The following is a 72,089-nucleotide window of genomic DNA, read 5'->3' on the forward strand; positions in this document are numbered from 1 at the left end:
TAATGGCTTGATGTCGACTATTGTGTAAGAAACAAACTAACAACTATTGTGCAATAGATTTCATGCAATTAAAAATAAATCTCATACATCCACAATCTGCATTCTACAACTCAGTGGATGCATACATTTTAAGGTGATAGATGCATGCAGCACACAAAGTTGGGTAATTATGAGGAAGATGAAAGAGAAAATAGGGATGGAAAGAAAAACAAATAAAATATAACAAGGTCAGGTCTGCATCTTGAGCTATAAATAAGTCAACATGGCATAATAAGTTTCCATGTCTACACTAGGTATTGAGAGTAATAGACAGCAGTTCAAAGGGAGGCAAAGCCTGAGTCAGGGTGGGTGAGGCTTGCTTCAGAGAGAATGTAGAATTTGAACTATTTCTGAAGAACTAAAATATGTGAACATGAAAGGAGGGACCAACTCTGATTCATGAAAGGGAAAGCTGGAGAAAATCTTGGGGGTGGGATTGTGCAAGGAGATTCAGGGCCCATGAGTACACACTGCCCTTCCAAGATTGAAAACAGAACCCCAGGTCCACTGCACATAGGAAGAGTGATGCTGGAAAAGGCTTTGTCATGAATGTCAAACCAAACAACCTTTAGAACACAGTTTCTGTGCACATCATCCATATCATGGGACACTGAAAATGGGTCCAGCCCCCTTTCTGAATCCTTCCTCTTCTCTTGGTGTAAAAATTCAGAGAAAGAAAAGATGTCTATCATTAAGCTGGTCCCAGGGGGGGAAAGATAGGCAAGGTCATGTCCCCTCCCACAGAGAGACATACATAGAAAGCTGTGGCCTGTGATCTACTCCCCATTAGGGCAGTGTGGTTTCTCTTAATAAGGCCCCGATTGCTCTTCAAGCATAGAGTCTATCAATCAGAAGGCAGTGAGCTATTGTTATCACTTATCCTAATCCACAGCACCCAGTTGATAGAAAGGTTAGAAATGGCATTAAAGCAGTGCGGCAGCATGAGTGCAAAACACTGTGATTCAGACTGAGCTATGTAATCTCTGTCCACCCTGCCATCCCTGGAACAAGAACAGCAGCCCACAGAAGCAGCTCCCAGGGCCTCCAAGTTAGTGTTAAAGAAACGGACAGAATATTTCCACTGTACACTTATATACCTGTAGCAGCAATGAAATGGAATATCTGAACGGTCTGTTCAGTTCCAATAAATATAGAGTGTTACAAGACCAAAGCATTCAGGAGAGGTGAAGAGGAAATAGACTTAAGTTTTAACATGGTATATCATTTTTTTCCATCTTCTTATGGTTCCTCAAAATAAGCTACAGCAACCTCTATTGGCTATCCTGTCATTGAGGACCCAGATTCAAACTGCAGTGCATACATCAAACTATTTTAAAAGATTTTCAAGTTTTTTTTCTAAGACACACATGCCTTTTCTCCAAGCCATTCTCTAAATACAACTATATTACTATATTTTCCTTTATTAAATTCCCAGTAAAAAGTATAAGCAAATATTGCACTTTCACAGTAGATTTCTCACCATGAGTGGATTGTTCACTCATTTCTCAGGGATCCATACCTTATGCAGAGGATTGTGCAAGATCTCCAAGTATGGCTGCAATGTAAAGTTCTGCACAAACATGTCTCCTTGAGCAGCATCTCACGACGTGTCCCAGCATGAACAAAGGAGAATCAAGTTACATGAGTGGTTCCAGGATGCACAGAAGGGTTATGAGCACGCACATAACTACCTAGCTAATAAAAGAATGGTATGATCTTCCTGTCCAAATAATGATCACTCACAGAATGGACATGCTTCTCCACAGACCATCAGCAACAGTTGCTGACAGAAGAAAAGTATCAGAAAATCAAAGGCAAAAGGAAAGTCATCTTTCAGTATGAGCACACAGCTGGCTCAGTGAAGATCCTGTCTGCAGAGTTGTGAATTGATGTTAGAATCACTAATACTTGGTCCCAACTGGAGCTGCAGGCAGAAGAAATTCAGTTTCCTTAAAAGACTGGTGGGCCATGGTCTCATAGAGGAAAAGGAATGGATCAACATGAAGATAACAAAGCAGTAGATGAAATGAGTAGGAAAAAACAAATTAACATAAATCCCAGCACCAAACAAAGCAAAATCCAGAAAAGAGTGGAATCCAGCAAGAGGAATACTGGGAGTAGAGAGTAGGACAGGGATGGTAGGGGAATGGAGACACTTGACAACATGTCCAAGAGTAAGAGATCTCATGCTATTCTTTCCTAATGCTGTGGAACTCACACAGGTGTTGAGTGTTGTAGATATAGTTTTGTGGAATAGTGGTCCCTGTGTTTCTTGTTGTGTGGTTTTGCTGGTAGTGGTGGTAGTAGAGCCTTTTGATATTTAATATTTTTTGTAGTTGCTTTATTTTATATTCATTATTTATAATTCTTCATCACAGCAGGAACATGAAAATAAAAAGTTTGCAGCCAATTTGAGAGAATTTACAAAGACAGTTAATCTTACTCCAAAATATGAATGAATACATCCTGAAAGTTATATGTGAAGTTTTACTGCAATTTAAGTATAAAATATGACAGTTCAAAGTGAAGGGGACCTACTAGATTGAGAACTGCACAGGTTATTTTTCCTATATAATTCTACCTCACTGAATATTTAGTGAACCAAACATTGAGATAAAAGTGGTGGAGACAAGACCTCATCAGTAATGGCAGGGCACTTGGAAGGCAAACTCAGGGATTTCAAGATGAAGGTTTTTCTGTCTGAGCCTACTTAACATGATTATGGATAAGGAGTTGGCGGGAGACTGCAAAGGCTAATGCAATAAATGACCACCACACCATTAGAATATCAGGATGTTCTCACATTCAGCTACCTATCTCACAGGTCATACCTCTTGTAGAAGGGAAGACACATGATTCTGAGGCAAATGACAAGACTGAACCAGGTATTAAAGAGACAGTGTCTTGCTTTTGCCAACGACTCCCTCTGCTTCCTTGACAGATTATATAGGTAGCTGGCCTCCATTCCTGACAAGGTGATATGAACAATAATACATACTTAGAAAACTTTCCTAAGTGTTTGAAGAACTAATTGGCTAATATTTGCCAAGAGCTTTGAAGATGGGAAAGGCTAAATAGTGCTACTGCAGTGTCAAGCTTGTTTAAGACTAATGAGCTCAAAGGGAGATCTTTCCACCAAGTGAAAGCTTTTCTTTGAAGTGACATAGCATCCTTTCTCTTCTTCAAGGAGGACATGCAAATAACATATATAAATAAGTCCCTCAGTGCCTGGAGCAGGTAGGTGATCTGCTAACTGTTGCATTTTTTCCCCATCTTCCTTACCATTTTCCTCACCACTGCTCTCTCTGCCCATGCAGAGATTCAATTAGATTAATTGTTGAAACATACACCACAAATGGTTTATTTGTACATAGTATTCTCATCTCCTGCTTTGAGAAAAAGGAAGATGAGGGGACTCTGATCAATGGAGCTGCCCATACTGAGTGAATCCACAGGTTCTTTGTCCCTGGATTTTTCTGTCTCCACACTGTCTTTCCTGTGCAGATCAGCTGTCATGTGTATTGTTGCCTACAACTGCTCAATTTTATAGTACAACTTCTGTTCCCATGACTCTATTCACACAGGTTTTATTTTAGAAGGCTATTGTAGATATACAAATAAATTACTCTGTTCTCTAATTCTAGGATATCTAAACTTAATCTATCAAGTATCTCTATCTATCTGTCTATCTATCACCTGTTTAATCTATCCATCCATGTATCTACCCATCTATCATCCATCTACAACCAATCTCTCCATCCATTCATCCACCCTTCCATCCATGCCTCCTTCTACCCATTCTCTTTTCATCTTTCAATCCATTTATTTCACCACCCATATGTCCCTCCCTCCATCCATGTATCCATCTGTCACCTATCATCTCCACAGGTAACAGTCTAACTGTGCCTATTGTTTATCTTCCTTCTATTATCTATCTATGTTCCATCTATCTACCAACTGTCTACTTATATATCCACAATCACCTATCAAACAATGATTATTTAGTTTTTCTTTTCTAGTATGCATATATGCCTCTATCATTTATTATTTATTAATTTTCTATCAATTTATTATACATCATATTTCTGTCTCCAATCATATTTACTCATTTTCTCTCTGTCACTCAGAGTTCTTTTCTCTTCATTCCTTTTTTGCTCTTAATCTTCCTACAGTTTAAAGTGTGTATTTCCTAATTATGAATCTTACCATTTTAGTCTTTGCTCCATAACTACATGAAAATGTAATCCAGTTTTATGGCATCAAAACTCACCTCTGTGGAAAAAAATTTAAATAACGTGCTCTCTCCTAACTACATCTCTACATTTCTCACTTCTTGTAAGAGCTCTTAAATGAAGTGTTTTACATACTTTTCCATTACATTTTAAAGTGAATATGGAATTTTACCTACAGACTCTTCTCTTCTTGACTTTATCTTGCCAAAGAAAAATACAACACTCCTCCCAGGATTTCAAATATAAATTCCAATCTTCATGCCACTTCCCCCTGTTCCTTGCCTACCATGATAACTTGGTTTCCAATGAAATACTTTAGGCCCTCACCAAAAAAAAAAAAAAAAAAAAAAAAAAAAAAAAAAAAAAAAAAAAAAAAAAAAAAAAAAGGAAAAAAAGTTCATATTTGCCTTTATCTGTTTATCACTTCTGTTTATCTGTATCCTTTCTCTGGTTTCCTGACTAATTATGGTCACTGACCAGTGGTGCTTATCTATCTATTTATCTATCTATCTATCTATCTATCTATCTATCTATCTATCTATTTTTGGTTATTTGAGACAGGGTTTCTCTGTGTTGTTTTGGTGCCTGTCCAAACTCTGTAGACCAGGCTGGCCTCAAATTCACAGAAATCACCTGGCTCTGCCTCCTGAGTGCTGGGATTAAAGGTGTTTGCCACCGCCACCTGGCCAGTGGTGTTTATTTTACACATTGTCCTCATATCCATGCTGATTGTGTATTTAATACCTTTGTTCTTTCTAACTCAGAAACACCATAATCTTCAAAAACTTGGCTCTGAATTTCCATTCATGTAATCTTCACACAGTTAAACTTTACTGTCTTCTGTGTACCATAAACTGTTGAGGATTCTGGCTACTTTGTGCCTGTCCCTTGGTATTCTACCTGTCTAGTATACCTGCTCACCGCCTCTCTGTCTAATTCCTGCTCACCATTCAATGCACAACGTTTAACAGATCTCAAAGTCTCCTTCATCTAGCTACCTGAAAAGAAGTATTTTTCTTTAGCCAAGCCTTCAACGTAGTCACAGGGCCATCTGACAGTTTATAAAGTTATTAGTAACCTCACTTCTTACATTTCTAGTATTTTCCTCATAAATATTTTGATGGTTAGTGTTAACTGTCAACTTGGCACACTCTAGAGTCACCTGTTAGAGAGTCTCACTGAGGGATTGTCAAGACCAGATTGGCCTGTGGGTGTAACTATGGGGAATACCTTCATTATACTGAGGTGTGGAGATACAGTTATTATAAGTGATACCATCCCTTGGGCAGGAGATTTGGGAATGTATAAAAGTGGAGAAGGTGAGAAGAGGTGTCTCAATCCATCCCTCTGCTCTTCACTGTACATGTGATGTGACTGGGTGTTTTAAGTTCCTTGTGCCTTGACTTTCCGGCCATGATAGACTACAACCTAGAATTATGAGTCATATAAGTCCATTCTCATATACATGGATTTTTTTCTGAGATATTCCATTGCAACAGGAAGTAAAACTAATACAAGTATGTATATAATTTTCTTCAAATTCAATGGCACAATTTCAAATCCAAGTCTATCTTTTGGTTGGCACTGAAAAGGGTAGACTTATACATGTGTTTTTCTCTACATGTTGGCTCCTAGTGAGGAAAGGTAGAGGCCTGATCACAGAGAGTAATAGACATACATCTGTGGGGGTCCTGCTTTTGGTTGCTCTGGAGACCAGGAGCTGATGCTGGTACTAGTAATGGTGAAAAAAAAGAGTAAGAAAAGAATGGGGAAGGAGAATCAGACTGCATATTTCAAGAAAAGCCTATTTCCTTTTCTTTGTCTGCTTCAACCACAATATTATTTTAGAATAAGTGTAAGACTTCCCATCGGCTCAGCTGCTGTGTCCTTATAACCTCAACCGAGAAGTACGTTATGATAGGAGAGGACGAGGTTGATACTAGTGTTCTCAAAAAATAACTGCCAAATTAGGGAATAAATTTTATTTTTTTTCACAATGTGACCAGAACATAGACAAGTATGAGCAGGATACTAACAAATTATAAATTGATCACTTACTTAAGGACATTTCTTAATTTTTCATGTGGTCTTTTTGTTCAGTGATTCTTTACCACTAATTTTTGTGGTACGCATGCTCTTGACTTGTCAGTTTTCCTGGTCACACAATACTATTCCTCATCTTCATTCATTACAAGTGTTTTCCTACCTCAGGGACTTTCCACTTGTCCAGTTCACTTTGCATCAGAACCTGATGACCCATTCATCCTGTGACAGGACATCAAAATATGTCTTCATAAATTATGTTGTGTGATTGACTCTGTAAAAAAAAAATGTTAAGTACTCTAGTAGATATTTCTTGACAGAAAAAAGGAGATGTGGTACAACCTGTGTATGCAATGGAATAACTCAGACAGACTATTGGATTATGGTAGAAGATAATGACCATCAGGTAGTACAGGCCTGAACCAAAATATGTGACGTAGAATTGGAACCATACATCTTGACAGTCATTCAAAATATATATTTATAAGACAGAATTGGAAAAAAAGAAAAATAAGCATAGAAGAAGAAGTGAGAAAACATTAATTAGATACAGGAGAGAAAGATATTGCCATGATGAGACAGAAATATACTTGTAACTCTTCATGTGATCCATTTACATACCTTAGTCATTTCCTTATGGTTTTATCTCTGGTATGAGCAATAATAATTTAGTTTATTTTTCTTGATATATCTTGAACTGCTCTATATTTTTGTGCTTGCTTATTTGCAAGCCAGGGAGCATAACCAAAAAAGTCAAGTGAATTCTCCATAGTACCTCTATGTCCCACCACAGAAAGTCCTGATTATGCTTTGAAGCATTGCTTTCCCATCAAAAGACAGAAATTAGTTCCCAAATTTATACATAGTGTGTGTGTGTGTGTGTGTGTGTGTGTGTGTGTGTGTGTGTGTGTGTATACTATGTGGAATAATTTTACTTGCTTTTTTTGGAGGTGTTTGTTTCTTGAGACAGAGTTTCTCTGTGTATCAGTCCTAACTGTCCTGGAACTCACTCTGTAAACCAGGCTGGCCTGGAACTTACCGAGATCTGCCTGCCTCTGCCTCCCTTGTGCTGAAATTAAAGGTGCTTACCAATACCCAGCTTACTTGCCTTGTAAAGTTAGATAAAAATTTTGTGTGAAATATGTACAACAATGAAAGATGATCAGTGGGTGGGTTGTTTCTTTAGCTACTATGAGAAAGGTAGCTTACCACATATGTGGAGACCATGGAGCATTCAGTAGTAATTTAATTTATCACAATTATTCCAACACCTGGACTGAGCAACTGTGTGTTCACCCTTAGAATCTGGTGAGGAAAACTGCTTCTGCTGTGTATTAGAGAACTAGATATTAATATTAAGATATGCATGAGAATATCTCTTAACCTAATGAATAATAGAATGCAAGATTTGTAAAAAAAAAAAAAAAAATGTGCCCCATAAAGGTTCTGTGCATAATTAAGACTAGTAAAGAAATATAGAATTAGGGATTGCTGTGACAAAGCTTATATTCCTGTCAAATAATTTCATCTTCAATGACCAAATAATAATGACTATGATCACATGATTGCTAAATACACATCTCTGAGCCCTTTCTCAAAAGAGAGACAAACACACATTAGTAAAACAATTTGTACAGCATGTCTTTACAGATATTAAGTACTTCCATTTTTCCTCATCCTTTTTGTTTAGTTAATTACTGGCCCCCAACCCAGTTTCAAATACAATTCCCTCCCATCTCTATAGTCTCCTTGGAATTTGAAAGAGATTCATTTATGATCATCAGTGGTTTCATTGTCCTGCTTCACACCTCTGTTACAGTATAGTGACACTGTGATTAGTACCGGTATATGGTATATTATACTCTCAAACAGCCAAATTCATGATATCAGGAACCATTTCCATAACATCTATTGATTTCTGCAAAAATGAAATAATCTCTGCAGGGAACAGACTAAATACCCAAAGCATCCTTAACTGAAGTAGAATCTTACATTTTGCAATGACTTCTATCATTCTGCCATGTTTTTCTTTTCAGAGAAACATGTACAGAATTGAAAGTTCAGCCACTAACTGAAAGTCACTCCTGGAGACAAATGGAAGACAAATATGTACAGGTATGCTTTTCTCAGAAACATAGCAGAATATATGTTAAGAGACTAGGGAGAATCATCAGATGAGCTCATAGCTTTGATCTTTTCTCTGTTTTCTTTCTTGTCAAGTGGAAATGATAGTAACAGACTCAAAGGTATGTGGTGGGAGAAGAATTAGATGTTGTACACTAAGTCATTGATTGAGAAACACAGACAGGGTAGTGCTGAGATGATAGCGAGGATAGAAAGAGGAAGACAATGGTGCTGACAGGGGTCTTCCAGAGGAGGAAGGAGCAGCTCAGCATCTGAGCACCCACGCCTTCCTTCTCATCCTGCACCAGAGTTCACAGGGGTCTTTACTGAATAAATATCTCTGCTAAACCAATTCTCTGTTTCTCTACTCAACAATTCCAGCTGCCATCTTGTATTTTATCTTCTCTTTGCTATTCTGAAGTAGAGTTATAGTTTACTAAGGGATGTTTTAAACGTAGATTTTAAGTATGAGAGCTAAGCGAAAGAGCAGTACTCATGAAGGTGGAAAAAAATCGCTGATAGCATGAGTGTGGGCTTCTCTCAGTGAGGGTTGCCTCACCTTTTAAATCATGTATCAGTCACATTTTTCTACAGCAGGCACTTTGGTAAGCATCTGGGCTACGAACAGGGCTGTAAAAATATCATTTACTAGCTCAGTAAATATATGTACATTGAAAAATTAGGCATTAAGTACCAAGTCAAATGGAAACACTAAGCAAAGATATCTCTTAGGGTTACTTTATTGATAAGATGAAATATTGATATTTCATTTAAAACCAAGTAACATAGCAATATGAAGAAATAAATAAAAATAAAGTTCCCATCCTTTTTCTGTATTTCAGATATTTTCAATGTCTCCCAACACCTTTAATCATGGAAGAAAGTATAACAACGTTACTTACTTTCTCAATAGCTAAGATGCAGTTTTGAAGAATGCATGGGTCTGAAAAGTAAGCTCGAATTTGTAGTGATATTTTGTTTGTGTCCTAACAAATAAAGCTTGCCTGGAGATCAGAGTGCAGAGCTAACCACTAGAGGCCAGGCAGTAGTGGCACACACCTTTAATCCCAGCACTTGGGATTTCATGCCTTTGATCCCAGTACTTGGGAGGAGGAAATAGAAGATGATATAAGGTGGAGAGAAGAAGTGATAAGGTGGGGTAGAGACAGGAGCTCTGCCGCTTTAAATCTGAGATTTCCTAGAGGTAAGATGTCTTTCTAGTGGCTGCCTGCTCTGCTTCTCTGATCTTTCAGCTTTCACCCTGATATGTGACTCTCGGTTTTTATTGTTAAGACCAATTAGGATTAGCACTGCATGGATTTGTGCCTGATTACACTACTGCATAATCAGAGTGGACAGTTGAACACTCACCGAGCTCTGCTGATGACAATCTAAGCCATGTCTTGGTGGGGACACCTGTGCTTGTACCTAAATAAACTATACAGTGTACATGTGGTTTAACCCATTTTACAGAATTGAAGAATGGCAAAGTTAGTGATTTATTTAGCGTGTTACAGTAACAAATGGGCAGTGGACTTTAATTAATGGGATTGAAAGTTGTGAACACAACATTAAGCTTTGTGGTCCTCCCAACAGATATATGCTGTTCTTTGAGGCTGAATCTTCTGTAACTTTCAGTTATCCACAGGAATAACCAATGTGTGACAATCAGATTTCCTTTGCTGTGACAGAAATGCATGAGGTAAATATTTTATAAGGAATCAATATAAAGAGGCTTTGGTCTTTGGTCCTTTTCCCTTTGGACACGTGACAACAAGGATCAGTCAGAAACAAGTGATTGTCAGAGACATCAGGTGACAGTTTGGAGAGTGGAGGGGAGAGAAGGGAAAGAGAAAGGGGAGGCATGGAGAGGGAACGAAGCCAGAGTCCCACTCTCAATGACAGCCTGACTTCCTGACAGAGGCCTTCCCACTAAATGAGATCTCTTTACTTCACAGCCCGGTGACCAGACGATCAACGCACTAGACCCCAAACAGGAAGCCTTTGGCCTTTAACTCTGTAGAGAAGACATGGCTCGAGCTGTGAAATCAAGGTAGTTCCCTGCATGACATCGAGCCCACAGCTGGTCAAGAGCTCTCAGCTTTGCATCTTTCCAGACTTTGATGGGTTATGGTACTGAAAGGAAGGGAAGCATCAAAGGGGAAGAAAAGGCAGGGAAGAATGGTGGCCAAGAGAATGTAGAACTCAGTATTGTACGCAGAGGTGATTAAGTTTCCTTTGCCTAGAGGTGAAATGGTCCCCGTTTTGAAAGCCAAAGGCAGGGACCACAGTGGCTAGCAGAGGGGAGTAAATTGGATCCACTTTAGGGTGAGACCAACATTGACTCTCTACAGAATCAAGCTTCTGCTTTAAGCCCACTTTCAGGACCCCTTAGTACTGTGGGATGTTCTGTACGTCCTGCAGGAACCCGTTCTCGGGTTCCTTGTGGCTTTACCCAACAGGTCCACATAGAGGATGATTAGGACCACAGGCCTGAGTGCAGGTGTCTGAGATGATCTGCACTTGGCTGTGTTGTGGGATGGTCTGTATGGCAAATGTGTTGCTCTAATTGGTTAGTAAATAAAACTAATTGGCCCATGGCCAGGCAGGAAGTATAGGTGGGACTAACAGAGAGGAGAAATAAAAGAACAGGAAGGCAGAGGGAGTCACTGCCAGCCACCACCCTGACAAGCAGCATGAAAAGATGCCCGTAAGCCACGAGCCAAGTGGCAAGGTATAGATTTGTAGAAATGGATTAATTTAAGCTATAAGAACAGCTAGCAAGAAGCCTGTCACAGCCATACAGTTTGCAAGCAATATAAATCTCTGTGTTTACTTGGTTGGGTCTGAGCAGCTGTGGGACTGACGGGTGACAAAGATTTGTCCTGACTGTGGGCAAGGCAGGAAAACTCTAGCTACACCATAGACTCATTGCTGAGCCAAGAATGACAGGGCTAGCTAGTGGAAATAAGGCATCATCACTAACTGTGTTCCTTAGGTAAAGCACAAATACTGGTCTCCATGACTAAAATGGACTATCTAAACACTCAGTTCTTGGGGAAAACATATTATTTGTGTCCAGATCAGATAAAGGACTAATATACTGTTTAATTTGTTCTTTCTGTATATTGAAAGACTGTATACCATACCTGTACATTCTTACTGAAAATGCTCCCTCTGCTTTTCACTTCTTTAGCTGTGTCCCAATACTCAAGTTAAAAAAATCTCATTTTAAATCCCTTAACTCACTCAGGGCTTCTGCCACTCTCAAGCTCCCCTCTCTCCAACCCCCCAACACTAACCTGTGAAGGCTGTTTGTCTTCCCTTTGTTTTCTAACTAAACCTTCATCACCATCACCTGGTTTCTAGGCCAGAGGCTGCCTACAACAGGTTAATCCCCTCGGGTGTCAGGAAAGACCCATTCGTGCTGCACTGCACATCTGGTGGAGTCCAGAGCTTGCAAAAGCCTCCGTTAGTCTCTTGTGCTTGCTCACTCTCTCACTCACTCAGTCACTCTTCATTTCGTTCTCTTCCTCTTCCTCTCTCTCTCTCTCTCTCTCTCTCTCTCTCTCTCTCTCTCTCTCTCCCCTTTATCTCTGTTATGACCTCTCTGCCCTCATCCAGAAAATCTACAGAACTTACCTGCAGTTCTTTGTCTGGAGTGGATGCCCTGTAACATTTCTCCCTTGCGTGTTAGTGTGCTCATTGGTGTCATCCTTCTTCAGGTCTTGTTTATTAATCAGGCCGGGTTGTTGAGACTTCATGTATGCAGCTTCTCTATCATCTCGAGATGGGCTCTAACAGCAGGCATACTATTCCCCTAGCTTTTACAACATCCCCACACCTTCTTCTACAGTGTCCCCTAAGCATTAGGTGCATGAGTTGTGCTATAGATAGATTATCTGGGCCTGGGCACCGGGAAGATCATTTGTTCTCTGCATCTTGATCAGTTGTTATCTGTGGTGATCTCTGTCTTTTGAAAAGAAGAGTTGCTTTGATGAGGGGTGAGAGGTACATTTATCTGAGGAAAGTCAAGAGACAGATAAAGAGCCACCATAGGAAAGATTCCTTCGATTGGTTATCCAATACCAAATGGATAGCTATATATCCATTTGTGTGTGTGTGTGTGTGTGTGTGTGTGTGTGTGTATGCAACATTATACAGACTGAGCAAGTTTATATATACACATATATCAACAGTTCAAAAAAGTAAAAAAAAAAAGAGGTTATGATTTGAGAGGAAGGCAAGTACATATTTAAAGGGTTAGATGAAGGAAAGGGAAGAGAACTGATATAATTATATATTAATTTCAAAAAGTAAAGATTTATCAAAGGGAAAAAAAAGAAGAGAAACCCCAGGGACATGCAATTTCTCTACCCAAAAGCAACTCACACCCCAGAGGAAAAAAATAATATTCTACAGGAAAAGCAAAAGTCTACCAAGTAAAGTCTTGAGAGTCAACCTATTTTGTCCCAACATGACAACAACTGCATCTCTTTTGTGGTATTTAGTGTTTTTCTAAAATCCTGCATTTACATTCTCTTGGAAACATATGGTAAGATCTAACTTCAGCTGGATATTTTATTTTATGTTTTCAAAATCTCTTCTGTTTTTAATTTTTCAAACATGCTCACAAAATTGTAAATATTTATGCTCATGTGAACTTTTCTTCATTTTCCTTTTTTTCATTTAGGCCAATAGCAAACAAATAGGCAGCAAAGAAAACCAAAACTTGATAAGACCATGATGGGACTAGGGATGGGAACTCCTTTTCACTATCAGGTTGTCAGGGTTCTATATAGTTGAAATATTCAGTCCTGCATTCTTGTGATCAATGAAAAAGAATATTGTAGTAGTCATTTGTAATTTTGCCCCCAGAACCTTTTAGAAGATTTCCATAGAATGAAAAAATGGGTATTGTTTTCCATATTTTTTCTTGCTTTTTCTTTAGCAATAAACTCTGGGATAAACATTGCTTAGTGTTTGTGCCATGGCCACAATTAGTTAATGCATCCATTGGGCCTAGAACAGAGTTCTGTCACAGCAGGTACTCTCTAAGTGTTGATTAACTGACACCAACCAGGACAGCAAAATGTGTCAATGGCGGCCAAGAACCAACAGGCACGTTAATTACCCAAGGGTATGAGTTAGAGCAAAAACCAGGAGAGTGCCTGATTGTTTTAAGGGCTATTAGTTTCCCTTCCCTTACCCTGATCCACACTGATGCAAAAATAGAGCAATGGCAGCTTGGACAGCTGGCCTCACAGTTCACCTTCACAGCCTTCTTCCAGACAGAGATATGCTTTCCTGAAAGATTTTACAACTTGTTACATGTTAATTGTTTTTACTCTCCTGACTTTCCCTCACCAGAGAGTGATAGGAAGACAGACTTTAAATCAATATAACAACAACAACAAAAGTATAAAAGCAACTGTAGAGATAGTAAACATGGTATAAATGTCCCAAGATGCAGTGTGGCCTTCAGATTTAGCAACATTCATAGAAGACTGGGAAACTTCCTACAGAGGGTAGATGCTGTATTAGGTAAACTGTACAATAACTCCAATCTCAAATGTTCCAAGCATATGAGTTTAATCAGGCCAGTAGAAAACAAAGGTGAACAGTGACATGATTTCCTATCCTAATATAATCTATAGCAAACATGTGATCTGCAAACACCCTGTTTAGAGACTTGTTTCTATTCATTTTTCTGGGAGTGGGGAGAGAAAAACACAGAAGATGATACCTGATTCCTAAGGAAATGGTCTAGAGGACAAGAAATGAGAAATAAAATTAAAAAAAAAATAAAGAAGAAAATGCAAAAAAAAAGAAAGAAAAGAATTGAGCAAGATGTGATAATGAAGGCAGAGGAAGGACAGTTCCAGGTTACAGACTAAGCACTTAAAATTAGTCAGTCTGATGAATGAATGAGTAGCAACTCCATGAAACAACATGTGTATGAGCATAGTGGTCTGATACTCAGTAGGAAAATGAGGTCACTGTGTTCAGAATCAGGGCCATAAAAACACACTTGCTTAAACAATTGTATATAAGGAAAGTAGTGAGCAATTTACTGAACCATGGGAAACTTGCTGGTTCCTTAGGCATACCCATAATTAAAGTGGAGGCCTTCAGTTAGGTGCCTACTGGCTAGTAGGTAAATAAATCACAGTCTAAAACATGTTCTCCATGATGACTTAAATTGCAATCAAGTACAGTGTCTAAAGCATAGCAGTTGCTCACCAAACACTCCTTAGTAAAGCATGAGAGTGAGGCAACCATAGGATCATTCTCAGAGAAGTGCTAAACTGACTCCAGAGAGACAAGGACATTGTCTGAAACAGAACTAATGTTTGTTTGAACTGGATCCCATAATTGAAGATTTATGTGGTACATGAAGAAGCAAGACAAATAACTGGTTTCGGGGCAAAGAAACCATTACACATGAAGGTGAGTAACTAGAGGTATCCTCGGTTTGGTCATATCCAAATCATCCTGAATCAAAAGAGCTCTGACTTCCCTTATGAGAAGCTCAGGACACTGGGATGTTGAGAGCATTAACAACACTTCACAGAGCACTGGGGGAAGGGTGGTGAGACTCACAAGACCTGGGAGAGCTCTAATAGAACCACACAAATCCCTCTCTTCTCTGAGATTATATAAATTGACCTTGGGCAGAGGTAGGGTTATGGGGAGTGTAGCTTCCTTTTATCCACATGATCCTGTATGTAACCCCAATAAAGCCATTACTTCACCAAGCAGGACTTGGATGGAATCCTTTCTTCACTTTATTGGTGCCCTTTTCATCTGGTGTGAATAGATGTTTCTTTAGGGATCACTGGAAAAAGTCACATAACAGCAAAGAAGTTTGAAAGTACCTATAAGTGAAAATGGTGCAAAAGATTTGATCAGGATGAGACCATCACAGAGAAAGTAGGGCATGGATGGTTGCAGAGACGGAAAACAATGGATGAAGTTACCAAGAGGGCAATCTAGAAGAACACGGATTTAGGATTGAAGCCAAACTACAGTGTTTCATGGCTTTGCAAGATTAGATTGATTTGTCACAGTGGATAAAGATTAAAGCTGCCTTACTCTAAAACTGTTTTCATTATAACCACATTTGTTGTTATCTGAGTTTCCTATAGGCTTCTGAGCTCTTATGAAATTCCAATCAGCAGAAAGATCTCATTGATACCAATAACATGCATGTGCTCAGACCCATCACAGCAGAGTCTGCTCAGATCTTATCATTATTATGAAAACAGAAGTAGGTGCATGGTGACTTCCTTTCTGGAACTGTGAATGGGTCCCAGCTGCCCCCCCCCAAGGGCATTGCAAGCCTCTTGTTATGCTTAGTCCCTCATAAACATTTTGTGTGTTATCATCACTGCAGGTTTCTCTGTATCTTAAATCTGGGCATCATTTTTTTTTTCTCAATCGATGGAAACAATTCAAAGAAAGACGAATATGTATATATTTTTTTTCAAATAAGAATCCTTCTGTGACTATTTCACATCTCACAAAAATGAATACTTTGTTTTTCTGCCCTTGTATATATACAGAGTTTTTTTTTTTAATTTTTTTGAATTTGTTCTATTGAGCAGTCCAGAGTCATGTTATAATAATCTGAAGCACTTCAGTAAGATGTACTAAGAACAGGTGCCCATTACCTCCTGGATGCCCATCAGTTCTATGATTACAAATCAGACCAGTCAGAAGAGACAACCCATAGTAATTTTACTAGAGACAGATTAAGCCTTGCACATGGTGGAGTCATTTTAAAGAAGCAAACACTGCTGTGTGAGCAGAAAACAGACAAACCTCTGAGACCAGAACCTTTCTTTTGTAAGGAGAAAAGTGCTGTGGGATGTTCTGTATGGCAAATGTGTTGCTCTGATTGGTTAGTAAATAAAACACTGATTGGCCAGTAGTCAGGCAGGAGGAAGTATAGGCGGGACAAGGAGGAGATGAATTCTGGGAAGTGGAAGGCTGAATCAGAGTCACTGCCAGCCGCCACCAGGACAAGCAGCATGTGAAGATGCCGGTAAGCCACGAGCCATGTGGCAAGGTATAGATTTATGGAAATGGATTAATTTAAGCTATAAGAACAGTTAGCAAGAAGCCTGCCATGGCCATACAGTTTGTAAGCAATATAAGTCTCTGTGTTTACTTGGTTGGGTCTGAGCGGCTGTGGGACTGGCGGGTGACAAAGATTTGTCCTGACTGTGGGCAAGGCAGGAAAACTCTAGCTACAGAAAAGTACATTCCTGGTTTAATCTCGAATTAATTAATGACTCCACAACTCAGAAGATGGCTACACGAGAAAGCAATAAAGCTCATAGTACTGTTTCTCAAAGAACCTCCATAGTTATCTATCTCCAGGGTCACATGTCACAGGAAATACTCTTTGAGCCTGAGTTTTTTAAAACATGGCAGATCTTTGTTCTGTGAAGTTGACAGGTACATTATATATTACATTGGACTGTGACGTAAGATTTTTCAACGTGAAACACTCCTCCTATCCCCTTGTAGCCCCTTGAAATTATCAAAAGTTTAAAGAATATTCAAGAGCTGCCCTTAATGGTACTGAGGCTTAAGTACATGTGATGATATATTTTTTAAAGACAGAGCTATGAAGAAAAGTCTGTCTGTCAAAAAAAGTAATGCTCACCTCTTAAATGGGGTTCTTGTAGGAAGACAGGAGTTAAGGTTTGCACAGTTCTCAGGCAACGATCTCAGATTTTTGTTTTAGGTCTCTTCATGAACAATACTTCTCCATTGCTTTCTCTCTTCAGAGAACAGAGTCCTCATGTGTGTGATCTAACCTGGGCTGTTTCCCAACCAAAGAGAGATGTGTAAACCTCATATAGGCAGGTAATTTTTCTGTCTTTTTAGGAGCTAGCACTGGACATGGCATGTGATGTGAGAAGAATTTATTTAGTACAACAGATGAACCGTCAAATTAATTTGTATATTTGATGGAAATCCTTGTAAATTCTGCAGGTGCCAATCTGCTTCCAGTGTGAATCAAGATAGTAAGCAAATATTCTCTCTGTCTCTTTTCCATTAAGGATGATAAAACACCACATTGCTACTTCTATTATTATGAAAGCAAACTTGAACTACTACACAGGCTATGGAGAGGACTTGGAAGATGGGCTGCTCAGTAAGCAATAAGGAAATGCCCTCATTTCAGAGCCATCACAATCAACATGAATGTCATCAGTGCGGCCTTTTCACTCTATTTGATTTTTCAGTCACTAATGGTTTCTTCATGACTAGTTTGCTACAATGATGTGTGCTAGAATACACTCAGCTTCATTACTATCCAACAGATGATGACATACCAGCCAGCGCTAATGGGAAGCCAGCTTTGCTCCACACACAGACATTTCAAGGACCCAGTTGCCCTTCAGGGAAACCAGTCCAGACTCTTGAACCTGGAGTGTCTGTCTCTAGCCTTTTCACTCATCTGTAGTTCTGAGGTTGGCCTTACTCATGCACATGATTTAGACACTTAAGGGGAAAATTAAAATTTTGTAACATTGTACTTTAACAGTGTTGAGGACTGGTATGGATAACTATTCTACTGAACTGTGGGTGTTAACATCAATGCAATCCTAGTTCACCACAGTTCTTTCATAATGTCACATGGCATAATTCAGTTTGCCATTTTCTGTTTAAGAAGCAAAACCAAAAAGGAAACCTTAAAAATCAAGTCAAGGATGTCATACCACCCAGCTCAGTTCTCTGCACACTTCACTGACAGTAACTTTTTTCACTGTTGTGATGACATATATGACATAAGCAACCTAAGGAAAAGATGGTTATTTTGTCCAGAGTTAGGGGACACAGGCCACCATAGTGGAGAAAGCCTGGTGGAAGCTGGTCACAGAAATCAGAGAGAGTAAATGCTGGTACTCGGCGTGATTTCTTGTTTCCTATTTGTTGTTTGGCACCCCAACCCCACATTCAAGATGAGGCTTTCCTTAAAATTATACCCCAAGTGTGTATCCTAGGTTACTCCAAGTCTAGTCAAGTCAACAATGGAGATTATCTGCCTCTTTGTATCTTTAATACTAGCTTTGCTAATCAGAATGGTAATGGAAGTAGGCAAAGGAAAATTTATCTAGAGTCTGATATTGGAGATAAGGAATGAGAACTGAAATTATTACCTGATTTATTAAAGCTCACAGGGTAATCTTGTAGTTGAGCTGATAAGAACACGCGTTCCTTCACGACATTCACAGGTTGTAAGAATGCAAAAGTGATTAAAAGGCCTCTATGCATGTGCTTGTCAAAATATTTGCTCTTGAGCCGAGCTGTCCTTAATGGGACCTCCACAGGAGACTGCATCTTCAGAGTATTGCCTTCTTCCTTCCTGTCAGACTCTACTTCTCTCTGTTTTGTAGTTCCCTGTTGTTGACTTTCCAGACTCCTTGGGGAAGCTCAAACCACTAGATGCTCATACTACTTGCCCTGAGCTCCTTACCTCAAACTCATGACATAGACTGTATTATAACCCTATACTAAATAGCTCTTAACCCCTTTGATTGCAACCTTTTTAAATATCAGGGAAATAAGAAGCCTGCCGGAGTAAAATCCTGGTGCTGCTAACAAGGTAGCCATCTGTCGTGAACAAGTCTCACCTTCATCAAGCTACCTGAAGAGCACAGCAAAATGTTATGGGTAGAGCTGTGATGCAGTGATATCCTACAGCCCAGAGGTGAGCAATATGGGTGACTATCTCCTCCCCTGCAGCAGGTCAGATGCAGTCCCCCTGTCCCAAGCCTTGATCATCTCAGCATTTGTAGAAAGTGGTTTTATTTTTCAAGCTCTTACTTAGTCTCAAAGAGGAAGAGACCATGCTGCTTCTTGTTCTGTTGTAACTCTACAAATCATGTACTTTGGGCTTATTGAGTAGATTAATGAAAACTTAACACACCCAGAGTCTTATCAGCATGGAAGTGCTGAGATGTGAACCCTGAGCTATTATTTAAAGATTGTATTCCTAAAGCCACATTTTTTTCTCTCCATAACATTTTACAAATATTATTAGACACACAGCATTTGATTATATATTTCCAATATTCAGCATTTAAAACTGGTTCTTTTTGAGGTATTCTGGAATTTTGAGTGACCAGACAACCTCATCTGTGAATATTCTTAGGCCATCAATATTTCACTAGATGTCTTCAAGTAAATGTATCTGACTCCTTGTGGGCTACTCTACACTGTGTTATGGGTCCACAAAGATGCCAATTGCCAGTTAGTCAGTGGAGATGGGACCTGAGCAAGTGTGACTTCTATGGTTTTTTCCTCAACGGAGCAGACAGGTTACTGGAATGAGTGACAAGATTCTTCCTTATCCCAGCTGTAGATTATGAATGATTTGCTCATGTCCACCTTTCCCTCTCTCCTTCCCCATTGCTTGGTTGAGGAAATGTCTTATTTTGTGATTTCCATAACCATATCTGTACCATCCATTCAACATATTCCTACTACACATTCAATCCTCCCAAGAGTACAGAAAAGATATTATTTATGTTAAACTGCAGATTATCAGTTCACATAAAACATGCATCATTTTTCAAAGGAGAAGGAAAATATTTATACTTAATATGTAATATTATTAGAATTCACTATGGACTTGGGATCTTGTAGAGACCAGTTTAGGCACTGAATTTGGAGCAGGAGGCTGCCTCCCTAGTGGCCCCTGAGCCAAATGACATCAATGGCTGGCTGTCAGAGGCCAAGCCAGCATAGAGTGCATGTCCTAGAGATAATTCCAGAGCCTAACAGTATGTTCATAGGTCATACATATCTACAGAACACAGATCCATTGGAGTTCTTCTTTCTCTATTGCTTATTTTAAAACTCCCTTTTACGCTTTAATTAAGCTCCTTTTGTACTCTGTGAAGTTACAGAGCTTTACTGGAGAATAACGAAAGAAATGGAAAAAAAAAGAAATGCTCCTTTTGGGGAGATTTTTTCCCCTCTTTTTCTTATTGTCTCCCATAGAATTACCAGCTGTAGGCCTACTCACATCTCTATATACATTGGGAAAAGAAAACAGACAATAATGTTGCCAGGGACCTGACATAACTAATGCAAGGCCATTATCTCTAGGGATGAACACACATAGATGAGAGAGAATAAAAAGAGACAGAAAAACCATAGATGGAAAGATGAAAAGGATTAATCAAAAAGAAACAAAGAAAGGACAGAAAAGAGGGACAGGTGGAGGGAAGAGAGAACTGGGAGGCAAAGGATGGTGAGAGGTGAGCGTAGCTCTCCTGAGACGGCCCTCAGGGTACGTTTTTAATAAGGGGATGAGTTTCAATATGATTTACTGCTGATCCCGCAGTGAGAGCAGGAGGAGGGGAAGGAACAAAGGTTTACAGTCCCTTTGGAGGCTTGTTTCATCTGCACATCAGCCCACAATTAATGGCCATTTAGCTGTTGTTCTCCTGCTGGACACTGGTGGATTGATTCAGTAAATAAAAGTGACAGAGAGATGTCCCACGGAGGCAGACAGTGGAGGCTCTGCACCTGTTATTTGTGAATCTCGGCTTGCCAGGTCATTGACCTTTAGAAGCTGGCAAAAATTAATAAGTGGAAGCACAAAGCTGGTTGCTTTTTTTTTTTTTTTTTTTTTTTTTTTCAAAATGCAGAGGATCCAGGCAGTGGTTGTGCTCATTTCATTAGTAACCACCCTGCAACCTGGCCAGGGTTTTCTCCCCTCTGTCCTCAGAGCAGCAGCATCTCCAGGAGCGAAGGGTACTGGTCTAGCACCTGTCAACCTGTGAGCCTGTCTCCCCATGTGATGCCGAGAGCAGGAGTAGTGGAGATATGGGAAAGCCTGCGGTTGTAGAAAACCACACATACCCTGCTGGCTTGAGGTTCGGTTGCCTGGTTCTTCCTGAGGCAATTGGGGAAAGTTGCAGATGTGTGGGGAGCGGCCCAGCTAGACTGGGCTAGCGTATCTGAGCAGCTGTGTTTGGCATGGCCATCAGGCTAGCAAACAGCTGCCGTGAGTAACTGATCATTTGCAAATAGTTAATGACAGATTTGTCCTTTACGTTTGTTAGCTGCCATGAGAGGGGAGTAAAATAAAAGGGAGGGAAGGCAGGCCAGGGCAGGGGGGTGTTTATGGCTGCTGTTACTGTGGCTGCTGTTGTTATTGTGGTTGTTTTGAAAGTGATAGGAAGGTCAACTGAAGTTAACAGGGTTTGATTCTTTCTGGGAAAGCTGCTCCCCAACTGAATACATCCACATCCATGGTCATAGACTGGCCACAGTGGTAGAGAAAAGCACGACCCATAAAGCCAATGAGAGGCTATGCTGGCGTTAGCCTGATGCACCAAAGAAAAGCAAACTAAAATTTCCCCTCATTTTATTTTTTGATTTTGAAAAGCTCCCTCTGTCCCATCCTTTTGTAAATCTGACATTTTGCTATTTATTTCTCACTGAATAAGCAGTCATCCACCAGCATAATTAGCCTCTGCCTGCCATAGGGAAGAACAGTCTGCATTTGGTTAAGTGAGTTACTGAGCATTAAATAGTGCCTTTGTCCATGCTGGGTTGTTATTTGAGGGATTATAAAGGACACCTGCCCTAATATGCCCTAAATAGAACTGCACCATTAGCAACGCATCCAGCTGAGTTAAGGCAGTTCAGTTGTAAAGAGTCTTCCTCTAAACAGCCAATTCTACAGGCACACAACTCACTCATTTTACTGTTGAGCAACAAACCAGTCAGTTTAGAAACACAGGGTTTCTAAAGCCTGTGTCTGAAAAAAAAAAAAAAAAAAAAAAGGCAATTCATGTCTCCACTGTGGTCAGAGCTCATGCCAGCCATCTTTGCAAGACTTTGTATTTCATCTGTACTCTTGCCTCATGCTTCTGACAGGTCTCAAGCCTTCCTCCATTACAACTTTGTCTACCAGAAATCCAAAGAACCATACAATCAAAGCATGTCAGAGCATCACAATCTCTGGCAGCTTTCTCAAGCACATAGTGTCAGGTGAGTACTACAGACTGTGGCCTGCAATCTGGGACCTCCTTTCACATCTCTTTCTCCTGTCTCCTTTCTGCTGCAAAGTATACATCCTGTCCTGCCCAGCTCTTTTACTTGATTGGCTGCCTCACAGCTCTGACCTCATTCTTAGAGTTGGATTCCTTGAGTTGTTCTGCCCAACTGACACCTGCTCAATGCTAGGAGTTTATTCAGCCTTTCTCTTTGTTAAGAGTGGGATTCTCTGTGCAGTGGTGGTCAGACACTCTGACTAGTTCTCTGGGTCTTCCCATATTTGCAGACCATTACCATAGAAGTGGGTTCTCTAAATGCTACAAAAGGAAATGATTCATATTATACATATACTATATATATATATATATACATATATATATATATATATTAAGGTATGAAGATTTACCAAGATGGCTACTGGAATAAAGGAAAATATTGATCTATCTGAGAAGAAGCAAGCAGGAGAAAATCCAGAACTAACTGTGTTAGAGTTGAAGCACAGGGACTAGAGAACAGGGTGTTCATGAGGTCTACATGGCTTGTAAGAGCACACAAGAAGTAAAGGACATGCTGAAAGAGCACAAGGAAGAGAACTAAGCATGAGCTTTAACATTTTATTAAACCAGCATTCAAATATGTCATCGTGCTGTATTCTCACTTACCTCTTCACAGTCCTCTCTCAGGCCCACTGCCCCTGAACGCCCCTTCCTTCCCTGTGACAATCCTTCTTCTTCTGCCTCTGTGTACTATATATTTCACTACTCTCTCTTACTAAAGCCATTTTAACTACAGGTTTCAGTTATTTTCCTTCTTATTTTTTGCCAGAAACAAATGGGTACACACATACTGCACAATGGGATTAGAAAATGATCTTTTGTGGCATTGGAAGGGTTGGAAATCCCTTCTTCCTCTGAAGTTTAAGAGGCAATAGAATCTGGGAAAGATCTCCATGTTCCTTTTCCAGGCTCTCTAAAGCTATTATCAACCGGCAATCTGAATGGAGACAGGTTCATAAGAACTCCCCTCAGACAAAAGAATGGGTCTGCTTCATGGCCTATGGACAGCTCAAATGCACTGGCCACCCTAAAGAGCCCTTAAAGGTAGTTGTGAGACTCTGTCTTGCTAGTTCAGTAATGCCAGATGGTTTATAGAACCCCAGAGTAAGTAAGAAGTGTCTCGGTGAGCCTCAGAGCCCAGCGCCTGGCCATTATTTAGGAACTCAAGAAAATGCATAGGTAAAAAGTAGACTTTTAAACTTCAAATTGGTTAAGGACTGGATTCCTATAAAAGCAGAGTAGCTGAATACTAATTATATGTAATATGCTCAGTGTAAAAAAGTCTTCAATGTCACCATGGCTATAGCAACATAGAAAGTCCTCATGGAACATGCACACCTTACTTATAAACATCATTATCTTGATTTTCCTGGGGGTAAGGGACATCGGGTAGTACTGGCTGCACAAGAGCAGTATTTTGAAGTCTTTATCAACTTGAAAAGTATCTGAGGTGTCAACAGAGTAGGTTGACACGATGTAGATTAGATTCGGAATGAAGGTGGGAAACTACTGTTTCTGCCTTAAGTAGTCTCCCATGACAGTGACCACTGCATAGTGTCTGTGGAGAGGATATTTTCCAAGACGCCAGAGGACAGTTTCAGCTGTTGTTCTCTCAGTATCATACACCTTCCTATTGTAACACAGTGTCTCTCACTGACATGGAACTCTCTACTGAAGTGGGATGACTTGTCAGGAAGCTCAGGGGTCCCTTAAGTCTACACAGTAGCAATAGGAGTGCAGGAATGGGCTACCACCTCTAGACTTTTTTTCATGGGTTCTGGGTTTCAGATATACTTTTTCATGCTTATGTACATGGCAAAAACCATTACTGATTAAGCTATCTCCCTATCCCTGGGATGGGTGGGCATTTCTAACAAACTTAATGGTGATACCCACGTTGATTCTATGGGTTCAGAAGCCTGTGTGGTAAGACTCAGTGACTTCTATACATCTTCAAATTTTGAGAAAGGAAATCATCAGGTCTTGCAATGACCCAAAATTTCTAGAAGGATGACAAATAAGTTTACATAGCAAACCAATTAGTAGTGGTGAAGGAGTTCTCCTGCACCACCCACATAGAATGTAGCAAACAGTGTCAGAAAACTTAAGAAGATACTATGCTTTCACTGTTTCCTGTGCACGGGCTTTGAAAAGCCTGTTGTATGTCTTGAGTGTCTAGAGAAAAAGATCTGATATCCACTATGGACTACGGTTCAGCAGTCTATGAACATCACTGGCTCCACCTCTGGCTCCACACATTGTATATTTCCTCTCCATGCAGCCTCTTCCTCAGGCAGGAGTTTTGAAAGCCAGATATGGCATAGTTTTTACATTATTGTCTTTCTTCTTGGTTATAGAAAGCATGATCAGTTCAGGACTCAATGTGTGATTATTTTTCTCTGCTGTAGAAAACTGTGGAACAGCTTGTGAAGTAGCTGGGCAGTTTGTGTCCTTGAATTTGCCTCTAGGGGTTAGGACATTAAGAAAGCATTTGGTCAAGATAGCTGACACAGACCTAGGGAGACTGTTTCCAAGAAGGCTTCACCGCGGGGTTTCTTATTAGGATGGTTCTGGACAATGGGTCAATTATTTCTGTCTCTGATACTGAAGCCAGTGGTGGCATAGATCAAAGGGTTATGAAAGAGGTTAATGACCTAAATAAGTTTAACAAATAAAGGGAAATAATATTCTCTACACACAGCATGTGGCCAACCCCTAAGAGTCACTTTAAGAACAGGTCACAGAGTCAACACTATAGGTCTACACTGAAGAAAGGCTGGGCATTTTTATATTGAGTAATGGTGTTTATACATCACTACAGGCTTGGGATGGAAGCCAAGGGCTTCAAAGATCAACAGTAACACTGACCTCACCACCCCGGACAGACTTTTACTGTTTTGTTGATCAGTGTAGGGAGTTCTGTGGCCATGCAGGCTTGTCCAGCATCTGCATTTATCTCTTCCCATTAGCTGGGCTGGGCTTCTTCCTAAGACTAAGGTCAGAGGACTTGCATTTGTGCATGCTGCCTGTGTATCCTGCTGATATGGATGATGGGGCAAAGCAAGCTTCAGATGAGATATGGAGAATGTTTCTGGCTATGTCTTGGTGGGCTTCCATTTCTGAAAGGATAACAGAGCTAGGTCCTGTGACTGAGGTGAGGCTTAATCCTATCCTTATTTGCTATCTATTGCTGTAATAAACACTGTGATCAAAAACAATCTAGGGAAGAAAAGATTTATTTCATTTTACAGTTTATAAGTCCATCATAATGTCAAGTCTAGGTAGGAACCTGGAGGCAGGAACAAAAGCAGATGCCACAGAGGAATGCAGCTTACTGGCCAGCTCATCATGGCTTGCTAGTGTGTTCTCTCATACAACCCAGGACCATCTGCCCTGGATGATACCGTCCATAGAGGGCTGGGCCCTCCTACATCAATCAATAATCAAGAAATTTCTTCCAAAGTTTTGTCTATAAGTCAATATAATGGAAGCAATTCCTTAATTCATGTTCCTTTTTCCTAAATGGCTCTACCTTGTGTCAAGTTGGCAAAAAAAAAAAAAAAAACCAGCAGTACATATTTTAAACAGAAGTCTAGAGCAATATTTTTCATAGGAATAAGACAAAAGGATTTATGTAATGTGATATAGTGAGATGAGTCACTTGCTAGGTGGAGACTGAGGTACAGGGAGAAACATAGGGAGAGCAAGAGGAGATAGGAGAAACACTGAGAGAGAGAGAGAGAGAGAGAGAGAGAGAGAGAGAGAGAGAGAGAGAGAGAGAGAGAGAGAGAATGAAACACAGAAGACAGAGTGAAAAGAGAAGAGAGAACAAGAAATAATGAGTAGAGAGAGAATTAGGTTCGGGATGAGGGACAGTTTGACAGAAGAAACCCTTCAACAGAATAATCATTTTTACAAACTTCAGAGCGGTGATTAAAGAGAGACTGTGACTGCTTTTATCAAACAATAAGGCCTCATGAATCCAGTTAGGGCATACATTGTTCTTTGGAAGTCTACAACCTGGAAGATGAGGGACAGCATCTCTCTTTCAGTGCTCCCAACACAGCTGGACTGCCCCTTCCAGTGCTGTCACAGAGCTGATAAAGGGTTTCATTCCAACAGTCCTTATCATGACAAAATTTCAACTTTTTTGAAGGTGATTTGAGGACTGAAGAGACGGCTTAATAGTTAAGAACACACACACACACACACACACACACACACACACACACACACACACACGCTGTTCTTGCAGAGGACAGAAGTTCAATTCCTGGCACCCACATAAGATGGCTCATAATCGTTTGTAACTCTAGCTCCAGTGGATCCAATGTCCTCTTTTGCACTCACATAGACAACCTCCTCCCTACTCCGCCATACACACACACACACACACACACACACACACACACACACACACAACTGTGTCTATACATATACACACACACATATATAATTGAAAATATAATAAAATCTTAATACAGTAAGAGATAATTGTGTTCATAATGTCTATATCTTAAGATTATAATGACCTGAGTCTTGTTATTTCTGTTTCCCTCTGTAAAAGGTAGGATAAAGTACATAAGTTTAGGTCTTATGGTATCCTGGCTGAGGGTGTTATGAATTTGTTATGGTTTGTTCAGTACTATGTCTTCAGGAGACAGTACTTCCTGCTTTGAACTCTGATTTTATGCCCGGCTACTATTTCTGTGATCTTGGCCAAGGCAGAGAGTGACATAGTTCACAAGTTACACTGGACACTGTCTCAAGCTTAGGGATATTCAGTGTATGTTTCAGGTTCCTAAGGGTTTATTAGGATGAAGACTTCACATATATCAGGCAACGTCTACAGTCTGATCTGTTAGAATCAATGAACACCTTGAATGTATTCATGTACATAGAATATGTTCAGGAATGCTTTTGGTATAAGGTAAAAAAGATTGTAGTCCTAGCATTATAATTAAACTGCTGAACGGTAGAACCAGGTAAATAAAATGGAGAAAACTGGTCTCCAAATTTTAAATTTGTAAGTGGCACTTCTTTCCCAAATCAGTTCAAACCAACACTCATCTTACTTCCAGAATACATAACATTTGTCGGTTTGCCATATATAATTTAAATTCAGCAGGAATCCAGAGTATTTTTTTTTTAAATATTTTCTCTTCAAAGCTACTGTGTGTTAAACCTTCCCAATATTTAAGATTTATTTACCATGTAATGGGGAGTCAGAGTTACGGTGCCCTGTGTGTGCATGGATGTCAAAACAGTGCCCTCAAGCTTCAATAAACCAGGACTAAGATAGAATTTAAATCACAGAGATAAGATATCCAGATGACTAGAAACACTAAACAAGTAACCACCACTTATAAACCCTGTGAAATCCTCCTTGCAGCCAACTGTGTTATACATATGCAGATACAGTTTAAGAAGAGATGTGAACATCCACAAACTGCAGAGAATTTGGCTGTCCTTGTAGGGCATTCTGGCCTCATCTCATCCAACAATAACTTCAGACCCAACACAATAAAGTTTCATAGATGACAGCACTGTCCCCCAGCCAACAGTGCCCTCCACTAACCAAGCGTTAGTCTCGTCTGTTCTGTAAAGTTCAGGCCACATCACTTGACCACCTACTCATATCCCAGTGATTTATGTTTATTTGATTTTAATGTTCATGCTTGGTTTCCTGTCACTTTGTTGCTTTGTTTTTACCTGGAGAGCCTGGAAATTATAAAATGGAGGACTGTTCAACATAGGACAGATGTGTTATTCTGTTGACAAGCTCTGAGGACAGTCATAGGCAGAAATAATTTCTTAGGTTTGCAAAGAAGGTCTCATAGCATTGCTAAGTCTCACATTTGCCTTTTTAAAGACTAACATCCACACTGGAATTAGGTAAAAATCCTTTTACAAAATTTCTTTAAAAGGCACAAAAATCTTGTGATGCAGATTGCTTAACTTAATAGCAGTTTCCACAGTGAGATCCGTATCCCACTACCAAGCAGAGAATCTGAGAATGCAAATCAACACAGAAAAACAAACAAAAATGACTTTTCCAGATTTATATATAAAAATGACAGGCACATAAACAGAATAACTTCCTCATGAGCAATGATAATTGTGATGGCTGCTGAAATTTCCATCTTTGCTTCCAACATTTAAGTAAATCTATAATCTTAAAAACATCTGCAAATGGAAAAGTTAAAAGGGTTCTTCTCTTTTGAGGGATCACAGTTGTGCTAGTACCACTCAAAAAGAATTGCACATATAGGTGTGCATGCACTGCACTGCATTGTACTGCACTACACACACACACACACACAAATCTATATTGACATTTTATAGCAAGATTACGTATTCTCTAAAAACAATTTCTATAAACTTTAAAATTTTGCATTCCTAAGTAACTCTTGTGAAACTGATTCATTGAACTAATACCCAAGCTAAGTGTTTGGAGTAAGGTAATCCTAAAGAAAAACTAAAAGAAGAATGTGACTGAGATGAATTTCAAATCTCCCTCTCCCAAGTGGCCTGCACCCATGTCCTGTATTACTGCTGTCCTTTCCCTAACTGTCTATGTTAATTCCCACACTTCAACAATGCTAAAAACTTTTATGAACTTCAAGTTACCTTTAGCAAAAGTTTTTTTTAAAAAAAGAAGAGAAAAACAAAACAAAACATCAACAAAAACAAAAAAACGTTGTGGTGGTTTTAATGTGAACTGTTCCCTATAGGAAGAGTATTTGTTCTGCAGATGGTGGTGATGTTTGGAAAGACTGTCAAAGCATTGGCAGTGAAGCCTTACTGGAGGAAGTAGGTCACGTGGGTGGGCCTGGAGAATGTAGAGCCTAGCCCCACTTCCTGTTCACTCTCTGTTTCATGAGTGTGTAGATTAACCGTGACTAATTGTTCTTGCTCCAGCCCCCAAGCCTTGCCTGTCTCTGGCCTTGTCTTCCTCACCATGGTGAACTGCTTGCCTCTAGAACAATAAACGAAACTAAACCTTTCCTCCCTTCCTTTCTCCCGTCAGGACATTTGATACAACAATGAGAATGAAGCTAAGATAGTTTTCTTTCAACATTTTCCATATTCCAACATTACATGGAGTTAAAGTTTTGACATTAAAGTTGCTCATAAGCCTTGTATTTTTATAGCTAATGCTTGAGGCTATCCTTCTCAGCTCCTACGAGCTACTCACTGCACTGAACTAGTTTTACAGACCAAATCCTTTTGTTAAGATATAATTTGAAAACCATACAATCAGTTGAGTGTATTTTACAACTCAAGAATATTTAGTAAATTATGAAATGCGCATCACTCTCCAAATAGCCATGGCTTAATCATTTCCTGCCATACCCTGTTCTTAGATAAACCTTTCTTGGGACCTTACATGGGGCATGTCCTAAATTGTGTCAAATATGCTTACCTTTTCTAACTCGCCTTTGCTCTTTGTTGATGTATTCCTTTCTTGGACATTGGTTTATTTAATCCAAATTATGATCTCTGCTAGTCACTGAATCCATTTCTAACCTTTTGGGTTTCCTTTAGATTTACAATGAAATAGTTGCTTTCATTCCTAGTCCACTCAATTCAATCTTCTTTTACTTGTCTCATCAACATGGTGAAATTGGCAATGACTTTGTCCATCCTCTCTTCCATCTTGAGAACCAACACTTAAAGCCATTTTAATTTCTGATAGCATTGTAGGCAGAATACTGTGTGGAAAAGTTGTTCTAGTGTGGTTTGTTATTCTCCTCTTTGTTGGTGGCATTTCCCCGCACCTTTTACATTCTATAAACCACAAATATGGTTTGCCCAACTTTTACCAGGTTCATGGCATCACTTCCATGCATAGTACTTTGGTCATGTAAGGATAGATGATATTTAATTCAGATAAAGTTATACATACTTTCTGCTATTTTTCTTCTTCCTTCAGATTTTAAGAGTGCTGATTTTACTTCATGAAACTGCTTTGTTTTGAAAGAAAGTACAACAAGATTCTCTCTCTTCCTCCCTCTTTTTCCTTGCTTGGGTCATGTATTTCTGTGTTAGAGATTATCGTATATTTCTTCCATTTCCCTCTAGTAGTATATTTTCAATTTAGATCTTTGATTCATAGTCCAATTTACATTGAACTATAGTGTGAGAGAAATTTAGGGAGAATTTTATGTTCCATATCTTAATTCAGTTGTCTAATTTTAAATCCTTAATATGAAAAATTCAAGTTTGTCACAAACTATCAAATAAATCCTAGAACAATGTCATGGTCTAAGTTACTTATTCAGCTTTTTTTCTTGTTATAGATTGAATTCCAAATGTTGTACATTTTAAAGAAACCTAATAAGCATAATTTCTACTTGAATGTTGTACCATTAGCTAAGGGTGTTCGGGCTAATGGGAGTTTTCCTGTCATTAATTTGGTAAACACACAATCTAACCTTTAAAACCAACTTCTTTTGATGCAACATAAAAGTTAACATTTCATATAGATACAACCTGTCTGAGAAACCACATTAAAACTAATTGACATGTACTGTCAATGTGGAATGTTACAACTCATGGATGATACTTTTTTCAAGTTTTTTCTCAAATGTAATTTTTTTAACCATAGTTCTTTATTCCTGGGAAGTTTAAGAATTTTTATTCACCTTAGTGATTATAATACATAATTATCTTATACAATATTGTGTTCCTGAATTTGGAATAGTGGAATAATTTTCAAAGTCGGAGAGTATTATGCAGTCAGAGTAAAGGGAAAGGACTTTTTTTTAACCACACAATAAGACATTGCCCTGAGCTGATCTCTGTGTTAGAATCTCTATAGTCCATGTTTAATACAATTTTTGTCACATCAACGTTTCTTTAAAGCAACTTCTCATTTCTCACTTCTGCTTAGTACTTAGTAATTTTCCTTCTAACTTATTATTACTTGTATATTATATTCACTGTGATTTTAAGTGTCTTTCAGATGGTGTTATTATTCTAGGTTCCTTGAATTCTAATATTCTAGCTTGCTGCGTGGGCTCTGTGTCCCTGAATGTTGAATGGATAGACATTTTAACTACCTGCTACTTATTTGCTCTTATATTGTGCTTAGCTCACCTAAGTGAACAGCTTTCTTAACCCAAGGTTGACCTTAAATGTTGTACTTTGAATTGCACGATAGTGCTGAAGTTCCTCTCCCAAGAGATTCTCTCAAATCGTACATGCCTCATAACATTTCTGATTTTGTGGATAATAATCAGAATCAGGAACATGTGTTCCTGGCATTGTTCCACACTGCTGTTGTCTGCCACAATGAGGACTCTCTTCACAATATTAGTGTCACTTTAAATAAAAACAGGACTTTATTTGTCACACAACCCAGTTACTTCCATTGCACTCATACCCAGTATCCTTTGTTCTTTATAAATACCATTGTGTCTGTCACTTAGCTCTGCCAATAAAACTCAAAATCCCGGAAAGCAGGAAATGTGTTTTCAAATTTCTTTGGCCTTACCCATATTATTTGGGAGAAAGCCCAACAATTTATGGAATCTCAGCACTGATGGAGGCTCAAAGGATGGGGAAAGGTGAGGAGAGGATGCCAAAGTGAAAGGAAGCCAGGCTCACTGGCAAGGCAAGCAGCTTGGCATCATCTCAGCCCAGGAACCAGCAGCATCCAGAAGGGAGTGATGGTTCGACTCAGGTGGACTTGGGTTTTCATCCCAGCACTGCTGAGCAATCACTGTGTAACCTTGGGCAAGTGCTCCGAACGTCTTAACCTGAGGCTCTCCACCTGATACATGCAGTTAATAAAGATACCTAACTCACAGGAGTAGTGAGTATTGTAAATGCCATGAAAAATATAAATAATCTTTTAGTATTCTTTTGAAAGAATTGGGCACCGTAAAAATACAATGTGAGAACCAGGTTTGCTCCGTAAAGCTCTGAGAACTCTTAGAACAAAAGGAATGGGAAATCTCTTGGCCTCTGGCCATGGTAGCAAGCTTTTGGCTATCAAACCCAAATAACAAGCAATGGAAACAAAATAAGAGGAATTAAAAGAAATGTAACACCTTATACACAGCAAAGGAAGTAGTCACTGAATGAAAGGTGAACTCACTATCAAAAGATTGCAAGTCATACAGATGATAAGGATCCAGTTTCTCATTTTGTGCTATACTAATTTTACTCAAGAACAAATAATAATAACCTAATTAAAAATGGGCAAAGAACCTATAATAGAATTTTTTTACAGTGATGACATTAAGATTTCGATTAGAATTACATTTAAGAAATGCTTACTATCCTGGGACTAGGGAAATGGTTAATTTGTAAAGTGTTTCCCAATCAGTAGTGAGGAGCTGAGTTCAGATCTTGAGAACCCTCATTAAAAACACAAGCATGATAGCGTGTGCCTATAACCCCCAAGCTGGAGAGAGGAGAAATATCTAGATCTCAGTGCTTCTGGCCAGATAGCTTTGCTGAACGAATAAGCTCCAAGTTCATTAAATCTCAAAATAATCAGATGAAGAGCAGCGGAGGAAGACACCCCCAAGCCGACCTGCGGCCTCCGTGTGTACATGAGCACATATACACCTGCACATATGTATACACACGTGAAGATGCACAGACACGTACACCAGGAAGAATGGGAGAGGGAGATTGAGGTTATAATCAGGGAGACAAAAATATCTACTTATCCACTGCTTGGATGGCCTCTCTCAAAAAGATAAGAGAATGCAAGTGTGGGCAGGGTATGGAGAGAAGTGGCCTTTGGGTACCATGGGTAGAAATTGCTTTGCTGCAAGTAGCTGGGGAGCCAGAGTCAAATTCCTCAATCAAATATAATCTAGACCAACCCCAAGTTTTAGTAACCTCAGTTTTGGCTATGTTGGAACAGAATGAAACCAGTGTGCCCCAAATCCCATTGAGCATTAAGCGTGCTGACAAAGACTTAGAAACCTGTCCATCAACAGGTGGATGGCTGGTGAAATTGTAGTGTGTACACTGATGTCTTTCTCTCTTTACTTCTCAATTTCCTGTTTCTATCCCAATATTATTCATCTTTGAAATATAAGTCCTTGCCATTTGCAGCAGTATGGATGAACCTGGAGGGCCATGCACTAAGTGGAATAAGCCAGACACAAAGAAGCTTGTCCCATGAGTTTACATTTTTGTGAAATCTAAAGAAGTAGCTTACGTGAAGTAGAATAGAACCCTCGGTGTAAAAGGCAAGAAAAAGGAGCGAAAAGGAGAAGTGCATATCAAAGTGCCCAAGTTTTCAGGTACAAGTGGGTACATCAAGAGACATCACCTTCATGAGAGGAGACAGCTGGTGTTACTATATCACATGTCATGGTCTTGCTGAGAAAACTATTCATTTTCATGCAAAAAGGTAAAGATATGAGGTGACAAGTGGATTTACTTGCTTAATTCTGTCACAAGGATAGTGGGTATCAGAACATTGTGCAGCACACTTTAAATATGTATAATAATCATGATGGTTAATCTCAACGATTGCCATGGAAACAAATTTGTGGACAACATCTGTGAGGGAATATCTAGATTATGCTAACTAAGGTGGAAAGATACATTCTGAATATAGGTGATACCACTGCAGGAGCTTGAGTTCTCAACTGAATAACAAGATGTAAATAAGGCTGAGTAGGGCATTCCTGTATCTCTGCTCCTGAAATACCTGCCTAGGGATGTAATGTGACCAACTTGCTCTTCCTCTACTCTTGTCACCATCACTTTGGCACCATAATGAACTTTATGACTTCAAACTGAGCTGTAACTGTGTGGTCGCAGCATGGATGTGTGGGTTCACAAGGGTCAGTGGAATGCAGACTCAGAGGCATCTTAAGAATGAATCTAGCTTTTCATGGCTACAAGGGGTCCAGCCTCCAAGGACAGAAGCACTTACCCTTCACCTTGGGCCAATTTTATTTCTCTCCATTACAGTTTAGCCAGTTAATTTCCACATGCTCAAAACAACTGAAAGGGGCTCCCAACAATACAATGCCAAGTGCAAATTTCTCGATTTGTCAGGTACCACGGGTTTCTGGGTTTCCTGAATCAAGTTTTGCAAAGGACTTTGTATACTTGGGAAACTCCAAAACAAGATTCACATTGAGGGCAACAAGGAAAACAAAAGGTGTCTGTTAAAACAAAAGATGGATTAGGGCTAGGAGCTATTCTGTGGATCCAGGCCAGTGCAGCTCAGCAGGAATGCCACCACACTGAGCCAAAGTAAACATTTTCTCATTAAATCACTTCCTGCCAGATATTCTGCTCAAAGAAATGAGAAAAGTAAATAATATAATCATTAATAAAGCAGATTTGTTTTTCTTATAGCAACTTTGATCTGGTGTTTTCCACCATCACGAAACGTGAATCTGCTCAAGTTGACCAACTGACCACTATGCCTTTTCTCATAGCCTTTGTGGTTGAACCTAGGAGACTTACTACTTTCAGCCAAGTGAAACCTTGCCTTTATTTCCATCAAAATAAGCAATAACTACAGGAGAAATGTGTTTTTCTTTCTTGGTTTAAAAAAATAATGAGAGAAAGATAGAACAAGAGAGAGAAGTTGTGATAATGTTTGGGCTTAAAGACATGTAGGCAGACAGCAGCAGAGGCAAATTTGAGGCCCAGGTCCAGTGAATCTGTCTGCAAGGATGAGAAGGACTGAGCATCTCAGCCCTGTTATGGCTGAATAGCCCTGCCCAAGACATCATCTTGCCTCCCAAGGGCCCCAGGAATGACATGGAAATTATTATGATTGATATTCAATTGGCTTAGAAAAATCTCATTCCATTGTGTTATCATTTTTTAAGAAAAGTTTATGGGTAAAAGTAAGAGGAAATAACAGACATTTCTTTTTTAATTTTTTTTTCATTTTACATACCAACCACAGTTCCCCCTCCCGCTCCTCCTGCTTCCCCCACCACAATCCCCCCATCCTTCCCCTCATCCTCTCCTCAGAGAGGGTAAGGTCTTCCTTGGGGAGTCAACAAAACCTGGCATATCAAGTTAAGGTAGGACTGAGCAAGCCTCTCCCTTCCCCCTGCCCCCACATCAATGCTGAGCAAGGTATCCCACCATAGATAATGGGCTCGAAAAAGTCAGTTCACATACCAGGGATAAATCCTAGTCCCACTGCCAGGGGCCCCACAAACAGATCAAGCCACACAACTGTCACCCACATTCAGAGGGCATAGTTCGGTCCCACAGAGGTTCCCCCAGCTGTCAGTGCAGAGTCTGTTGAACTTCTATTAGCTCAGGTTAGCAACACTGATGACAATTTATGTTGGAGAGGATGTGGAACAAGGGGAACGGAACACTCCTCCACTGCTGGTGGGAATGCACACCTGTATGGCCACTTCGGAAATCAGTATGGAGGTTTCTCAGAAAATTGGGAATCAATCTACCTCAAGACCCAGCAATATTACTCTTGGGCATATACCCAAAGGATGCTCAATCATACCACAGGACATTCGCTCAACTATGTTCATAGCAGCATTATTCATAATAGCCAGAACCTGGAAAAAAACCTAGATGCCCCTCAACCTAAGAATGGATAAAGAAAATGTGCTATATTTATAAAATGGAGTATTACTCAGTGGTTAAAAAATGACATTATGATATTTGCAAGCAAATAAATAACAGATATTTCTATGAAGAAAGGACTGACCTCTTGTGTGGGAACTGGGGGAAGAGAGTTTTTCCTTTTTAGCAAATAGGGTGAAAATACCTGGAAATGATACTGCTTTCTCCCTTTACCATTTGTGATGTCCAGGGTAATACTGACTCTCATGGAAAAGCCCTTAGTCTGATCATGTTTATACCTGCAGTCCATAATATATACTATGGTTTTTCATGGGCTTCTTATACTTTAAAAACCAATGAAGTAGCTATAGACTGATAATGGTTGGTGAGCATGGGGAGGTCAATTTTTTAGTGGTATAACCATTTGTAAGTAGTCCATGTTTTAGTAGAAACACCCACCCATGGTCATGAAAGCAATTACAATCAAATGCAGTAAATCACACACAGAGACTCAGAAACATACACACACACACACACACACACACACACACACACACACACACACACACAAGAAAGTAGAAGCAAACCTTGTTGGCAAGATGAAGGATATACCAGTAGTGTGGGCATAATAAGGGGATAATATTAATGAATATGGTCAAAATATACTATATAAATGAGTTGTCTAAAAGTATGGAAGATTTTATGACATTGGCATTCATGTCCTAAGTGACTGTAGCTATTTTCCCAGGGTTTGAAACTTAACACCAAGGAACCTTACCAAAGCTGAACCTGTACCCTGCCTGTAAGACAAGAAAACATAATTTCTGAGCACTCTCCAGAAATAAATAGAAAAAGACTTTCTATTTTTAACACTTCAACTGTTAGATTTTAGTTTTTGAGTAGTTAAGTACAAGATATCTGAAGAGTAACTAAACACAGTATTTTATGCAGTGGTATCAAAGTTAGCTAGCATTCTTATCCACACATAACCTGAAATGTGTGCTTATATAAATTAAAATAAATAGAGAGGGGACAGAAGACGTTAACAAAAGCCTCAGCTCTTCATTTAGTGGTTAATCAGTATAGAGTTGGTCCTGCCTGTTGATCACCAGGAACCTGATAATATCACAGATCAGTTCAGTGAACTTAGATCAAGTCTATACTCAGGACATTGAATCTTTTCTTAGCCAGTAGGCAGTGACAGTGAGTGTCCTGTGTCATACTGAGCATCAGAGAGTCTGCTGCCCAGCCCCTACCCTACTTTTTAAGTATGTTTATATTGCTAATGAAAATGAGTTCAGAGACCTCCCCAGGTCAGCATTTACACAGCAGAAGGACAATTCAGAAAGAGCACAATTCTCCTCCCAGCTATCACCCAGTGCTTTGGAATAGAAGTAGAAGCTGGCAGGTCAACAGTGGCATGAATTCTTAATGATCTGCAAATGCAAGGACATAATGGCTGGACCACTTCCATGTTCAATTATTTATCATATTCATTTGTAAAAATAAACCCAATACCTAGGTCACTTGGTTTATATGAGAGAGTCACACACATATTAATAAATAATATGTACAAGTCAGCTCTCCACATATGTTCCTTTCTTTATATTTCAAGGATGAAATATGACTAGGGCAGCTCACAATATCCAGAAGCACGTATTTCTGTGTTATGAACAGTGACTCAAGCACAATCATACATGGGATATCAGTATACCACCCAGAATGAGGAAACATTTTTAGGAGTCCTCTAATACATGTTCTAATGACAACAGGAGCTATAGTTGAAGGGATGCCTACATACTATAGTTCAAGTAATATAAAACCAAAAAAAAAAAAAAAGTCCCCAAATGTCCCTGCACACACATACACACCCATTGGAACATGTAGTGTGATCTTAATAACATTGTTATCTAGGCCTTAATGTCTCCCACAGAAACAAAGCAAAATTGAATAAACAGCAGTTTGTGTTAGCACTTTACATTATTTGATCAGAACCTGAGATTTGCTACCATTTGCTATATTCATCAACATTGCAGGGCTGTTACTTGCTGCAGAATATTTCTTTAACTATATAGAGATGTGCTGCATTTGTTAAATTATGTAAAGACGTGTTGGTGTTTTACCTTGCCTGCCTAAGGCACATGATTGATATAATAAAAAGATGAATGGCCAAGAGTGAAGGAGGAGGTATAGGCGGGACTTCTGGGCAGGGAGAATAAGTATGAGGAGGAATTTAGGCTCCAGGAAGAAAGAAAACAGAAGCCAGGAAGATGCCAGTGAACAGCCAGCCAGACATGGAGGAAGCAGGAAAGTAGTACATACAGAATGAAAGAGAGGTAAAAGGCCCTGGTGTAAAACATAGATGAATAGAAACAGGTAAAATTAAGGTTAAAAAAAAAAAAAAAGCTAGTGAGACAAGCCTAAGCTAAGACCAAGCATTCACAATTAATAAGTATCTGTCTCTTTATTTGGGAGCTGGTTGGTGGCCCAAAGAAAACGCCAAGTACAGTTACTTTTAACAGGAAGGCCCAAAATTGTGTTGCCCTAACATGTATGTTGTGGGCAGCAATAACACTAGTTTAAAGGCTTTTGTGGTTTATAATATATCAGAATATATATATAATTTATCCCAGATTGACACAAAACTCTGAACAAGTAACAGTGCATATGAAATTAATGAGTTAAGAGGCAAAGAAAATTTCTTTGAATATATTGGTAGAATAAAAGGAATAAAAAATGAACAAAAGAGAAGACCAAACAGTGGTACTTATATTGTAAAATGATGGAGAAACATCTAAAATAATTTCCTGAAAAAATGATTTAATGCAAATTTTACACACAAGCAAATAAGAAATAGTGCAACCAGAAAGACAAAAACAAACAAACAAACCCCCATTATATCTAGATTCAAGACTTCAGATGATGTAGTGACCACAGTTCTTTCTAAAGAAGCTTCTAGAATTAAACATGAGCCAACCAACAAGCAATAGAAACTTGATTTGAAAGAGAAAAAGTCCAGACTGGTGAAATGTCCCAGCTGATAAAGGAGCTTGCAGACCAGCCTGAAGACCTGAGTTCAATCCCTGAAACCCACAGGAGAAAACCCAATAAGGTGACTCCCACATATAATCCTATCATGCCTGCTTCAAGATAAAATGCAGAAATTGGGAAAAGGCTAAATACTCACAAATGAAATGCAGTGGCAGAAACATTAGGAGAAAACCCATTTCAGAAGAACTGACTCCCAAGAGTGAAAAGTGTTCACACCTCCACACAGGACCTGTGACATGTGCCTGTCCACCCCGCTCCCACCCCCACCCCCCAACCCCACACACATATACACACTCTTCAAGCTGGAAATAGGTGAATTCCTTTATTTCAGACTTTTGCTGGCTAGTTTTATGTCAACTTGACACAAGTGAGAGTCATCAGAAAGGAGGGAACCTCAATTAAGAAAATACCTCCATAAGACTGGGCTACAGGCAAGTCTGTAAGGCATTTTCTTACTTAGTGATTGATTTGGGAGGACCCAGCCCATTATAGTTGGTGCCTTTCTTGGGCTGGTGGTCTTGAGTTCTGTAAGAAAGCAGGCTTAGCCAGTCATGTGGAACAAGCCAGTAAAAACCAGCCTTCTTGTGCCTCTATATCAGCTCCTGCTTCCAGGTTCCTGCTCTGTTTGAGTTCCTTTCCTGACTTCCTTTAAAGGAAAACAGTACTATGGAAGTGTAAGACAAATAAACCTTTTCTTTCCCAAGCTGCTTGGGTCATGTTGTATTGTCATAGCAATAAAAACCCAAACTAAGACAAATCTGGAGACAGAAAAAGTGACAAGTTTTTAAAGTAAGAATGAATTCCGAGAAACAGTCAGAAACAGATTCAAAGCTAAGAAATGTGTATAAGTTAGCTTCTACCTAGAAGTTGACCTTTAGACAAAGTGCAATACTTCATTTTGCAGGCTCAGAACACTAGGAGACGTGAGGAAAACAAAGAGGAGCCATCATTAGAGCTGTCACCATGGAGAGGAAACTGAAGGTCATCTGAAAATGACTCCAAAGCACACACTGGGCACCAGCCCACTCACTGCATAAGGGACCTGGGGCACACACACAAGCTTCTGCCCACCTTTGCTTCAGAACTGATCTCAGCAGCCAGTCATTAGCTGCCTGGCATTGCCAGGCTGCATTACAAGCTCAAAGGCCCCACGCAAAGAATGAAGTTGATGACTTCAGAATTCCCTGGGGGCCCAGCATGGCACAGTCTGCTGCTACGCGCTATCGGCTGCTTTTTCAGACTGGTAGGAAAATGCTCATGAAGTGGACCATTTTCATGATAAATATAAAATTATTAAAGCTGAAACCAGAAGATCAAACGTAAACAGAACAATTTCCATCAAAGTAAGAGAGAAAACTGCCTGGTGATGTACGACTCTACTCCCATCTCCTACCCTTAAAACAAAGCAAACAAATAAGAAAGATAGGCCTGAGTTTCAAGGAAACAAAAAGGATTGCAACAAGTCGTTAAGAAGTGAACACTGCTGACAGCGTTCGCAAAGACAGCAGAGGAGAAGCAGAGAACACTGGGACCCCAAGAGAAGCGAAAGGAACGTGGAAAACACGTTCAACATGGTACGCTTACTTATTTCTCTAAGCAGTCCGAGGAAAAGCCATCAAATACAGTAATAACTATAACTTACAAATATTAACAGAATGAAAATTTCTGAAATAAGAAAATTGCTCAGTGACTCCAGAAATGTTGAAACATATAAAACCGTAAAAGTTAAAAGAAACCAAGAAATGAGAACCACGGTAATGGGTAAACACTGATAGATGTATGTATATCACCATATGTGTGTAAATATCTCTGTGCACAGACTCAGACACATAAATGCCCATGATAAACATCTGTGCATAGAGTGTATACATAGACAGATATGTGGACATGTCTGTGATTACAACTGCATGCATACTGTGCAATAGGGCCTCACAGGACAATAAAGTCCTGGGTGCAAGTGTGTGCCAAGGTTCACATGCTCTCACGGTAGTAAATTCTAAGTCATACGATATTTTTTCCAGATACCGGAGACTGAATCAAAATATCACACATGCACAGCAAGTACTGCACTACACAGGTGTTTCCTTATGCCCCCTACTTTTTATTTTGGTTAGACATGGTCTCACCAACTCTCCCAGGTTGAACTTGAACTCACTTTACCTCATGGACAGATATTGAATTTGTAATCCTATGCTTCAGCCTCTCAACCATTTTGGATTAATGACATCCACTACCATGCCTGGCTAAAGCTCTGAATGTGAAATTACCAAATGCATGAACTGGTGATGTATGGTATCTCATTATGTAGTGCTGCAGGCTGCAGGAATATATCATAAGAACTCAGCTGGTTATGGTAAAGTCACTACCTGGAGAAATCAGGGAATTCCTTCAGAGGAAGCCAAATCCCAAGGACTTTTTGGTGTTACGTGGCTTGTTATATATCAGCTGTCTTCTGTTATGAAAATCATGTGTGCCTTCATAGTTTTCCCAATTGACTTTTCCCTAAAAAGGGCTAACAATGTGGACTGATCACTGTCTAGACATACACATTCCAGTTTGGAGAACAGCCTCAGGAAAGGCTTTCTCTGGAATCAGATATCTCCCCTAGCCACTTTCAAGAACTAAAGGAGACACCACCCAGGTGGTCGCCCAATTTCCGAGGACTAATAGTGATAACAACCCACAGGCAAGTCTCCTGACTTAAGGTAAATTCCACAAGGGGACACCATCTAGGTCAGGTAGACATTAAATAATAGCTTTACACAATTTAGATTGAACCTTCCCTTTATATACCGGGACTTCCAGGGCACAGGGAGAGAGAAGAGAAAAGAGAATGGAAGAACTAGATGGGTAAGAACTTGAGAGGAATGAACTGAGATGGGGAAGAACTAGGTTGTAGGGCTAGAAGAGAGGACTAGAGGAACGAGATGGAAGATGAGGAAGAGCCAGATGGGGAAATACTAGCTGGGTAAGAACAAGATGAAAAGGACCTAGTTGAGGCAGAGTTAAGACAAGAGAATTAAGATAGAACTTAGAGGAAGCACTAGATAAATATAGAGAGAAATCAGGTAAGAATGGAGCTAGACATGAGAACAGAACTGAAGCTGTGTATAAAGGATGTTATGCCAGAGGAATTAAAGCAAGTGGACTATAGAGCTCACTGTGCTGAGATTCTATTTCCTGAAAATAGTCCTCGCTGTTAGTAGTTCTCTCTCTTGAGGCCCTGGGATGTATAATATTGAGGATGGTTCCTCTAATATTATATTAGAATGTAGTATTTAAATCATGGAGGCCTAAGCAAAAACAGTAATAAAATAATTAAAAATTGATAATTTTAAAATATATACCATTTTGGTTTGGTTCAATTGATTACATTTTTATGATACCAAATTAAAATACACTTCAAATTTTCCTCTCTAACAGAATGCTGTGTACTTACTTTTGACTTGCTATAATTCCATGCCAGTCATCAGTGGACTCCATGGACAGTCTGTCCTATAAGATTATAACAAGAATAAGAAAAATCCTTATCAACTAATGATACTGAATCTGTCATAAGGTGGTAGTGATTGTTACCTGCATGTTTTCTGATACTGTTCTCATGAACAAGTGGATATGGCTGCCAGACATAAACACACAGTAAATGCAATTTAAAGAAAGACACAGTACTGGACAAGGAAAATGAAGGGGTACATTTTAATTAAGCATAAAATTTTAACAAAACCCTATCACCACTGACTAATGAATTCAATTCCTGTGAGTTGACTGAATGAAACACTGAATGCAGAGTAACACCTTGTATCTAAAGAAGCTATTCTATTTCACCCCAAGATTCCAAAGTTACAATGGCTTCCACTTAGTAAGAAGAAGTTAGATTTTTCAGTTAACAGAATATGAAACTTTAAAATACCAGATACAAGGGAAATTCTCAAAGCTGGATATTGTTATTAATAACATTAATAACAACATTTGATTTCTCATGGGCTCATTTTTCTTCATTTTTGCTAAATGAATTTTTAAAAATACAAATTTGATTTTCTGAGGCCCCATTCTATCAAAACGACACATTACTATACAGAGTTAATGAAAGGCAATAGTTTTAACAAATGAATAGGGAAAGTCCAACAAATGGGAATGGACAAGCTGGTTTAAGCAGAAATAAGAATTGTCCCAATCTCATTTTTATCCCTAAGAATCTTAATTAGATTTCTGGTAAGCTACATTAGTGTTAATCAGGATTAATGTCATAGTGATAAACAGAGCCGGGGAATCAATAAACATTGCTATATCAATATATGAACCAGGATATGGATAACTTGAATTCTTAACAGAGAAGTTGGTGTGGAGTTAAATATTTGCTTTGTGAATTTAAAGCTTAGCTTGTCATTTTACCTGAAGGCTAGTGACGTGATACTGCACAGGTAGACACAATGTAAATGAGTTACAGATTCTCCCATAATACCCTGATACAATTTTCACTATCTTCCCTGGAAGTGTGTGGAACAGGAGGGAAGCTATTATCTCATAGTAGAACTGAGGATTTGAGGGTTTTTTTTTTTTTTTTCACTGTAAGAGATACAAAAATGACATGGGAACATTAATGCAGGATATTATTTAAGAAGAAAGAAAATAAAATTTTTAAAGAAAGTAAGAAGAAAGAAAAAATATTCCACTAGATTTAATTTTGCAATGAAGGCAAACAGAGTAAGAAAACATTGGCCTAAATAAGAGTGATTTTTCTTCCAAAGGTAAGAAATCAGAGGACTGCTACAATTTCATGTGACAGATAGGTCTCTGAAGCCATCTAGGTCTGCTCAGTGGTCCCTTCATGTGGTCTCAAACTTTATGGCCAATTGTGGTTTCTATTACAGGCAGCAGGGAGTGAAAAGGGACTGAGCACCATCACTCTCCTTTAAGATCATGCTCTTGAAAGCACACTCACAGTTTTGTCATGTTGATGACCTCACAGTCACATGGTCACACACAGCAGCAAGGAAGTTAGGAATGTAATCTTCAATCAGGTGACAATGTGGCCTGCTGAAAACTTGTTTGGTTACAAAAAAATAAGAGACTGAATACTATGAAATGAGTGACTTCTGGTAAAAGAGGAAGAAAAGAAATGTATCACATAGTCCTGTGGACTGATAGTCAAATGATGTTTTTAACTTGATGTTCTTTGTTTCCAGAGTCTAGACCTATAGATTACATGAAACTGAGTTGTGTCTCCTTACTCTCCTCTAACCTGTGATAGATCCTCTGTGTGTGCTTTTGGAACTTGACAATGTCAAAGAAAGCAGATTAAATAATTCATAGAATGAACCTCAGTTCACATTTCCTTGTTATCAACTTGGGCTATGCATTCTTACATATTATATACTAAGGTGGCTGAGTGTCTGCCTGCATCCTGTCAGAGAGACATGATATCACAATGTCTTACTTCAAGTGTCTTAAGCAGGTTCCCTAGACTCTGGTGGCATTTGCCTAACTGATGCCTTGTGTGGTTATTTAATCTTTGCAAGTGGGATTCTTTGTCCAATCTGCTGTAGATTAATAAGAAATTAAGCCACACCTTCTAGAAAGAGAAGAATGGAGGAATTTTTGAGCTTGAGAAACGTCATGAGAAATCAATCATTAGCACATATTAGGGCAAAACACTTTAAGAATATGCATATTTTCTATGTCCTTCAACTTTCACTTGTCAATTTTACCTTGAAAATAGGGGTTTACTGATGTTTTGTGTCTTTCTTTTCTATCTACATTTATTTATTGAGATGGTCCCATGCCAATTACGGTTTACTTATTTATCTCTTTATCAAATGACATCAGAATATGTTCTCATATAATTGGAATTATTTTACAGTAAAGTACACAAGTCTTTTATTTTGGTATTGCTGAGGTTCTTACCTTAGCTATTGGAAGTTGTCTCAGATTGCTCTGTAGTCTTCTCCTCCTCCTCATCATCATCATCATCTTCCTTCTTCTCCTCCTCCCCACCCCTCACTAACTTCTCCTCCTTCTTAATTTTGTTTTTTGAGATTATAACCTAATTACATATTCTTTCCTTTCACTTTCCTCACTCAGATCCTCCAACTCCTTTTTACTCTCTTTTAAATTCATGGCCACTTCTTTTTTTAAAATTGTTGTTACCTACACATATATTTAGGAATATATATATATGTATATATACATATATATATATATTCCTATATATGTTCATATATATATGCATATGCATGTGTGTATGTGTATCTGTGGGTGTGTATGTGGCTGTGTCTGTGTATTTCTAAATATAAATCCTTAATATGAACAATGTCACTGATATGTATACTTTCAGGGATGACCATTTGGTGCTATTCAAGCAAGTGATGTGTGTGTGTGTGTGTGTGTGTGTGTGTGTGTGTGTGTGTGTGATTTTTTCCCCTGGAGATGATCACTCTTTCCATTCTCAGCATTCCCCAGTTGCCTGCAATTCTCCTTGTAGGTTTGAGTCCTTGTGGGTTTTCCTTCTTTCACTTTGGCATGTCTAATGTCCTCATCCTTACCCAGTCCATGTCTAAGCTGTCATGTTGGTGAGAGTTGATAAGAGCAGCCTCTGACATTACTGGAGACACATCTCATAGTAAACTTCCTGATGATTTTCTCACTCCTTCTCCCTCAGTCTTCCCTGATCCTTAGATACAGGAGTGTTTTGTAGATCTTTCTGCTGGGGCTGGATTCTACATCTAAGCATGTTGATTGACTTTGGTTTTCTGTAATAGTCTTTGTTTGTTTTGAAGAGAAATTCCCTTGATGAGGAGTGAAGACTATACTTCTCTCTGGGCACAGAGACAAATGTTGATAATGTAGCTAGGGCTAACACTGCTTCACTAAAGTGGTAGTAGTAGGTTCTCCTCCAAGATCCATGACTCCACTAGCCCTGAATTGTTTTCTAGGTTTCCAGAAATGGGTATATTTTCCCTCTTGTTGAGTATGTATTAATGTCATTTAGAAAATGCCTAAGGTATGCATGTCACTACCGTACTCTTAGAGTTATAATGTTGTGCTGGTTCTTGATATGATTCATAGACTTTATAGCTGAGTAGGACTGTTTGTTGCTTCCCTCCCATGAGGGAATGAAGCATTAATATCTGTCCCAGCTCAGGAGCCTTGGGCTCCTGTATCTGAAATGCATAGTATCTTCATCAATGGGGACTTACTTTCTACCTCTCTGGGGTAACCATATGGGGCAATGAAAGGCAATAGCTTTAAGCTGTATATTTTTAGAGTCTCTGGGACAATCATGGCCAACAACTCAAAAGAGTGTTTCTCTCTCATGCCTAGGGATTTTGTTAGGTGTTCTTTGAGGCATTGCCAGGCAAGACGAGAAATTTTCATTTACGTTGTACATTTTTATTTAGAATTACATTATTAATTTTTAAATAAATAGTATGATTCCATATGATGCCATTGTACTTTACTATTCCTCTTTTTATTGCATACATATTGCAGTAGCGCCCACGCTACCACCACCCATTCACCATGTCCGAGTGAGGGGCTGTGGATTAAAAAATAGAGACAAGAAGCAGTGAGTCATTCACCACAGCAGAATGCCGAATACCGTTTATTGAAAGAGAGAGAAAACCTTAATTACAGGCTTACAGCACAATGAAGGATCCCCGGAGGGGAGAAGTTTGCTACCCAGTGTTCTACATTCTTTCATCTAAGCTGTTTACACCAAATGCATGATACACAAACAAAGAACCTCTGGTGAGCATTCAGGTAAAAGAAAACCGGCAGGGAATCAGCATAGGGAGGACATCTGGTCAAGGTAGGCAAGCACACAACAGTTTACTCATTATGGGGAGCCAGGACCCTACAGGTCCCACTTTTTTACTAAAAAGTGAGCTTCTGACTTAGGTTGTGTGGGACATCAGCAGGTCACCTTACCCATCATGGAGACACCTGCCCAGGCCACACGGGCACTCTGCCTTAGGTTGGTGACCACCCCCAGGTATTACCCATCTTTGAATACTCATTATCATACAAACTCAACCACATGAGCTGTAGAGTTAACTGCTGCCAAAGATCTCAAAGTGGCACTGGGCTTGCAATCTGTGCAACACAGAAAAGACCAACAGAAGTCCTAACCCATCCATAGCCAGTAGGCTAAAGGCAACTGAAGCATTCCCTTCCTTAACGAGCCTTACTGCAAATTGTAGTCCTTGTAAGATGGTATCCCAAAAACAAGTGGAACTTGAGTTTATAAATTTACAATTTTCAAAGCCAATTGAAATGTATATAACTATTGAATTAAATTTATCATGTCCAATAGAATGAAAGATTAACTAACTATGGTAGCTACTTTTTTGTTTTCATTTCACTAGTTACTAGGGAGAATAAATGCTTTTCAAGATATTTCTTAGCTTGTCTTCTTCTAGCTCCCAGGCCTACTTTTTGAATAGTTAATTTGATATTTAGACTCAGTTTGTTTGTTTCTTTGTTCTTTTATTTTCTGTTTTTGTTTTGTTTTTAGTTATTAAATTTATGCTAGATAATTTAGTTATTATTATATGCTAGATAATAATCCTCTGTCAATTCCTTTCTTCAGAGACTTAAAGTTCTTGTCATACAGGTCTTTCACTTGCTTAGTTAAAATTATCCCAAGGTATTTTATATTATTTGTGGCTATTTTAAAGGGTGATGTTTCTCTGATTTTTTTCTCAGTCCATTTACTATTCATATATAGAAGGGATACTGCTTTTTTTGACTTAATATTGTATCCTGCCATATTACTGAATGTGTTATAAGCTGGAAGAGTTTTTGGGATTAACTTATGTAGATTATCATATCATCTGCAAATTGCAAAAGTTTGACTTCTTCCTTTTCAATTATATCCCCTTGATCTACTTTTGTTGTCTTATTGCTCTAGCTAGAACTTCCAGTAAAATATTGAATAGATATGGGGAGAGGGGACAGCCTTGTCTTCTTCATGATTTTAGTGGAATCGCTTTGAGTTTTTCTCCATTTAATTTAATGTTGGCTGTTGGCTTGCCGTAAATTGCGTTGATTATGTTTAGGTATGTTCCTTGTATTCCTGATCTCTCTAAGACCTTTATCATGGAGGGGTGTTGGATTTTGTCAAAAGCTTTTTCAGCATCTAATGAAAAGATCATGTCATATTGACAGATTTTCATATGTTGAACAATCCCAGAATCTGGGATAATGCCTACTTGATCATGGTGGATGACTTATTTTTATGTGTTCTTGGATTTGGTTTGCCAGCATTTTATTGAGAATTTTTGCATCAATGTTCATGAGGGAGATTGGTTTACAATTCTCTTTCTTTGTTGCATCTTTTTGTGGTTTGGGTATCAGGGTAACTGTAGCCCCATAGAGTTTGGTAGTTTTCATTCTGTTTCTATTGCGTGGAACAATTTGAGGAGTATTGGTATTAGCTCTTCTTTTAAATTCTGGTAGAGTCCTACACTAAAACCATCTGGCCCTGGGGTTTTTCTTATTGGGAGACTTTTGATGACTGTTTCTATTTCCTTAGGGGTCATAGGTCTATTTAAATTGTTTATCTGGTCTTGATTTATATTGGATATGTGGTACCTGTCCAGAAAATTGTCCATTTCTTTTAGTTTTTCCAATTTTGTGGAGTGCAGGTTTTTCAAGTATGACCTGATGATAGTCTGGATTTCCTCAGTTATATCTGTTCCTCTGTTGTTATATCCCACCTTTTCATTTCTGATTTTGTTAATTTGAATACTCTCTCTGCCTTTTAGTTAGTATAGATAAGGGTTTGTCTATCTTGTTGATTTTCTCAAAGCTTCAACTCTTTGTTTCATTGATTCTTTGTACTGTTCTCTTTGTTTCTATTTTATTGATTTTAGCTCTCAATTTTATTACTTCCTGGCATCTACTCATCCTAGGTGAGTTTGTTTCTTTTTCTTCTAGAGCTTTCAGGTGTGTTGTTAAGTCACTAGTATTGGTGAAATTATTTTGGCCACTCCACATAGATAAAAGGATATTTATTTAATGGTGTAACTCACAAATTAAGTGATAGGTAGGTCGCAGGGTCTGGGAAAGGTGTATCACAGTCTAGCAGTGTTCTCTGAAGCTCTGCTCGGTCCACCTCCAACGTTCAGCGTCCCGGCACAGAGAGAGCACACCAAGAGAGCACTGGCCCATCCAGCTGTCAGGTCTCCAGGCGTCTCCCCTGGCCCCGCCTCGTAGGCGTGACAGTTGCCAAAGTCTCAATGGGGGTTGGAACTTCCAGATCCAAGCTGGAATGGCTACCCACTACATCTCCCCCTTTTTGTCTAAATAAGAAGGTTCTAAACTAATACAAGACTATATACAAAGGAATGGTTATCAAATATTGTCCAAGAATAATGAGGGATAATGACCTAGATAAGATGTAACTACAACTGATGCAAACAATATCAAGCAAGAAACACATACTAAAATCCAGAGAAGTATAGAGCATAGGTAAATGGCATGTTATAAAGATCATTCAAAGGTGTCCTATCTTAAAGAACCTGAATCTAATACTTAATATGTTCTATCTAAGATATTATAATATACTAAGTTGTTTGTAAGCAATATAATCTCTGTGTTTACTTGGTTGGTTCTGAGTGGCTGTGGTACTGGCGGGGGACAGAGATTTGTCCTAACTGTGGGCAAGGCAGGAAAACTCTAGCTACAAATCTCGCCCAACGTGGGGCAAGAATTTCCACCTAAAACCTGAGAAAAAAAGATTCTAAAACGGAACTAAAAACAGTTCCTAGTTGTTTCTCTCAAGTTATTGGCAGCCTGTGTGTTTGAGCTACTATGGCAGGTTCCTGGAGTGTGTGTTCGACCTGCACTATGGCAGGAATGAGGCCTCTGCAAATGGCAAATTAAGCTGCGTGGTGGATTTAGCCTTTGTAGTACAAAACAAAAAGAGGTTTCTGGAATGCATGCTGCTTTGATATAGCATAGACCCACTATTTCTGAGAGTTGATGTCTCCCAGAGCTGGCAGAAAACTTACTACCGCCATGTTGGGAAGCTGAAGTGGGCAGAGCCAGCAGCCACAGCACTGTTTCAGGCTCAGAAGGCTGCAGTCTAAGGCAATAGGCTCAAGGTAATATAAAATATAAGCCACGTGAAGATGGCTACCACACAGAGAATCTGGATTATGTTCTCTTTGATATGCATAACTGAAGAAAAATATTTGATTGCAAAAGCTGTTGAGTTATGCCAAAATGTGTATTTTAAAGGTACCTTAACTTTAAAATATGGATGTAAGGATATGTTGCTTTGGAAAGGAGGCTCTGCTTTTGTTTCCACAGAAAGCCAGAGGCTGTGGATTTGTTCCAGATTAAGATATATCAGGTTTCACCAGCCAAGACCCCCTGAAAGGTCTCTAATGACACCATGGCCCAGATAATCTAACATCCAGAGTGGTTTCAAGGCAACTGGTTCACACAATACAACCTCACAGACTACCCCATAGGCCTAAAATTTTCTTTGCATCCCCATAAGATACAGCGCCCCCCTCTAACAGGAAGTAGTAAGAGATGCTATGCCCAAATTCCCAAATATACCAAGCTGGCTTTACAGGTGGAATTGGCTCACTCCCCCTCTAAACCCAGACATATTACTTTTTTTAAAAAAATGGTTAAGGGATTCTTGTGTCCCAAATCAAAAGAGCCCTCTGGTGTGGGACAGAGAAAAACCAATATTTTTACTTAAAACAGGTTGATTATAAATGTGATCTTTTTCTAAAAAAAGAAAAGGGGATATGATATAGATATATAGGAGGATATAGAGATGATAAGATTAAAGGGTAGATTAATGAACCTAATTTTAAAGAACAACATGTTTAAAATGTTTTACATTGGTATAGATTTTAGTTTACATTTAAAATGTTTTACATTGGTATAAATTTTAGTTTATTGATACAAACTTGAAGTTAATTTTGTTATACTGTATATATAATATATATATATATATATACATATATACATACATATATATTTCTATTCTTGTTTGCGGTATTATGTTTATGTAATTCATTTAAAATTGTAATGGATAATTAAAAATAGATTAATAATTAGTCATCTATGATAATCATATTTGTAGCCATGTTAGTTAAGTCTTCTAGGTATACATAGATATATTTCAGATAGATAGGTAATCTTCAAACACTTCATAGACCTAGAGAATATGGCATTTAAATAACTTAGAATTCTGTTGATGTGAGACACAATTGCTCCTGGCTGCACCAATTTGATCTGGAGAGAATGTTGGGCTTCTAAGACATTTCCATTTGGAAGTTTGTCTTCTTGGCACAAAATGGCCTACTGAGCAAAGAACTGCCCTTGCCTTGACAGCTGACAGTACGAATGCAATGCTGTCCTTTCTGGACAAGTGGGACACAAGGAAAGCGACCACTGTAATCTGCCAAGACAGGGTAAGATGGTCTTTCAGAATTCCTGCTTCTGAAAATGGTCTGTCAGATACTCTAGGCCTGTAGCCAATTTGAAAGCACCAACAATGCTGAGAAACATTAGGTGACTGTCCAGGCTGCCAGCTGTCTTGGTCTACTCTTGCAAGATTCCCGAAAGTTGCTTGCATCCATCTACCATTTCTCAGGTACCATTATGTTCCTTCTCAGGTTTTTGATGTGGTTAAAGACTAGATAGTTGTAATTTCCTCAGTTATGATAAAAGATAAGTTAGATATAAAACCTTAAACTCACAAATATAAGATAGGGAGGACATCTTTTTTAATATTGTAACTGTAATTCTTGCTTGATAATTGTTTTGTTATATGTAATTTTACTATGTTAAAGTTAAAACCTCCTTTTTAAAAAAAAGAAGAAAAGGGGAAGTGCTGTGGATATCACTCTATATAAATAAAACACTGATGGCCAGTGACCAGGCAGGAAGTATAGGCAGGACAAAGAGAGAGGAGAATTGGGGAAACAGGAAGAAGGGGGAGAGACACTGCAGCCACCGCCAGGATAAGCAGCATGTAAAGACACTGGTAAGCCACCAGCCATGTAGCAAGGTATAGATTTATAGAAATGGGTTAATTTAAGATATAAGAACAGTTAGCAAGAAGCCTGCCATGGCCATACAGTTTATAAGTAATATAAGTGTCTGAGTGATTATTTTATACATGGATTGTGGGACTGTGGGGCTTGGTGGAACCTGGAGAGTAGCCCTCCAGCAACACACTAGTGTAAGATTTCCCCAACTTCTTTATGTAGGCATTTAGAGCTATGAATTTTCCTCTTAGTACTGCTTTTATAGTGTCCCTTGAGTTTGGATATGTTGTACATTCATTTTCATTGAATTCTTGAAAGTCTTTAATTCTATTTCTTCCTTGACCCAGTGGTGATTCAGTTGAGCATTATTCGATTTTCATGAGTTTGTAGGCTTTCTGTAATTTGTGTTGTTGTTGAATTCTAACTTTCAGCCATGGTGGTCTAATAAAATACAGGAGGCTATTCCAATATTTTTGTATCTGTTTAGAGTTGCTTTATGACCAAATATGTGGTCAGTTTTAGAAAAGATTCCATGAGGAGCTGAGAAGAAGGTATATACTATGGTTTTTCATAGGCTTCTTATACTTTAAAAACCAATGAAGTAGCTATAGACTGATAATGGTTGGTGAGCATGGGGAGGTCAATTTTTTAGTGGTATAACCATTTGTAAGTAGTTCATGTTTTAGTAGTAAGACCCACCCATGGTCATGAAAGCAATTACAATCAAAGGCAGTAAATCACACACAGAGAAACAGAAACACAGAAACACACACACACACACACACACACACACACACACACACACACACACACACAAGAAAGTAGAAGCGAACCTTGTTGGCAAGATGAAGGATATACCAGTAGTGTGGGCATAATAAGGGGATAATATTAATGAATATGGTCAAAATATACTATATAAATGAGTTGTCTAAAAGTATGGAAGATTTTATGACATTGGCATTCATGTCCTAAGTGACTGCAGCTATTTTCCCAGGGTTTGAAACTTAACACCAAAGAACCTTACCAAAGCTGAACCTGTACCCTGCCTGTAAGACAAGGAAACATAATTTCTGAGCACTCTCCAGAAATAAATAGAAAAAGACTTTCCGTTTTTAACACTTCAACTGTTAGATTTTAGTTTCTGAGTAGTTAAGTATAAGATATCTGAGCAGTAACTAAACACAGTATTTTATTTAGTGGTATCAAAGTTAGCTAGCATTCTTATCTACACATAACCTGAAATGTGTGCTGATATAGATTAAAATAAATGGAGAGGGGACAGAAGACGTTAACAAAAGCCTCAGCTCTTCATTTAGTGGTTAATCAGTATAAAGAAGGTATATTCTCTTGTGTTTGGATGGAATGTTCTGTAGATGTCTATTAACTCCATATGAGTCATAACATCTGTTAGTTCCCTTACTTTCTCTGTTAATTTTTTGTCTGGCAGACTTTCCTTTGGTGAGAATGGGGTGTTGAATTCTCCCAATATTAGTGTGTGGGGTTTGATGAGTGAGTTAAGCTTTGGTAATGTTTCTTTTACATATGTGGGTACCCTTATATTTGGGGCATAAATATTCAGAATTGAGACTTCATCTTGAGGAATTTTGCATCTGTAGTTCCTGTTCATTTACTCAGATTTTCTATTTCCAGCATTCCCTCTGTGTGTGCCTTCTTGTCAGATCACTGGTCTCACAAACATAGGATTTTCTTTTCATTCTCTGCTCTATTCATAATTCTATTTCAGTTAGAGCTACCTGATAAACTACCTCTGAGCTCACCAAGTCTTTGTTTCTATCTAGGATCATCTAATAAGCCCACAGAAGACCATCTTCATCATTGCTGAATTCATTCATCTCTAGCAATCTCAATGACTTCCATCTTTCTGCTTCCTTTTGTATAATAAAATCACTTATCAGAGATTTCCTGCTGACCAACATTTGCCTAAGCTCCCTTGTGAAGATCCAACTCCCATGTCATTTATTAATCGAAGTCTGATGAATGATGTGTCTCTGTCACTATAGTTTTATTTTATTTATCTGTCTCTTAACTTCTTGATATATATATATATATATATATATATATATATATATATATATCCATAAATATGTAAGCTAGATAACATTAGGTTTAGGGATGAGATTATATACTTTTCCTGGCATTACTGAGAACAAGCATGCTACTCTAGTTAGGAGTGGATCTATTAGAGTCTACTTTCTGTTAGAGCTTAGGTATCCCCGCCCCCTTCACATTGATCTCCCCTCTTGTGGCCACTAGAGGCTATTTTAAACTGCTCCAATGTAAAGTCCAGCTTTATTTATCCTTGGGGAAATCCTGAGAAGTAGACTCTAAAGCTGCATTACCTTAGTCTTCGGTAGGTACAGTGAATGTGAATTTCAGGATCATGGTCGAAACAAACTACTCTTCCTGCTGATTCACAGCCAAGTCTTAGCAGCTGCCCTTGTACCTCTCTCAGAGTAGCAGCACCTCCTCCTGCTTTCCACTCACTCTACTGGGTTAGCAGAAGGGCTCACGGGCTGCAGTTTCCAATGCCTCCCCATCACAGAGTAAGTCCTTTTGTTTCTTAAAAGGAATTCTGGGATTTGAGGATGACTTTCTTGTCCCTGTGTCATCTGTGGCTGCTCCTGCTGGTGCTCGCACTGTACTTCTCTTTTGTCCATTTTGCACTTTTTTTATTTTTTTATTATTATTAAGAAATTTTTCTATTCATTTTATATACCAACCACAGATTCCCCTCTCCTCCTTCCTCTCGCCCCCAGCCTTCCCTCACAACCCAGCCCCCATATCCACCTCCTCCAAGGCAAGGTCTCCCATGGGAAGTCAGCAGAGCCTGGTACATTCAGCTGAGGCAGGTCCAAGCCCCTCCTCCCTGCACCAAGGCTGTTCAAAGTGTCTTGCCATAGGCACTGGGCTCCAGAATAGCCAGCTCATGCACCAGTGATGGATCCGATCCCACTGGCTGGGGGTCCACTAAACAGTTCAAGCTAAACAACTGTCCCACCTATCCATTGGTCCTAGTCCAATACCATGGGGGCTCATATTATCCTGAGTGAGGTAACCCAGACTCAGAAGGACAAACATGGTATGTAGTCACTCATGGATACTAGATGTAAAGCAAAGAATAACCAGACTTCAACCCACAGCTCCAGGGAGGCTAGCAGAGAGAACCATAGGAAGGACTCAGGGACTGCCCACCAAAGGAGAAATAGATGAAATCTACATGAGCAAACTGGGGGTGAGGGAGGTAATGGGAGGCAAGGGATGGGGCATGAGAACATAGGGGAACAAGAGGTTTGAGCTGGAACAGAGACAGAGTGGGAGACCGAGGAAAGAGATACCATGATAAATGAAGACATCATGGGAATAAGAAGAAACAGAGTGCTAGGGAAGTTATCAGGAATCCACAATGGTGACCCCCTCTTAGACTACTAACAATAGTCGAGTGCCTCAACCGGCCTACTCCAGTGATCAGATGGCTGAATACCTTAACTGTCATCATAGAGCCCTCATCCAGTGACTGATGGAAGCAGATGCAGAGATCCATGGCAGGGCTCCAGGCCTAGCTCCAGGAGTTCAACCAATGAGAGGGAGGAGGGATTCTATGAGCAAGGGACATCGAGATCATGATGGGAAAATGTAAAGAGACAGCCAGCCAAACTAGTGGAAAAGCATGAACTGTGGATCATTTTGTACTTTCAATTTGAAAGTACAATTTGAAGTCAATAGTCTCTTGAGAAGATGGGGAATGGGTCTTTGTGGATGTTGGCCTTGAGCCTCTCTGTACCTCAACCAACATCATAGCATAACATATCCAGAATTTCCCTGAACCTGCCTGGCAACATGTAAGAGCCAGGGCCCATGTTTGGATTCTTCAGTTGTTTATGAATTTTAGTTCTAGGCCCCTGGTTATTCATTTAAAGGTGCTAATTAAATACATTCACTGGTTAATGCAATGGTCAGCAGTGTCTGTTAATCAAATCCTTGGGTTATTAATCTCGAAGCTTTTTCTTACAAAAGTAAAAGTGAAGCTACTTCCATTGTCTCATTGATTTATAGAGTTTTTTGTTTACTTGTTTGAACACAATCCTTTGTTGGTTCTGAAAGTTGAAATCATTCTTCAGTCTATGTGTTCCCTTTTCATTTTTTTCCTAATACAGAGAATTCCCCAACTTCAATGTAGTTTAATTTATATCTCTCCAGATGTTCATGCTTGATGGGTACTGTTAAGAAATTTTTATCTATGTCAATATCAGAATGAAACCCTGGATTATCTACTAGAAGAACTATTGATTTGTGTTTCACTTTCAGAACCAGAATCCATCTAGAATGGGCTTATGGTGTCAAATAGAGGTCAGATTTTATGCTTGTCTTACATGTACACTTGATTTATTCACTACATTGTTTGAAAAGATCATAGTTTATTTGCTGAAATTGTGTCAAAAGTTAACTTTTAATATGGATGTGTTTATGTCTGAACCATATTCTATTTTGGTTATCTATATTTCTACAAATTATATATATATATATATATATATATATATATATATATATATATATATATCTTCAATATGTCAACCCAAATTATTTCTTGGTAAATTTCAATAATTGGTTATATTAAAAAATACTCTTTAAAAGTATTTGCAATTACATATTTGGGTTGTGTGTGTGTGTGTGTGTGTGTGTGTGTGTGTGTATGTGTTTCCATGACATGCTTATCTTCTATTATATGAGTCTTAGGAATGAAACTCATGTTTCCCAGCTTAGCAACAAGTACTAGCTGAGACAACTCACCAGCCCAGTTTCTCACTTTTTAATCTGTATCTGTTAAATTAATATTGGCAGGAAAACACATAGCCTTCATTAAAAAAAAAAAAAAGTTCTACCTCTCTTTCTACTCATGTATTGAAGTGTACTTTGGTCTCCTCTGTCATTTACTTAACTTATCCTTTTCCTTGTACCATCAAGCGATTACACCAGTTAAATCAGTCCATTGATGTTTATTGTGTTTTTCAACATATTTGAGCAGACTTTTCTTTTTGATGTCAATGACACTATCTTTGAATTATAAGGTTCTCCCTGTTGATTTTCTCTTATCCAAAGAAATAAATACTCATTTTATTTTTAGAAGGGTGTGTGTGTGTCTGTCTTTAAATGGGTATGTGCACATGAGGGCAGTGTTTGTGTAGGCCACAATAGTTATCAGGTCCCCTAGAGCAGCAGTTTACATTTAGGCAGTTGTGAGCTGTCCAGTATAGGTGCTACAAACCAAATGTGCTAGATAGTTTTATGTCACCTTGACATAAGCTAGAGTTATCTGAAATGAGGGAACCTCAACTGAGAAAATTCCTCCATGAGATCCCGGCTGTAGGGCATTTTCTTTCTTTTTTTTTAATTTTATAATTTAATTTAATTTTACATATCAGCCATGGATTCCCCTGTCCTCCCTCTTTCCGCCCCCCCTCGCCCTCCCCCCAGCCCACCCCCTTTCCCATCTCCTCCAGGGCAAGGACTCCCCTGGAGATTCAGCTCAGCCTGGTAGATTCTTCAGTCAAGGCAGGACCTGTCTCCTCCTCCCTTTACCCAGGCTGAGCAAAGTGTCCCTGCATAGGCCCCAGGCTCCAAGCAGCCAGCTCATGTACTAAGGACAGGTCCTGGTCCCACTACCTGGGGGCCTCCCAAACAGTTCAAGCTAATCAACTGTCTCACTTATCCAGAGGGCCTGATCCAGTTGGGGGCTCCTCAGCTATTGGTTCATAGTTCATGTGTTTCCACTAATTTGGCTATTTGTCCCTGTACTTTTTCCAATCATGGTCTCAACAATTCTCGCTCATATAAACCCTTCTCTTTCTCGCCAATTGGACTCCTGGAGCTCTAACTGAGGCCGCAATTTCTTAATTAGTGACCAATGAGTGAGGGCCCAGCTCCTTGTGCATGGTACCATCCCTGGGCTAGTGGTCCTGGGTTCTATAAAAATAAAAGCAGACTAAGCAGGCTATTGGGAGCAAGACAGTAAGTAGTACCCCTCCATGGTATCTGTATCTGTTCCTACCTCTAGGTTGCTGTCCTGCTTGAGTTCCTGTCCTACTTTCTTCTATGATGAACAGGGCGGTAGAAGCATAAGCTGAATAAACCCTTTCCTTCCCAACTTGTTTTTGGTCATGATGTTTTGTCACAGCAGTAGAAACGCTAAAACACCAAAGGAGTCCTGTAAGAACATTTAGGACTCTTACCTCCTGAGCTATCCCTTCAGACCTCAGCTGTTCTCAGTTTGTTTGCTCAGATTCTGCCACATGCTGTGCTTAATACATTTATTCATATTCTTTCTCTGGGTCTAAGACTTTAACTTTTTTCTGCTAATGCACTGGTAATTTTTAAATAGCTTCTGCTTTGTGAGTTTTAACTTCTTTGAAGCTATCCATCAAGATTTTCAACTTGTAGGCACTGGCCAGTATTTCTGGTAGTTGCATCTAACTACAATAAAGCACAAGAGGTCTTAGTCGAGTTGTAGAATAGGACATAAATAAGTTGGAATCTAAGCTATTTCCCCTATGCAGTTTCATTTTAGTCATGTTACTTTAAAATCTTGTACCTTCTTTCTTATTATACAAAGTTGATTTATGTCTTCATAATTCCATGAAGTGAATATTTGTGAAGTGTCTGCTTACTGCGCAGGTTACATTGATGAATGGATCCTGGTTAATCTGATATGTTAATATTCTTGTGGACAATCTTGTATTCCTGTCAGGGGTACTGAGTCTGTAAATTTGATTATAGAGATCTCCTTTGGTGGACTATGAAAGACAGAAATTTGGAGAACCTGGTTTGCAATCTCCTGGTAGATGACAGGAGGTGAAAATGTTTCGAAACATACTAAGGCAAACTGCAGACAGTTCAAATAAAGGGCAGACATTTGAATATGATTTTAATTTGACAAAAGAAAACAAAGTATTCTATCGAAATTCTTAGATGCTGATTTTAGAATATTGTGTCACTTGTTGCAAAATCACATTTTAAGTAGTAGAATAAAGAGGAATTCAGGCTTTTAGAGAAAATAATCAAAAATTTCAAACAAGATTTTCTCTAAATAGGATGTCTGTATCAAACCACTCCCTTCAAGGTTCAGAGATTTATGTGTAAGAGGAGACAGAAAGATTGGGAGAGTCAGAGATCATGGATATTCCAAGAAAACATCATCGTTCAGATTCAACAGAGATGCTTTACACTCATAGGAGACTGTGACAGCATGCATAGACCTGTATGGATTCAAGCCAATGAAACCCCAACACTGAGAAGCAGAATTCGACACAAAGTCCCACCCCTAGCTAATATTTGTGATTGAACCCTGCTGGGAAAGGGAAAATCAGTTTTCTCCAATGGAGTCGCATTGTGTATATCAATCTCACTCCAAGACAAGATTCATGCCCATGAGTAAATGGCCAAAACAAAATGAACTCCATGCTTTGGGTATGGTTTTTTTGTTTTGGTATTTATCGTCTTACTGAGATTTTTGTTTATGTATTCAATTTGGTTTTTTTGTGCTTTTATTTATTTATTTTTGGGGGTAGTTTGAAGAGAATAGGAAAAGAACATGAATTTGGGAGGGCATGGAGAGTAGAAGAAGCTGGTAAGGACAAGGGAGAAGAAAGAATAAGATCAAAACATATTGTATGATAAAGTGACTTAAAGGAAAAAAAAAAAAAACACTCAGGCCTGTAAACCCAGATCATAGAAATATGTGTAGAAGGAGGCAATGTTAAAAGCAGTCAGCAATCACAAGGGACACCTAAAAATATAAAAGTAATTAGGAAAATATGTATGGTTTATTTACATAACAGGTAACAACAAACAGACAAAAAGAAACCATGGATTTGAAAGAGAAGAAGGTGAGTGAGTGTACATGGGAGGCTTTGGAGAGAGGAAATGGAAGAGGCAAATGAAGTAATAATAATAGAAATTATTTTAAGAAAGCTTTTTCTAAGCACTACTACTCAATGACTGTTTAGCTATTCTAGGCATGACTTTAGTGATTATTTTTTCTCTTGACTTTTTTGTTATTTTTATGTTTTGAACTAATGTATTTTATTGAATGATGAATTCATATTTCTTCATGTATTTGCAATGTGTGGGTTCTGGGTAGTGTTCCTTCTTATGAGCTGCATGTGTGTGCAGAGTCAGAACTCTGTTAGCATGCCTACTTCCAAGCTGGACTATGACCTCATCTTGACTGTAGAGTAAAGTGGTGCTTCAGTGCTCAACAAATGCCCTTGAGCGCATTGTTCTGGCTTTTCAGTTTTAGTCTTTTGCTAAACCACAATGGCTGAAAGCTCTTGGGGCCTGTTTCTTTGTCACTGTAGCAGAGCTTTTGTGGCATCTCACAATGCTAGCAGAGAGGAGCACTGTCCATAAGACTGGAAACACTCTGCTGGCTATTAGAAGGTTAAGGCAGAGCTCCATTGTGATGATTGAGAGGAATCATTCTCTATTCTTCCCCCACATTATAAACACCCAAGAAATGACAAACTGAAGGGAAGGCCTACTTCCCCAATGACCCCCTGCTCACACAGTGTGAAGGAAAGTCTTCTTTGTTGTCATCTTTTGCCAGATTTTTTTTCTAGAAATTTCTATAAATCATGGATTTGAAGATAGACTTCATGCTTGACATGATTCTTTCTCTCTTGCCTGATTAAAATAAGAGAAAGGGAACCCTGAGGAGTATTTTTAATACATTTTCCCCTGACACTGCATAAATCTAGGAAAATTTATATGCTAATCAAATCAAAATAGGAATTATTAGTGACTAGAGAGCCCCAACATGGCTGTTATTTTCCCACCAACATATGATAACAGCCCTAACATTGAATTAAGAAGCTGAATATTATATAAACCACAAAAGGTTATAATACATGACAGGTTTAAGCAATATTAAATTCTGGAAACCCTTACCCACCTATTACATATTTATTCAGTATTACAAATTGTAAATATTTAAAAATACACAAAGATACAGTGTGGGTAAATTCTTAATGTTTAATGAAATTATTCATGATATACAAAGAGTCGAATACCTCAACAAATACCATGAAGGTTAATGCATGCGAATGAGTCTGAGGAGTCCAGATAGGAGAGGAACACTCCACGTCCTTCCTGACGATGATCAGGAAATAGAATTAACGTAACCTGATTTCATGGTTGGGGTTATCTCTGGGAATTGAAGCAAGAGGCTTTCACTGCAGACATCATGGCAAGTGATCCATATCCAAAGTCAGGTTTCTATGACAAGCACTAGGACCTATCATTTCAATGCCTCTAAAAGATGAAATCCTGGTTGCTGTTGGAAGTCTACAATGGAGCTCATCCTCTGACATTTTGTCCTTTCTGTTCTTCAGAAGAGAGCTGCTGTTTCTGAAGACATAAACTTCAGGGGCACAATAAACAAAGAAGCTTCCTGAAAGAGACAGTGAAAGTTGATTAGGAATGGACTTAGTGAGCACATTTCATTTTCAGCACATGTTGAATTCTGCCTGCAGATTTGCATACATGCTTCCCATGTTTAATGTTGCCAGAACCCCATTAGCCAGAACCTTTTGTGTGGTGATCAACCAAACGTCATTCTCCTTGGAAAATACATTTTGCTCCCACACTCCAAAGGCTGTTTACCAGTTCTTGTCCTCAGTAGAATGCCGTGATGTTTATAAAGCTACAAGAAACTGACACAGAAAACTGTGAATATGATATCTGATGATAGCCTACTAGATGTTAATTCTTTTTGTAAGACAACGATCCCTGAGAAGTGATTCTTGGATAATAGAATGTCAAAACATTACTTGAGTACTTTAATTGATAAAGATTTAGACTTGTGAACATGTATTCATTACTTATCACCTATTTCTCCATCATCTATTATCTAGTTATCTATATTATCCCTTGTCCATCTATCTGTTTGTCCATCTATGTATCTTTGTATGTATCCATGTATGTATCTATTTATGTATGTATCTATCTGTGTATCTATCTACTTACCTATCTATCATCTATCATATACATATCTATCCATCTAATTTCTATTTATTTATCATCTAAAATATATTTGTGTTATGATTATATATGCAATGTATATATCTGAATGTATACATAATATATTACAATGAACGTTTCATATATTATGATATGGTATAAATATTACCATAGGTACACATGCCTAATATAGATAATAATAAAATGTAAACCAAAGTTAGACATTTGTATGGAATCATGCTTTCTACATTAAGAACTCATAATGTGTATTTCTGTAGAACTTTTGTGTTCTAAGAAGGAACCTCCTTCATGTAATTCTTCAATTAGCCGGGTGTGTGTGTTTTGGTGCAATAAAAAATTAGTGTCTTCATTTTAAAAAATCATTATTCATTGGAAAAATTTACCTAATGGGCAAGAATGAATTCAAAATTTGAGTATTAATCAAAGGCAAATGGTTTTATTTCATCAGATGGGTAGATTCCATGAATCTATGCAAATGCACATACTTTTTTCCAATTAAAGAAAAAAAGGCTTTCTGCAACATATTTGATTGGATAGGGGAAACATGTAATTTTTCAAAGAAGTAAGCAAGTGTTAAATTCTGTCTAATCTGCATTGGAGTGTTGGATTAGTAAGAGTCTAGTTATGTTTAATAATCCTCTGATTATTGGTACATTTGTAGTTAAAGAGATCGTTCTTACCACATTCATTGGCTCTTAAACCCCCAAACAACTGAATAAACAGATTCAGGTCAACCAATAAATAATAAATTTGGTCTTAAGGTCCATGTAAATTTGATTTGAATTTATTTAAAGTGTTTGACATTGTCTGGAGGTGGGGATGCAATTTACCTAACCACTCAGAACCTGAGATTTCTGATGCTTCAAATAGAAGCAGTGAATAATGGCATCTAGGTTATGATCTAAATTAACTAACTTGCTAACATGGGGACAGACAGGCTTTTGAACAGCTGGCAAGAAATAGAAGAGCCTTGTGTGTTCATAATCACACTTCATAACTGAGTACAATCTAAGATACAGAGAGGCACTGACAGATGTTTGTGGTGGAAATTGAGTTTCTATTCAAAAAGATATTCTAATTTTCATTTAAAAGTTAGAAAATGAATCAGAATGCGACTAAATATCACTCCATCATGGAACTCAATACACAAATAAGGAAAACAAAACTTCTTTCACCAGGGTTGAAACCTATTAGAGGCATTTCTGAAAAGTTAGACCAGCAGTTCTTTTTGCAATTGGTCATTTGAATTTGATTCCTCATCTCTAACCATGGTACTAATCTACCGTGTCATTTTTGATCATACCAGAATCCACCTGTTAATCATATTTGACCTTGTTTGTGGAACATTTCTCTTAATTCATGTATATAAAAAATGTGTTTTCATAACTCAGTGTCCAGGCATAATATCACTGTTTATTTGACCACTTCCTATTTTTGATGAAAAAGAATTGTTCCCTCTTTTTTTTTCTGGAAATACCATGTTTATATCTGTAATTTAATTTCATTATAAATAATTTTGCTTCTAACATTCTTGTGGCATGCCATGCACTTTGTCAAGGTAGGAGTTTGTTGGAATTATCCTTATTTGATCATCTGCCATTTATTTTTATTCATGAACTAGGTTGATTACCATATTAGATTTTGAAGAGGTATGCTGAAGAGAAGAAAACCACAGTCAGTGGTTAGTCATACAAAGTTCCTAGTACTCAGCCAAACTTCTAGTGACTGACTGGATGTTCCATATTCAGCTTTGTTCAGTCAAACTCTGAGTGCTTTATTAGTAGCAAACTTCTATGTCACAGTCTTCAGCAACAATCTGACTGTATTAAAATATATACCAGAGCATCCATCACACTGACTGCTGTTGATATCCCAAACCCATGCCCCTCTGGATTTCTCAGAGTACCCTCATTTTTTTCTTCAATTAAAGAAAGTGTATATTTTCTCTGAAGAATTTGCCCAACAGATGAATGTCATTAAAAGCAAAAATAATGATGGAAGAATTGAGCAGAAATAAGCAATGAGCAACCGCACACTCAAAACAGTGACATAAGGTGGAAACTAATGGAAATGAAGGAAGTCTGCAATGATGACTGGATGACAGATTGCCGTTATCTTAGTCTCTTGGGTTCTGTCACCACCTTCAGCAGGAAGATAACACTGAACATCTGGTGGACAAGCAGTGCGGAACCTTAGAGAAGCTGAGCATGTGCAGGACTAGAGAAGTGGGGGGGGGGCAGGGAGCTCATTGATTCACTACATCTAAGAAAAGAGAATAGACCAAGAATCAGATTCTGTAGGCAGACTTGCCTTCTAGGAAAACATTTGAATGCCAAAGAACACTACTTGGTTCCTGTCACCAAAGAGCAGAAATGCAACTCTGTCCTATGCCAGCTATGTGATGACATAATTTAAGGACAAAGAAAATGTAAAACTCTGGACATTAATAAAGTCAATGAGTTCAATGAGTGTAAACTATATCACATATAAGATGAACATCATTGCATATGCCTTCAAAGCTCCAAAAGGAGCATACAACATAGAAAAACCCATTCTGGATTTTTTTTCTAGTTCTGTATATACTTGAGCTAGACCCCCACTCTGCCAGAACATAAGATTCCTTTCTATTTTATGGCTCCCAAATTGAACAAATAGCCTTGAAATAGAATATTAAAATCATTATGTAGATAGTTGTTTTCATTTTATTCATTAGTTAGTTTACCTTTCTTGAATAGAATATATATTGACTATTCCTTTTAATTATTGGTGTGATATTTCCTTCTATCAATGGTCTTACTTTTACCTTAAGCTTTTAATTGCTTTTCAGATAGGTGTCCCATCAATTGTATGCTGGCAAATATGTAGTGATGATGATGATATTGTTGATGATGATGATGATTAATGATGATGACTGATGATGGATGGGTATATTTTATGGACAAATAATAAAGTATGACTGCCACCTTTTTGGTGAGTCTCATATCACCAATATAGTGATTGAGACCTGATAATGTTGATCACACTCAATTCTCACCATAAGATCTGGATGTCACTCACCACTGCCTAACATTCAACATGTGCTAACTTTTTCCAAAAGTTAGCAAAGATTAGAAGCTTCTCTGGCTTTTGTTAGCATTTTTCCTTGAAAACAACAAAACATTGGTCTCCTAAGTTTTTTATACTAGCTCATATTGAAAGGAAAGTATGGGACTGGATGAAAAATTAACATTATAGGTAATAATTCATGATAATTGGTGATAATATGTATGGCTATTTCTCATTTTGATATTCCAATGGATAATATTCGGTAGCATCTCCCAGTGGATAAAGATACTGACTATGTGGCACTGGACAGTAGTGTATATTTACCACTATTAGTTATTAGAACCTGACTATGATGGGGAATCTCTCCAGTTCTGCCCATAGGTTTGCTTTCCTCTGTACAGTTGGAACCAGAGTGCTGTGGATGATTGACTGATAAATAAAACACTGATTGGCCAGTAGCTAGGCAGGAAGTATAGTCAGGACTAGCAGAGATGAGAATTGGGAGAACAGGAAGGCGGAATGAGAGAAGACACCAGCCTGCCATCCAGGGAGCAGCACGTAAAAGCAGCAGGTAAAGCCACGGAACACGTGGCTACATATAGATTAACAGACATGGGTTAATTTAAGATAGAAGAACTAGATAACAAGAAGCCTGCCATGCCATACAGTCTGTACACAATATAAGTCTGTGTGTTTACTCAGTTGGGTCTCAGCAGCTGTGGGACTGGTGGATGAGAAAGATTTGTCCTGACTGTGGGCCAGGCAGGACTGGAGAAAACTTCAGCTACACCAGAGTCAAAAGGAACTTCTATTTGTCTGTGTGTCCAAGTATCAGAACATTGAGTAAGCACTGAAAGCTGAGAAGAAAAAATTGTCTTGTGTCCTATCTGTGTGCATGTGTGCACGCGTGTGCGCGTGCATGCGTGCGTGTGGTGTGTGTATGTTTGTGTGTGTGTGTGTGTGTGTGTGTGTGTGTGTGTGTGTGTGTGTGTGTTTGGGGGAGGATATGTACCAGAAGACAGCTTTGGGTATACTTCTCTAACACTGTTCATCTTACTCCTTTGAGACAAGTTTCTTTCTGGACATGGAGTGAGGCTGACAACCAATAAGTTTGTGAAATACTTCTGTTTCTAACCCCTGTAACTCCCATGGAGATTACAAGCACATATGTACATGCCTAACTTTTTACACAGGTACTAGGGATTTGAACTAAGGTCTTCATGCTTGTCTATTGAGTCATCCCTCCTCATCCTTTTGTCATATGAAACCTACTTAGCCTTGGCATTCTTTGATCTCAAAGGGAAATAGCTATTTTTGTCAGTAGCTTTCTTTCTCTAAAAGCCTCAGGAGAGAGAAGCTCACAGGAAGATCACCCTTCCTGTGGGGAACAGTGCTGAGACTCTTCTAGTTTGTTCTATTTGACATTTGGTGGTGTCACAGGACAAGCTAGCAGTGTACTGATTCCTTCTCTCTTGTGTATGGGGAGAATTTCCTGTCCTGACACAAAATGCCTCTACTCTGGAACTTGGATATTTCACTTAGTGATGGCATCTTTGACTTTCATCCCAGTTATTTACTGTACATCCTGGAATTCTCCTATTTATTCCTTTTTGACTTCTTGTGTTCCTCAGTGAAACCTGAAGGACTAGTTCCCTTTAAACATATTCAAAAATGAGTTATTGTGGCTGATTCTAGCTGAGGTCTATTTTCCCAGTACCATTGTTTTGGCAGACACCATCAATTCTATGGTCTTTGCATGATATAATTTTCCCTAGGCAATGTGCAGCAGATGGTAGCCTTTAATTTCTTAGAGATATTTAATTTTTTGCCAGTCCACATTAATGTCTTCCTCTATTTCATTTTCAGAACAAATATAAAAAATGTTCTGCTTGGTAGGTAATGCCTTTCTGATTTTATTAACAATCCTTTCTTTTGTAGGCTGAGTTGTTCAAAAATCTCCATCAAACCTACCTCTTGGAGTCTTCATAGCACTGTCACATTTGGGATAAAGCAGCCCTAGTTTACACATTCTTCAAGAGGCTCTGGAGATTTTTTTCATGCAGATGGAGTATTTGAACAATATATCAACCAACAGATAATGTCAACTGGCATTCCAGAGAAGGGGAGAAGAGAAATAGTACATCTTATCCTGAGTCACAAAGACAGTCTCTGTAAACTTTTCTGAGATTATTCTGCTCTGGGTATAATGTTTAGGCTCTATTTGAGAATATAGAAGTTGGAGACAAGTTGGAGAAGACTCTGCTTCTCTGAGAACTGAAGACTCCTTGTCTCCTTTTGTGGGTCTGAAAGAAATTAATTCTGTTAAAAGATGTTAACATCCTGACATGTAACTCTCACTGAAAAGTATGAGCCACATCATTGAATTTTCCCAGTACCCATTGAGAAATATGAATAGAGGTGAAATTTTATTAGAAAAAAACAAGAATGTGCAGAATATAATACTAAACCAGGTTCAGAAAGACAAATACTACCTTTTTCCTCATACACAGATCCTAGCTTCTAACTTCTTAATGTGTATTTTGGTATAGGAAAAAAATGGCAACAAATAACAGGAAACTGTGAAGAAGCCTGCCCAACAAGACAGAAGAGTTTTAGGGGGATGGTCAGGAGGGTAAGGAACACATGAAGTCATATCATAGAAAGGGAATCTTGGGAGGAAAGAATACAGTAGATAAGACAGGCAAAGAGATGTGGGGATGGGGAACAGAGAATCAATAAGCAGATTAAGTATAAAGATACTGAAAGAAAACCTGTTATTTCACAAGCTAATCAAGAGAGAGTCAGACAGACAGACAGACAGACAGACAGACAGACACACACACACACACACACACACACACACACAGAGAGAGAGAGAGAGAGAGAGAGAGAGAGAGAGAGAGAGAGAGAGAGAGAGAGAGAAACCTTTCCCTTTTAACTTCTACTTCTGTGATTTGACTTTAGCTACATAGTATGTCTTATTTAGGAATTTTATTGCTGTGAAGAGACACCATGATCATGGTGAGTCTTATAAAGGAAAACATTTCTTTTTTTTCTTTTAGTTTTTGTTCTTTTGTTTGTTTCTTTATTTGTTTGTTTTTCAAGATAGGGATTCTTTGTACAGCCTTGGATGTCCTGGAGCTCTCTGCAGAGCAGGCTGGCCTTGAACTCAGAGACTGGCCCTCCTCTGGAAAACTTCATTTTCAATTCACAAAATATTTTTATTAAAATCAAGGAAGGAAAGAAATAAGGAAGGAAGGGAAGGAGGGGAGAGAGAGAGGGAGAGAGAGGGAGGGAGGGAGGGGAGGGAGAGAGGGGGCGAGGGAGGGAGGGAAAGAGGGAGGGAGGGAAAAAGGAACTCTGTGGCAAATTGAGTGAGAGTTAACATGGGCACCAGTTAACAGAACAGGGGCCCAGACCCTGTATCTAGCAATGTTCTGTTCAATCCTGTATTGATTTTTGAGCATTTAAAATTTGAATTTACTTTCTAATGACTTAACTTACTGTCCATCCACCTTTGAAGGCTGTGATTAAGATAATTAGTACTGATTTTTATTTTTCTCCTTAAAGTCATGTAATACCTTTGACTGCAGTTTTGAGACAATGCAATTCTCTTGGCGTTGGTGGCAGTTCATAATGTGCCCCTCACCTGGACAGCACCTGGGAGAACTTTCATGATCATCCCTGAAGACAACCAACTTTCAAAATAACTATGTTATTGGGGCCTTAAGTCATAATTTTAATTCTTACCAGGATGAACATTTTAGACGTATTGAAGAGCCTCCACTTCATTGCACACAGAGTGCTGCACTACATTTGAATGCAATATGGGGAGAGATTGAAGTGCTTTCTTATTCATCTTCATATTGTAGGGTTCCTTCTATATCTCTTGGAGAAACAGATTCCCTTATGTCTCCAATTTTCTCACAATCCCAAAATTTCATCAACTTATGTGTTTTTAGCCACTGAGCCATCTGAATAATCCCTGTTGTTAGTATTTTACCTAGATTCTCCTAGTTTATTCATTTAAACCATGCACATCATATTGTATATTTCTCTAGAGGCAGTGGTCCTCATTTATTTTATCTCAGCAATCAAGCTTTACATTATGATTAAACTGAACGCCATTGGTATTCAACTGTTCTTAAAATTAGAAAGGCAGGTGCTGTGATGAGAGGATATGTAAGCAGCCTGTCACCCTAGAAGAGCGCTAAAAGGCTAAGAGGACATTGGCTTGGTTCATCCTTTGTGTTTACGTTTACCATCCTTGCTGTACTTTAATGCATCGACATGTTTTGCTATCAAATGTTTTCTTCATTCATCACTCAAATATTCAAATTATGCAGTGAAAGAATGTCCACTTCTCTAAGAAAATGAGCTTAAGAGCTTTGTGGAGAAAGGGCATTTCTTCAAAATGGAAAAATGTAACCTCAAAGGTATATATTCTTCATTGAAATTCCCCATGATAAAGTCAATGAGAATGACTGAGATTTGTAATTATATTTGCTAGGGTTGTGGCTTGTTTTGTTCTAGTCTGTCTTCTGAAGCTGTGAGCACTTGTCACCACATCTCCTAAGAACACAGTTGTAGAAAGAAGCTCTGCAATGCCTATTCTTTAAGATCTCGACTATTGATAGTTACTTAACATTGCCCAAGGTGTAGACCAATACACTGCTGTATTTCATGAACCAGAAAAGCCTTCAGCATGTTTAAGAACAAAGTTTGCATGAGTTCTCTCAGATAACATCTCTTATCATACATCTTCATGGAAAGAATATTCTTTCTACCTATCTAGTGCAAATTGATACTAGGATTTCTTATAACCCCATTTCTTTCTGAAAATTCAAACTTATATTTTCTTATTTGGATATGGGGTAAGTATTTTGCTTATTGCTCTCTCTCTCTCTCTCTCTCTCTCTCTCTCTCTCTCTCTCTCTTCATTTTGATAAAGACTATCTTCTGTTCTCTATCTAGAGGCATTTGTACTTTTATTAAATCAGATATTAATGGTCTTATCTACAGATAATCAGAATTTCAGGGATAGAGTAACCCAATATAATGTGGTCATTTTAAACTTGCTATTGTCATATCTTTTATCTTAAATGAACCTTGGGAAATTTTGGGAAAATCTTGGTGATTTTTACTTCTGGTATAACTCATGTTCATGGATGCTGTAATTGAGCCTGCATCTTACATGCATAGAGGGTGGCATGGAGCCTGCAGCTCCATGCAACTTGCAGCAACATGCGTGGAGGCTCGTACATGTTTGCACTGAGACAAATACATTCATTTATCCTTTAACCTTCTGGGCTGTGGATTTTCATCATCAGTGAGGATACTTACCCACTTTTGTGATCATTGTATATTTTATTTTGGCCATGAATCCCAGGCAGGGTTAACAGTAGATCCATTCTTTCCTTTCCATCAAAAATCTGTGCATGTTAGTTTTTCTGGGTGAAAAAAAAAAATGACTCAAGAAAAATAAATGATGATGTACTGTTTTGTTCAGTAATGGTCACTATGGGTTTTACCTGATACCAAGTGTATCACTGTCAGTGAAGACAGAACACTCATTTACAAATGGTTCACTCACTGGCCTATGAGTTGAATCAAAACTAGGCAGGAAGCTGGGCGTTGGTGGCACACGCCTTTAATCCCAGCACTAGGGAGGCAGAGGCAGGCAAATATTTGTGAGTTCGAGGCCAGCCTAGTCTACAGAGCGAGATCCAGGAAAGGCACAAAGCTACACAGAGAAATCCTGTCTCGAAAAAACCAAAAACAAAACCTAGGCAGGAATTTTGTTACCTTTCTTTACAAATGGGCCTCTTAATAGGGCTGCATGAACTAATGAGTCAGTGTTGTTCCTGAGTTTTGTGAAATAAAGGTACAGGTCTCTAACTCCCCACAAAGAACATGAAAAGTGAGACAGTGTGACAACAGAAAACTGTTCCTAGAAAAAGGAGAATTAGGACATATATAGATGTTACTATCCATAACATTCTAAAAATGTATCAACCACATTTAAGGTTCTTAAAACCTTGTTGATTAATTCCATAGCATTCTTGCAGAAATATTAGAAACCTGTTTAGAATGCCTTTTGAACATTTTTAGTTAGAAAATAGCGACCCTCTCTTATGGGGTGGGAATGCTTGCTGTGAAATCATGATAACATGGTAGCTTATTGGAACTAGTCTTCACTATAAAGTTATTCCTTAGTTTTAGATAAAGGGAAGGAATGAGAGTCAGTCTGTTTATACCTTTAGGCACCTGACTTCTCTATGTTTTCTGTAAGCCATCCTCTGGTTTAGCACCCTTACCATTTTTCCTTTGTGACAGGCCACTTGAAAGGTCAGGTGGAATTTCATTTTGTATCCTGAGCAAACATCTCCCAGGGAATTCATGAAAACTTTAGGTCTCTAGACATCATGCTGCCATAGGCAACTAATATTGTCTCACACTGACTCTTGGAAAGAGGACTCTTTTCCTCTGGTCTCCACTGATACAGAGGACTGTCTTTCCTCTGGTCCCCACATTGTCCTCTGGCTTGCATAGGTACAGAAAACCTTCTTTCTTCTAGTTCCCACTGTTAGAGAAAACCTTCTGCCCTCTGGTCTCTGCAGGTAAGGAGGACTTGGTTCTCTGGTCTACGGCAAATAGTTGGTCAAAAGAGTATTATTCATATTTATGAAACAAATACATTCTGTCTGCCTATTGATGCATATAAAGGAATCCCAATATGATGAATTCAGAAAATATTGATTTATTTTACCCTATCATTTTCTGCCTTGGTAACACTACTGGCTTCTCTCAACATTTAGCTAGCAGCCAATTTTGTTTGGGGTTAGCAAGTGGCTTCACCA

This window comes from Peromyscus leucopus, chromosome 19 (genome assembly GCF_004664715.2).
Source record: "Peromyscus leucopus breed LL Stock chromosome 19, UCI_PerLeu_2.1, whole genome shotgun sequence".
In the NCBI taxonomy this organism is placed as follows: Eukaryota; Metazoa; Chordata; class Mammalia; order Rodentia; family Cricetidae; genus Peromyscus; species Peromyscus leucopus.